This window comes from Ochotona curzoniae, unplaced genomic scaffold (genome assembly GCF_017591425.1).
Source record: "Ochotona curzoniae isolate NIBS_2020 unplaced genomic scaffold, NIBS_Ocur_1.0 contig_908, whole genome shotgun sequence".
Taxonomy (NCBI): Eukaryota; Metazoa; Chordata; class Mammalia; order Lagomorpha; family Ochotonidae; genus Ochotona; species Ochotona curzoniae.
In genome coordinates, this window is record NW_024466607.1 from 12,912,584 (window position 1) to 12,982,376 (window position 69,793).

General features: G+C 52.9%; 2 protein-coding genes across 2 annotated transcripts; both read left to right on the forward strand.

The window, feature by feature from the left end:
* The first annotated feature begins 3,978 nt into the window (after positions 1 to 3,978).
* LZTFL1 (leucine zipper transcription factor like 1) lies at positions 3,979 to 15,632 on the forward strand. The gene is made up of 10 exons (XM_040994948.1): positions 3,979 to 4,150; positions 6,851 to 6,975; positions 8,442 to 8,636; positions 10,005 to 10,065; positions 11,401 to 11,472; positions 12,351 to 12,416; positions 12,514 to 12,591; positions 12,669 to 12,845; positions 14,540 to 14,643; positions 15,305 to 15,632. The coding sequence occupies exons 1-10, from the start codon at positions 4,148 to 4,150 to the stop codon at positions 15,321 to 15,323; spliced, it is 900 nt and encodes a 299-aa protein (XP_040850882.1). The 5' UTR covers positions 3,979 to 4,147; the 3' UTR covers positions 15,324 to 15,632.
* Positions 15,633 to 27,377: 11,745 nt separating this feature from the next.
* On the forward strand, positions 27,378 to 56,991 carry SLC6A20 (solute carrier family 6 member 20). Its single transcript, XM_040994950.1, has 11 exons — positions 27,378 to 27,508; positions 36,932 to 37,072; positions 37,868 to 37,959; positions 40,182 to 40,409; positions 42,863 to 42,973; positions 43,860 to 44,101; positions 45,436 to 45,598; positions 52,237 to 52,441; positions 53,752 to 53,911; positions 56,132 to 56,297; positions 56,839 to 56,991. Exons 1-11 carry the CDS (start codon positions 27,388 to 27,390, stop codon positions 56,986 to 56,988), a joined length of 1,779 nt encoding a protein of 592 aa, XP_040850884.1. The 5' UTR covers positions 27,378 to 27,387; the 3' UTR covers positions 56,989 to 56,991.
* Positions 56,992 to 69,793: the final 12,802 nt, after the last annotated feature.

The window sequence follows — 69,793 nt, forward strand, 5'->3', positions numbered from 1 at the left end:
GTCCTGGAGAAGCTGCTGTGGGCTCAGGGCGGTCACTGCAGCATCTGAGCCTCTGGGCTTCTGTAGTGGGCTCATGACCCAGAAGCATCACTTGGGCATCGGCAGCTCGCAGCCCCGGCAAGTCCATCATTCTCTCCTGCCTGCCTACCTGCCCAAAAGACTGGAATCAGTGTGCATTTATGGGACATTGGTGTAGGGTGGGACCTAAGTGTGGTGGGACATTGGTATGGAGTAGTGGCATGTCAGGGTGGCATGTGGGCCATCGGTATGGAGTGTTGGGACGTCGATGTGGGGTACTGGGACATCGGTGTGGAGTGTGGGCCATTGGTGTGCAGAGGCCTAAGCTGGGGCAGGGGCAGGTGACATCAGGGGGGTGGTGGGAGCTGCCACATGCCTGTGTCTCCCGGCCCCGGGGAAAATGACATTGCTTCCTTCCACCCTGAACTGTTCTGCCTCCCAACCCAAAGGATGAGCCCCATGTGAATTCAGCATTCCTGGACCCTGCCCTCTGTTTCCAGGAGCTAGACAAATGATGCTGGTGATAGAGAGAGGGATCTGGCTCTGTGGTCTCTGCCTCCTTCAGGGCCCCTGACGATTTCCTGGTCTCCTGAGATGGCCATGAACACCCTCAGCAGTGGACGGTTAAGCATAGTAGCAGTGTGGGATGCTCAGGAGGTTGGTGGGTAAGTGGGGGCCAAGGACCTGCTGCAGGCTGGTCCTGCCTTTGCTGTCCCCACTGCAGTTCTGCCATCGCCTCTGGGCAGCTGCTGAGCTTTGGTTTAGAGCAAAGAAAGTACTGTCCTGTCCCCAGCGGTTCGTCCTTGTGTTTGATCAGTCCTGATCTGCACGTGAAGGAGAAAGGAGAGGGCGGGCATCCAGGTAGGGGAGGCAGGAAGTGGCCACTCTTCTGACCCTTGGGAGGTCCTGCCCTTACCCCCTTTAGAACATACTGATTTATTTGAATGGCAGAGAGGGCGGGACAGAGTTTCCATTGACTGACTTACTCCTCAGATGCCCACAGTAGCCAGGCTGGAACTAGGAGCTGGGAACTCCACCAAGGTGGCATCCATGGGGGTGGCAGACACGGGTGTTTCGTGTATCATCTACTGACTTCTTAGTGTAATGGCGAGAAACTGGATCGGGGGCCTGGCACGATGGCCTAGAGGCAAAAGTCCTCGCCTTGAACACGCCGGCATCCCATAGGAGCACTGGTTCTAACCCCGGCAGCTCCACTTCCCATCCAGCTCCCTGCTTGTGGCCTGGGAAAGCAGTTGAGGACGGCCCAAAGCCTTGGGACCCCATGCCCGCGTGGGAGACCTGGGAGAAGTTCCTGGTTCCTGGCTTCAGATTGGCATAGCATCGGCCGTTGCGCTCACTTGGGGAGTGAGTCATTGGACAGAAGTAGATTCTAGGGTTTTTTGTGTTGGGAGTTGTCAGGCTGGTCTTTGGATTTGTGAGATGGAGTGAGAGGTTTAATGGCCTAGACCGTGACCTGGTGTCACGGGACTGGGCTGTGCTGACTTCTCCGTGGACTCTGGCAGGCGTTCGGCTCATAAGCACAGCAGCCAGAACTTGAACCAGTCCTCCAACCTGGGGTATCACATTACAGGAAAGCAGCTTAATGCATGGCACCACAGTGCCAACTCCCAAACAAACTAACCTTAAAAAAATGTACAAAGTGGCCCTGAGGCTGTGGCTTCCATCAGTTCCTCCAAGCTTACACACATGCACATGCACACACACATTTTAAGGGTCAGTGGAGCCAAAGGCTTTCACTTTCAGGGCACAGCTTTTCTCTGCCACAGCTGGATTTGTTTGCTTTGGTGACCAATCCAAGCTAGTAAACAACCTGAAGTGCAAGTTCAGCCTTTTTCATGAGCCAAATTCATCAATAAAAACCCAAAAATACGTGTTCAGACTTGCTGACACTGTTTAGACAGCTTATGTAACAACATTCAGCTTGGCTGGGTAGACCAGCTAAGCAGTGGTGCTATAACCTCCGTGGCACAAGATTCTAGATTAAAATACTTTTCAATTAAAATAAATGTATCATGCCATTTTGCACAAATCCCCAAGTCACACCATCTTCACACGTAAGATACTGACATTATATGGTCACCACCAGTGGAAAATGCACTTAACACAAAGTGATAAATAAGCTTGCTTAGTTACATATCATAAAACTTTTTGTGCAGTTTCATCACACCTAGTAGAGTGACCTCAGTGTGTGAACATGTTTACTGAAGGAGGGAAAAAACCCAAACATCGTGATGATTTCCTATTGAAGTGGAAAGTGTCTAGCCCGTTCTAAGCATTAGTTGGGGCAACCACTGCTACTAGATTCAACAAACACTTTCTGAATAGAAATCTGAGTAGTGGTGACACAAAATACAACTGTAATTGAGCTGAAAGAGGCCAGGCTCGGGGTGGGAGGGGGACTGATGCATCGTGCCTTTGCTGGGGCACAGTGCCCAGCCAAAGGGAGGGTGTGCACAGCCACCTGACGCCTTCTGCCCATCTTGCCACGTCTCAGAGTGCGCCAGCTCCCACACCGGAGGACCCTATTAGCACTCTGTCCCTGAAGCCAGGGACCCTTCCACGCCCCATCACCCGCACCTCGTCCCGGAATCCTCCAAGTGAAGGATTCCTGATTATGTCCAGGACTTTTCCAAGTTCTGTCTAAATAAGAAAACTGCCCTCCCTTTCCCAGGCTTTTCCAAAGTGCTGAAACACTGCATGGTTCCCCTGCGCCAAGGGTAGGAGGGGGGTGTCTCACCTGCAGACAGGTAGTAGACAGTCATTGTAAAGGTGGGACAGAAGGGTAAAGATCAGATCCCAGGTGTGGCTCTGCTGCCTCTATTCCTGGGCAGCCTGGAACTTTACCAAGCTCTGTCCTCTGTCCTCACTAGAAAATAGCTCACCTTTTGTTCTTAGTTTAAATACAGTATTATCCACTTGAGTTATTCCCATTTAATCATATCAGCCAGTCACTGATATAGTTTTACCTGTTTTTCTAAAAGGCATTATTTCCATTTGTCAGCTTTATTCCTAAGTATTTATCTGCCAGTATTTTACTGTAACAAGGCAAGTCTTGAGTCTTAAAATAAATAAATAAAACCATGCAGTTCAGTTTCCAGGACAACTGCTGAGCTCTGGGCAGTCTGGTATGACGTTTAGGTTGAATAAATAAATGTATAAAGAAATGAAAAGCAAATTCTTGTCACCAGAGTCTGGCGTAACTTCCACTCTATCCGAACTGCTCACAGCTGCCAGCTGTATTAGCTGCATTAGAGACCCCAGCTTCAGACACCTCCCCTGCCCCTGGCGTCTGGGACATGTAACCCCGGTTCTCGTCCATGCACTAGGTGGCTGTAAACAGGTCTCCAAAACCTTCTTTGGATTTAAAACAAGCAAACAAACAAACAAACAAAAACGTCCAATCATGATTCATTTTACTTTGAGTAGCCAGTACTACCTGGGTTAGGATTCTACCGCTTATTCAGGACGAGGGAGCCTCCATTTGTTTCCCCAGTCTCTCAAAGCGGGAGCACCATGCTCCGAGCGTCTCCACTGACTCTGCTCTGTACACCTGCTGAGCCCCACCCCATGGGCTAAGCCCCCTTGGTGGCTGTTCCCAATTCTTCAAGGCTCTAACCACTCTCATCTATCTCACCCCACACTTTTCCTTCCTAGGGCAGTATCTCTTCAGGGATCAGACCGAGAACCCGAACTGGGCTTCTCGCATCAAAATTTCCGGGAGAAAAACCTGACCAAGCGGGGCACCAACAGTGCCCAAGCATCGGTGCGCAGGCGCCATCAGCAGCCCGGGGCAGCTGCCTCCGGTTCCCGTTACCAAGGGCAACGAGGCTCGGCTCCCAAAATGCGCGTGGCGCGGAGAGGCGGGACTTGCAGCTCCGGGGCCAGTGCGCCTGCGGCGGCTCGGCCGCCTGCAAGGAATTTCCTGTCGCGTGATCGCTCAGAGCCAACGAAAACGCGTAACTGCAGGCCCACGTGCCTCCGTTCCCATTAGCAACCGGAGGCTTCCAAACATCCCTCCCTCCGTGCTTGGCTCCGGGGTTCCTGCCACCCTTGGTCAGCCTGGGCTCCCCAAGGCCTCGTCAGGCCTTTCCCACCCCAGCGCGGTGCCATGGTGAGTAGCTACATCTCTGGGCGTCGAGGCGAGGGGAGCAGCCGGGGCTGGAGGGCAGGCGGGTGGGCCGGGCCCTCTGCCGAGCTTCTTGGGAACAGGCTCGGGTAACCTCCGCCGCGTCTCCTGCAGGGGAAACCTGGATGTTCCTGGTGACCCCGCTGCAGTCCCTCGTCCCCGCGCCGAGCCACACCTCGAGGGGGCGAGTGCTGAGAGCCTGCGGGAAGACGCAAGTGGGGTGCACTCCCAGTGTGTGTGTGTGTGTATGTCTCTGTCTCTGTCTCACACACACACACACACTCACAAGCGAGAGGAACTAATTCAACTTTCTATGTAAAACTCATCCAACCTGCTGATGCCTAAGATTCCAAGCCCGTTTTATATAGCTGAGGACATCTAGGTGGCATTCCTTATCAGTGACAGCCAACCATGAATTCCTGCAGCAGATTTGGCGTGCCCTCGTAATGGTACTCAGAACAGCACGGGGCACTGAAGTGTTGAGGGAAAGAAATGGCGCTTCAGCCAGAGTACCTTGTGCAGTCCGCACTGTGCGCTGTTGCAGAGCCCGGAGCATAAACCATGAACAAAACAGATGTTCCCACGCCTCTTACGTGGTTAGAGCCTGCCCCACTCCTTCTGTTGCTTTTCAAAACATTTTGTGAAAATGAATTGAAAGATAGAGGACCATGATATCACATCAAAAAAAAAAAAAAATGCCACCTGTTGGGATCGACTTTTGCTTCTTTCCGTTAAGCTGGTTCCCAGCGGAGGCTTTGGGGCTCCAGAGCAGTCACAGCGGGGGGGTTGTTGAGGTGTAGCAGGGCCCGCGTTCCAGACCTGCTGGGCTTTACTGCGTCCCCATCTCGTCCCTACACTTCTCCTCATAGTAGACTTGGATGTGGGTTTGTGGGCATGGTCAGGGTGGTGACTGATGTCCTTGAGGTCCAGCGATTCAGTAATGGTGGCGTCCCAGAATTGAAGCTTGGCCTCTTGAAACCACATTGACCTATTTCTGTTCCTCGGGAGTGTCTTGGCCTCGATGCGCCTTCCAGTTGCTAATTCTCCCATCCACTCAGCTGCCATCCTGTTCCCTTTCCTCACCGCATTTTAGAGGAACTTTTCTGTCTTTAAACCTAAAAGCTGTCCTTTTCAGTTTGGCAGATTTTTTTATTCATGGTGCTAGACCAGTTTTAACCCCTTAACAGAAGGGAAAGTAGTTGATGTGAATTGGCTGCTTGCTGTCCACAAGACACTGTGCCAAGTGTTATGTGGTATTAAAAAAAAAAATGATTCCTGGGACCAGCGCAGTGGTATAGCATGCTTATCTGCTACCTGCCTCACTGACATCTCATATGGGCACTGGTTTATGTCCCAGCTGCTCCGCTTCCCATCCAGCTTCCTGCTGCGACCTGGGAAAGCATCAGAGTATGCTAATGTCCTTGGGCCACTGCACCCACATGGGAAACCCAGAAGCTCCTGGCTTTGAACCAGCTCAGCGGCAGCTGGCATGACCAGTCGGAGAGTGGACCAACAGAGGAAGATGTCTCTATCTCTGCCTTCCATATAATAAATATTTGAAAATAAACAAATTATTTCTATACATACTGAACTTGCAGTCTAGCTAGGGGAGCAACACAGGAAGGGGAGTAAGTGGGCTCATAGTGCAAGGTGGTTATTGGTCTGTGACGGTGCCTGCTGGAGCTGGGAGGACGATGGTCACTAGCTGTTGGGGACAGGCATGACTGAGGGTAAACCAAGGAGCCCCTCGGAGCAGGTCAGAGAGGCTGGGCATTGTAGGTTGGGTAGGAGTTCAGTAATGGGGTGGAGTCTCAGCGTACTTCCAAAAGTTCATGAAAAATGCACATCGTGAAAAAAACCTGCATGGGTTTCAAAAAACTTTTTTTCCACCTAACTAAAATTTTTAATTCCATTTTTTTCCCCTGGATAGTTGAGGTCCTCTGCATGTGTTCATGCTGGCTGGGCATTCAGGGACACTGCACTGGACAACTGAATTAAGCCGGTAGAGGAGTCACACTGTGGAAGTTGGAGGGCTGTGAGACAGGGCCCCCTCCTCCCTAGAGAGCCTGTTGTTGCACGGTTCCCAGCATGGGCAGGGTGGGACTCAACTCCTGACAGGGCGTGGAAATGCTTGTAGGCAAGGACCGGGGTGACACGAGTACAAGCAGAGGCAGGCAGGAAATTCTTGAGTTCCAGAAAGAGAGAGAGATCTTCCATCCACTGGCTCACTCTGCAGATGGCCACAATGGGCAGAGTTGGGCTGCTCTGAAGCCAGAAGCAGGAGCTTCTTCTAGGTCTCCTACTTGGGTTCAGGGTCCCAAGGCTTTGGGCCGTCCTCCACTGCTTTCCCAGGCCACAAGCACGGGGCTGGATGGGAAGCGGAGCAGCCATTCTCGAACTGCAGCTCATATGAGATGCCAACACTACAGGCAGAGGATTAACATGCTAAGCCACTACGCCAGCCCTGCAGCAGGAAATCCTATGCTTCAGAGCTGCTGAGCAGACTCATCAGCTGAAGAATAACCCTGTAGTGGGGGTTCTGCTAACCCGAATGGGATGCTGGCACTGCAGGTGGCAGCTTTACCCACTGTGCAGCAATACCAGCCCCAGTCTGTACATTTTCACTGTTGGTTCTAATTCTCAAACCCTCCAGACTAATATGTGAATCACTTCTCTCTCTTTCAGGCAGAATTGGGTCTAAATGAGCACCATCAAAATGAAGTTATTAATTACATGCGCTTCGCACGTTCCAAGAGAGGCTTGAGGCTCAAGACTGTAGACTCATGCTTCCAGGACCTCAAGGAGAGCAGGTACGGGGGGCCTCTGAGGACCCCACGTGAGAGTGGGGACCTGCCTTGCAGCCGGTGTGGACGGGCGGCAGCGGGGGCCATCACACGCCGTGTCCGGGATTGTCACCATCAGCTGTGCTCTGAGGGCAGCCCACCCGGCCCTCGTGGTGGTCTGAGCAGCGAGTCAGTTTGTGGTGGATTGTGCTGAGAGCAATGAATCTGTTGCCAGACACACACCGTCGCTTGGCAGAGCAGGGTCGGCAGGAAGCCGCCAAGCCCTTGTGGCTCAGCGCTGGGCTGCTTATATTACAGGTGGCAGAGCTGCCCTCACTCGCATCCTGAATTAGCAGATTAGAGCTGCAACACAGGGCGATAAGCAAGACAAATGCCCATGACGTTCACAGGGAAGAATTAGAACGGGGACAAAGATATTTATTTCATCCTTAACACAGCATTTTTATGATAATATCAGTCACCATTTTTACAATGTAGATAAAATTTTCTGTCAGTATTATTTGTAAGTTATGTTACTGTCATTTTATTTTAGAATGTTCTTAAATTCATATTTATTTTTGAAAAATTCTTGGTAGTTATATAAAAAATAATAATAATTAGAGCAGGGAAAAATGCCAGGGATCCATGAGGAAGTCTCTGACCAGTACTGCAGTTGTTCATTGTTTTGTAGCAAGCAGTCGTCACTAATTTGCATGGACCAAGAAAGGAAGATAATTCGATGTTAAATCGGGTGCAAATGAAGATTTGCAAATGAGCCACAGGGCCTTGGCTTGTGTCTGCCTCAGCCCTTTATCCACTCAGCATGTGGTGGTCTGGTTTCCCAATTCCCCAGCAGAAAGCAGCAATTGAATTGGCAAGAATCTAGTATGTTCTGTAAAGGAATATAGAAAGTAGTAATAGAATTCACACCAACTTTTATTAAAAATAACTGATTTTTCTTAGCGTGGTTAGATTCTGACTAGATGAAGTGTTGGAAGAAGTGTAATAAAATGCTAGCAACTTGAGGGTAACCCCAATAAGCTGTGAGTGCAGCGGGATCTAATTTGATTCTGTCCCTTCAGAAGTGAGGCGGCAGCTGAGGCTGAGGGCGGAGGCTGGGGTAGGGAGGACTGTGACCGCCACATGGGGTTGGGAAGAAAGAGGTCCCAGGGCCTTCTCAGGGGCTCAGCTGGCGGCCGTGTAAATATCTTTTTAATTAAATAGTGAAAGGAAGAAGTAGGTGATGGCTGCCATGTACTGAAGGATGCCCCTGTGTGGGGCATTAGCTGCCACTTCATCATCTGGCTAGATATGAAAAAGTGAGTTTAAGTTATTCTTCATCTGTTTATTAATGAGAAAGGTAGTTCTCGAAGGCGCCTTCACTGGCCTCCTCCAATCCCTTGGACGGCATGAGTACGGCTTCTCGCTGTGTTACTTGTTGGGAACGGGTTTTGCTGTTGATCCGGACGTCTCGGGCCCTGGTTGCTTTTCAGGCTGGTGGAGGAGACCTTCACCGTGGACGAGGTCTCGGAAGTCCTGAACGGGCTGCAGGCCGTGGTGCACAGCGAGGTGGAGTCCGAGCTCATCAACACTGCCCACACCAACGTGCTGCTCCTCCGGCAGCTCTTCTCGCAGGCCGAGAAGTGGTACCTCAAGCTGCAGTCGGACATCTCTGAGCTGGAGAACAGGTGACCAGGGCTAGGCCCATGACCGTGACCACACACACGCACAGCGGCCTCTGTTGGTATTTCCATGGGGCTGGGATGTGAGAGAATCTGGGTAGGTTAGGCAGCCGAGCAGCTGGTCCCCGAGGCACCTCGCAGTAATGCTTGCTTCCCTCAGAAGGCTGTGTTTCTGCCCTGCCTGAGTATCAAGGAGAATTGATTCTGGGTGATTCGCAAACTTACTCTGTAGGCTGTCATTAATCACCCATCACAGCATCTTAGCAGAGTCAGAATCAGTCAGTCTCTACAGAGAGGTCAGCTGAAACACCTGAAAAATTAATGCCAAAGTGGATGACCCTGGACTTAGGAAGGCTTCATAACCAAACTCATCCTAAGTTAAAAACGTCGCTGTTAAAAGCACATTCTGTGAAAGCCACACTCAACTCATCAGGCATGCCATCTGAGCGGCACAGCACGGTGTGGTGTCAGCTGGGCCCTGCCTGGCACGTGGCAGACGGAGCACTGTGGCCCTGCCGCCCAGCAGCAGGAGAGAAGATTGTCCCGCAAGTCACTACAGCAAGATGTGAATTCAGAATTCAGAGCACTTGGCTGCTGAGGGTGGATGCCCCAGTCAGACCACCGTATATCGGGACCATCTGTGTAGCAAATACCACCAACTCAGGCTGCATTGAAAAGTATATACACTAACGTTTAAACTAGGAAACATCAAATAAAAAAGCTTACTAATTAAGAAACAATAATAAGTTAGAATCGGTGAAGTTGAGACTGTCCTGAGAAAAACAGGCAGCACTGCCCAGCTGGGCCTGCGCTCACACTCTATCCCAGCAGGTGCAGCTCAGCTGGGGAGCGATGGGCAGCCCTGCCCCTCTGCAGCTGTGAGGCAGTGACTGGCAGGTACCCTTGGAGGTGCCAGGGAACAGTCGGAAGGCGTCGCTGCTGCGCTAGAATCGGCTTTCCCTTAACCTTTGCAAGTTGCCAGGTGCCTTCTCTGCAACTCCAGGATGCTGTTTTTCCATCCATGTTGTGGCCATTTGTGTAAGACTACCTTGTTAAAAATGAGCTTGTCTTGCTGGAACTCCTTTGAGCCAACAGTGCGTATTATGTCACAGGGGTTCCCTTCAGAGCACCTCAGAAATGCAGAATTGACTGCAAGTGTCACTTTAGCATCATTGTCCGCAGCGTGTAATGACACCCACTAAGGCCAAGGAAGAAGGGGCAGGAAGTGCTGGAACCAGGTGTGAGTGGTGGCACAGTGCAGGTCTCTCTGCGTGCCCGCTCCTCTGGGGCACATGACAGGATGAGCCCAGTGTGTGTGGCGAACACAGAGCTCTTTGAAATGAATGCATTATGCTATCTGCTTTTGTCTTCAAGGGAACTGTTAGAACAAGTGGCAGAATTTGAAAAAGCAGAATTTACATCTTCAAGCAAAAAGGTAATTTTGGCCCATTCTAAATGCACATCTCAAGAGACAGTCCTTCAGACCCTCCACTCAGAGCACTTTGCAGGACAGAGCGAGGGCCCTCAAGGACAAGCATTCCTCTCAGAGTCAAAACTGGCTGGTACATTTTTCAGGCCAACAAAGAATAGGTTTGGGAAAAAAAAACTGTTTTGGTCTGATGTGATCCACAGACACATACACGCATGTCTCTCCCTCTCTTCCTCCCCCTCCCCTTTTCTCTCTTCTCCATCTCTCCCTCCCTCCCTTTTGCTCTCTTGCTGTCACACACACACACACACACACACACACACACGCACACTCCCTCCCTCCCTGTGGTCCAGCCCAAGGTTTGGCCCTGTGAACATGACAGAGTGGATGTGGAGCTCAGGCTTGAGGGTCACAGAGACACCTGACTGTCACTCCCAGGCTGTGTGGCCTTGAACAGCTTCCCTGGGTACAGCTGGCTGAGTCTCCTCACCTAGCAGGTGGCCACCGGCTTTCCCTCCTGATCACTCAGTGTTTGCAAGGACCTCCTTGCCATTCCATGTTACAGCTGCACCATACATACCACCCATTGTCGCACAGTTGGACCCCGCTGCGATGAGCCAGGCACACACAAAGCCTCTTGCAGATACTCCTGTGGGGCACATTTCTGGCCAAGAAATATCTGGAATGAGGGACATGAACTGTTTTTGAATACACATTAGTCAATGGCTAAGTATGTTGTTGAGTTATTCCGTTTCTGGACTGAACTTGCCTACATCCTCACTGATACTGCAGGTTTTCTAAGAGGCTGAGGGTCAGACAGAAATTTCTGTCCCAGCTGCCACTGATTAAGGTTCCATCTAGATGCTAGGACCTTTATCAGCACTGGCCTTGAACTTCCCTGCCTCGCTCCCTTCTTCCCACGTCCCCCTTCCATGAGGAGAGAGGTTTCATGTTATCTCTGGCATGGATTGGGCAATGAGGGCTGGGTACATCCTAGGCATGGGGTGGGAAGAATGAAACCCATGGAAGTTCCCCAGACCCTTAGCATTGATACCTCAATGGATCTGATTTTGTGTGGAGGACTTCAAAAAGTTTATGGAAATGAGATTAGAACATTTTATTTTATTATAAAAAATATTTGAAATCCATGTACTTAATATGTATTTTGCATACATTTTTGGAAAATCCCTTGTATGCACAGGTCTTAAAAAAATTTTGCACCAAAATACAACCTTTTCATTTCCATTTTTTTGTATAGCATCTTCCGCTTAGAAACTCCAAGTGTTGGGTGAGTGGACATGTTTACTCTCTAGTGATTTGTTTGCTTTTTTTTTTTTCCAGCCCATAATGGAGACTACAAAGCCAAAACTTGTTCCAATTAATGAAGGTGGGACAACGGAACTCCTAAACAAGGTAGTATCATCATCTTGGCAGATTCTGTGCTCTCATTGTTCAGGGAACTCTAGGGTAGAGAAACAGTGGAAAGAGCTGGAGTTGGTTTTAGTCGGCCCCGTGGTTCACTTACCCCATGGGCCAGCAGAGGGCGTACATTCCTCCTGGAGTCTGAGAGCTGCTCCTGACGCCTTCCCATGGTGAAAGTGGTGGCGTGGAATTTGGGGAAATACTTGTTTAAAGTTTGTGAAAATTGTTAATAAATATTTTTCATGATTAGCTATTGTTGGAGATCAAGGACAGTAATGGTCTGTGGTCTCTTGCTCTCAGAAATGTCACTATTTCATTGTAATGTTTAGAGCTAATCTTGTGGAAAATACTCCCCCGTGTGCTATGGGTGTCAGAGATCAGAGAAGGTGAGAAAAGTCGGCAAGACTATGCTGTAAGGCCCAGCTTACTCAACAGGTGCTGGCCGACTGGGAGAGGGACAAGAAGGGGCGTGGCATGGCAGAATGGGCAGTGTGGTCAGAGGCAGAGAGAAGGCCTTGTGAGCGGAAGCAAGGGCAGCGCTCCTGCCGGGGCTGGGGTGAGCGTGGGCCGCAGGGAGAGGAGAGGCTGTGCAGACAGCTGCTCTCACACAGAGGGACTTGTGCGATGCCAGAGAGCCTGGGGAGCTGGAGGAGGAAGTGTGTCCGAGAGACAGGAGAAACTAGAACTCTTGAGCCAAAACTGACTCCTAATTATCAAGGCTGGGCAGAACTGGGATAAGACCAGTAACCAGGGCTGGCCACGTTTTTAGCTATTTTTGTCATAGTTGAATTTTAAACTTTTAAGTGAAATATTTGAAACATTAAAAAATGTTGCTATGAAGATAGTAAAACTTGAATTTACTCATAAAGGAAATCCTAAGACTTCAAGAAGAGAATGAGAAGTTGAAGATAAGGCTGAAGACCATCGAGATGCAGGTGACCAAGAAAGCTTGTTGCAAAACCGTGGGAAGAGGTACCTGGCGCTGATGTGCCAAACGTGCCCTGTTTATGCCCTGCTTGCATTTGGTTACAGGCTACAGTTGCACTGGATGAGAAGTCAAAACTAGAAAGAGCACTGCAGGAGTTACAGCTCGATCAAGGAAACCAGAAGGTGAAAGGAACTTTTCTAGGACTTTGTCTCGCATTCTAAATCATAGAACATGCTGAACTTAAATTTGTTTCTCATAGGATTTTATAAAGGCCCAAGACTTGAGCGACTTGGAAAATACAGTTGCTGCTCTAAAAAGTGAGTTTCAAAAGACACTTAATGACAAGACAGAAAGCCAGAAATCCCTGGAGGAGAATCTAGTGACGGCCAGACACGACTTCCTGCGGGTCCAGGAGCAGCTGAGCATGGCTGAGAAGGTCAGACGAGCCTGTGGCAGGGCCTTGCTGGGCGTGTGCTAGGAAGCACTGGTCACAGGAGAGGGGAGCGGAGAGGACTGATGGAGAGTGGGGCAACTGCACACGCAGGCGGCTTACCTCAGAGCGGCAACAAATGTGTGTTCTAAAGATTATCCTCTCGGCACACTGGGACTCCTCCATCCTTTTTGTTTGTTTAAGATTTATTTATTTTTATTGGAAATGTAGATTTACAGAGAGAAGGAGAAACAGATTTTCCATCTGCTGTTTCACTCCCCAAGTGGCTGCAATGGCCAGAGCTGAGCTGATCTGAAGCCAGGAGCCAAGAACTTTTACTGGGTCTCTTACATGGGCATGGGGTCCCAAGGCTTTGGGCCAGGCTCCTCTGCTTTCCCAGGCCACAAGCAGGGAGCTGGATGGGAAGTAGAGCAGTCAGAACATAAATAAGCGCTCACATAGGATCTCGGTGCATGCAAAGCAAGGATTTAGCCACTGAACCATTGTGCAGGGCCCCAAACTGATTTTCAAAATTAAAATAGCTCTATTGCTTTGATTTCTAATGTCGCATGTATCCAGTAGCAAAAGGTAAAGTATAGTAAGCACAAAATGCAAAGGAAAGCATCACCTTAAGTCTTATTTCTCATACAACTGCCATTGCCATGGGATGCCACATTGCTTGGTGGAGCATTAGCAGTTGAGCTGCCTTGCTGGCCCAACCCTTCCATCTTTGATGCTGAAATGCTGATGACAGCAAGTAATGGCCGCACCTTCCTCGCTGCTGTGTCCTCCCACAGCCTGGCGAAGGGATGGGTGACTCCTCCTTTCAAAGGGTCTCAGTCCGTGTTTCATAGTTTAGATGAAGAATGAGGTTTTAAGAATATGAAGACTAGGGCCGGGCGCGGTGGCGCAGTGGTTAAGGTCCTTGCCTTGCACGCCCGGGATCCCCTATGGGCGCCAGTTCTATCCCGGCAGCCCCGCTTCCCTTCCAGCTCCCTGCCTGTGGCCCGGGAAAGCAGCAGAGGACGGCCCAAAGCTTTGGGAACCTGCACCCGCGTGGGAGACCCGGAAGAGGCTCCTGGCTTCGGATCGGCATAGTATCAACTGTTGCGCTCACTTGTGGAGTGAATCATTGGACAGAAGATCTTCCTCTCTGTCTCTCCTCTCTGTATATCCGCCTTTCCAATAAAAAAATAATAAAATCTTTAAAAAAAAAAAAAAGAATATGGAGACTAAAATGTACCTAAATTAAAAACCCTCCTCCTGAAATACTGAAGCTGCTTTGTGATTTGGAAAAAGAACACTTTTGTTTTTTTACCTGGAGATCAGTTTAGTGTTTCAAACAGATTGCCTGTATCCAAGCCATCGCGTGCTTGCCTTCCTTGTTAACTGTGTGCTTAGCAAGCGTTCCCTGATTGTTTACTTCCTATTTAAAAGAATCTGCTTTTTAAGGATTAGGCAGTGTTAATACTATGTAGTTCTTTTTTCTGTTGTTTATTATTTTTTTTATTTTTTAGTGTTGGTGTTTTTACTTTTTTTTTAAATTTTATTAAAACTATGTAGTTTTAAATTTAGCAAACAATATAGGCAAGTTTTTTGGAAAATTAGCACAAAGGTCTGCACATTTGCATCACATTTGTTATTTCTTTCCTTGGCTAACTTAATAAAATGCTAACTTTTTTTTTTTTTGTACTAAGTAGGAATTAGAGAAGAAATTTCAACAAACTGCTGCCTATAGAAACATGAAAGAAATCCTTACCAAGAAGAATGACCAAATCAAAGACCTGAGGAAAAGACTGGCCAAGTAAGCGGGCACTGCCCCCCACCTCTATTGATGTGTGGACTGCACGGACTCCAACCTGCTCTCCTGGAATGCCCGGCAGGGCTTCTTTGGAGACTGAGCCAGCCTCTTGGCAGCGGATTCACTTAGTGGGATTTCGGAGGAGAACGCAGCAAGCTCTCAGGGTGGCACGAACCGTCCATTTTGCAGGGGTCCCTGCTGAGCCAGATGCAGTCCGCCCATGTAGGTCATGTGTATGATCAGAAGCCTTCAGGAGACTCAGCTGACATCTTACCCGTGTTCGAGTTCTGGGGGAACAGAGCCAGAAAAGTGAAGCTTCAGTCTGTCCTTGGAGAGGGAGGCCTGTGGAACCGTGACTTGCATACCCAGAGCAGCTGTTCTTAGTCTGACGGCTGAGACAGTCACGCGAAGCTGCCGCAGATCTAAGTGACGACACAGAGCCTGGAGTCTGAGAGACCCTGCGGGATCTGGCTCGTGTCGTCAGCTCCCGTAGACATCCCCTATGTCACCATCACAGTGCCTTCAATGTGTCTGACTTGGATTTTCAGCGAAAAACACAGCGTCCTGGTGTAGTGAGTGATGGGGCCTCGAGGACAGTCACTGGTAATGACAGTGACAATGACAACAGGTGTCATGACTTTATTCTCTGCTTTTGTGTCTCCAGGTATGAACCGGAAGACTAGAAGCTGAAGACATCATCCAGAAGCTGCCACTGGGAAATGCTATTTTCAGCTAAATGAGAAAATTCCTTATGACCATGACTGGCCATCCCAGTCTGCTGACGGCTGCAGTGTCAGAGTTCTTGGCAGTGGAGAAGAGCGAGCACTGCAGTGTAGGTAGGAAAGCCCTGTCCTTCTGTATTGATGGAAAAAGTGTATCTTAGTGTTAAGAAAGCTAACAGCATCTGTACTGGTGCATTCCCCAGGGGCAGAGTTAAATATGGAGTTGTTGAAGATTGTTGTTATAAATAAACTTTATTTTTAAAAATGAAATATTAACTCGTCTAACGTTGGCTAAGTAAGAAACACACAGTATGCCAGTTAGTGATGGAGCCAGGAGAACGGAAAATGTCAAGCGCTGAAGTGGCCCTTGAGCTCTAGGCCTGAGGAGGAGGAGACTTCAGAGCAATGACTAGTAGGAAATGAAGGAGCCGGCTGTGCAGCTAAGCAGGGGAGGAGAATTCCAGGCAAACAGCCAGGGCAAAGGCCCCACGAGAGGACCAGCTCAGGAACAGTGAGCACAAGGAAGTGGTAGGGGAGGTTGTCGGAGCAGTGTGCAGTCAGGTCACCGGAGCCTGGTGGCACCACCACGAGGATTGTGTCATTGGCGCTGAGATGGGCGATCACTCAAGGGTTCTGGAGCAAGGAGTGGTCAGATGCATTCCCAGTAACCCTCAGACCTCAGGAAGGACTCCTGGCACTCCTACATCTGGGCACTCTGGCGTCAGCATTCCAGTTCCTGGGCTCCGGGACGCCCATCCTTATTCATAGCCAACATGATAGTGTGCATGGAAAACACATTACACCAACGGTAAGAGCTTAACACTGCTGATTGCCAGCCACTCCATGTGGTGAAAGTTCTCTTCTAAGAAGACTTAAGAGCTGAAGGTTTGACCCTCCTAGCTTGTTCTATAACGTGAAATAGCAGAGTGAAAAGACAGCCCCACGACCATCGTGGGAAAACATACATTACATTTGGTGATAATTTGATGAGGCTGGCCAAGAGACATCGATATACAGAAGATAAAAATAATGTGTTGTTAAATATTGGCAATTTTTAGCCAATACAGAAAACACCATTTCCCCCAGCGTATCCACTTTCCTGTTAGGCACACAGAGATCATTTATGGGAATTGGCCCCACGTGAGCTAATCTCAACAAAGTGCAGTAGACTGAACCACTCAAAGCCTGTTCTACTGAAAAAGTCTTCAGTTGCTGGATCCATAAAATGGATCGCCTCTTGCCATAGAAACACAAACTACAGCTACACAGAAATACCCAGAACATGGTATGACCCACAAACAGGAGTTTAGGCATGGAAAAGACCCTCCCTCTGATTTCATTTTCAGGAATTACAAAACTGGGCAAAACCAAGCCACATGGTTTTTGTTTGTTTTTGTCTTGGGGATGTAGGGTCAGAGGGGAGAGTCAGGCAGGACTGTGGGACTCTGAGGTGGGAGGGGAGTGCCTGGGAGTTGGTGCCTGCAATACTTAGGTCCCTAGCACCCACATGAGGGGCACAGGCTGAGTTATCCAATTCTGGCTTTGGCCTGGCCCAACCACAGCTCCTGTGGGCACTGAGGAGTATACCACGGGCTGGTTCTCTCTCCTCTCTGCCTTTCCAGTTAGAAAAAACAAAAAGGAAATAAAATGTTTTCAAGAGAGCTTTTCCTATTGACCATGCATTTTCACTTTTTAAGATTTTTTTTTTTTATTGGAAAGTCAGATATACAGAGAGAAGGAGAGACAGAGAGGAAGATATTCTGTCCAATGATTCATTCCCCACGTGGCCACATGACTGGAGCTGAGCTGATCCAATGCCAGGAGCTTCTTCCGGGTTTCCCACATGGGCGCAGGGTCCAAAGGCATTGGGCCATCCTTGACTGCCTTCCTAGGCCACAAACAGGGAGCTGAATGGGAAGTGGAGCTGCCGGGAATAGGAACCGGCACCCATATGGGATCCTGGTGTGTGCAAGGCAAGGACTTCAGCCACCAGGCTACCGTGCCAGGTCCCATTTTCACTTGTTTTAGGAGCAGGATAGACAAGGGCTAGACACAACAGCGAGGGCTGGGTCAGGTGGAATCAGGAGACCAGCACTCCAGCCAGGTTTCCCGTATGGGTGACAGAGACCCAAGGACTGCTTCTGCAGCTTCCCCAGGTGAGTGAGCAGAGAGGATCAGAAGCAGAGCAACCAGGACTTGAAGTGGTGCCCTAACAATGGGATGCTAGGGTTGCAGGCATGAGCTTAGCCCACAGCCCCTCAGCACCAGTCCCTTCATGCTGTATCTTCCGAGAATAAAAAGTGAAAAAGAGCAGCCAAAGAGGACCACCAACAAGGCATGCCGGGGCTCCAGCTCACGCCCCCATCCCGCCAGCCCCGTAACGACTTCAACAAGCTGGACACTCGAGACTCCCATGCTAGTTTGTCGCTGAAATGCGTGCATTTGTGTCTCAGCTCCAGAGAGGATCGTGGTGCGCTGCCAGATCTAAAACTTCTGCACATTCCTGGCCCATAAGCATCCAGCCCCCTCTCCCAGCCCCCCCGCCCTGCCAGAACCCCCAGAGTCCTCTGCAGCCGCAGGTTCCAGGGCAGGAGGTCTGGGCCAGGCCTGAGAATCTGCGTGTCTCCCAAGCTCCCTGCCGATGCCAGCACCGCCTGTCCGTGGACCACGTCTGGAGAGTCACTCGAGGGGTCAAGCACATGAAAGGCACTGTGAGCCACAGAGCTTGGGAACCCAAGAAGGCCGTGTGTTTCCTGGCAGAGTGGGACAGCAGGGGCTCGTGCTGTTATGAAACAGCAGGAACAAGCACGGAACAGCCCAGCAGGCCACAGAGAGAAGTCCTCAGGGGGTCACAGGCTGGCTCTCCGGAGACCCTGACCCTTGCAAATATTTTTACAGCATTCGGTCTGTTTTCCTTCACTGCCTGATGAGGCCTTTGAGTCACTCCTGAATGCTTGTTCCCAGCAAAAGTATTTGAAGGGAAGGAAGACACACTGCCAGGGTCAACAACGAATGTGCCAAGGACTCCTCGCTGCGCTTCTGTGGTTTGCCCAGCACGTGGCTGGTTGAATCTTACTCAACACAGAGGATGAACTGGGCAGTCACGGAGAGAAGCCCTGGTGGCATGCAAAACACGCCCACGTCAGCATCTGTTCTCTCTAACCTGCACAACGCCTGTTTGTTGCTTTCAGGCCCTTGGACAGGCCCCCGCTTCGGGCGCTGCTTGCCCTCAGTGCCTTAGAAGCTCCGGGTTTCCTCTTGATGCAGCCATGCTTTGGAGGTGGCCTTCAGAGGGGAGGGCTCTGCCTACCTTAGGAGAATCACAGGAAGCCGAGGGCCAGTTCTGCAGAGCTACCTCGCCCTTTGATTGGCCCAGGGAGCTTCCATCACCATAGCTACCCTCTGCTTCTGGTCCCGTGTGCCGGACATCCCAGATAACTTGGACACTGCCCGGGGAGGGTCAGTCCCAACAAAAAAGTAAACCTAGAAAGATCAGACATCTATTTCCTTTCCCAAAATTCAGGTAATAACACAGTCAGTTGCCCAAGGACAGTAAACAATGCCACCATCCATGTCACACATGAACAAAAGCGAGCACATTTCTGGAAGTGCCCAGGCTGAACACCTCCACGGGAAAATGACCACAGCCAATAGGAGAGAAACGACAGGATGTGATGCAGTTTCAGCAGCTAGCCTGGCATAAAAACAAACCACTCTCAACAACCAAAGGCCATGCATGAACCCGTTACACCCTGGGTAGTTACAAAAGGCACTTGGGGAAGCCTGGCGCTGTGGCTCCAGGGTAGAGCTGTTACTTGAAGCAGTAGCATTCCATATGGGCGATGGTTCAAGTCCTGACTGCTCCACTTCCACCTCCCTGCTAAAGTGCCTGGGAACACAGCAGAGGATGCACCAAGTGCTTGGATCCCTATACCTACATGGGAGATCTGAAGAAGCTCCTGGCTCCTGGCTTCGGACAAGCCCTGTTCAGCCATTGTCACATTTGGGAATAATTCCTCAAAACCTTTGCCTTGCTTCCCTCGAGTCTGAAGTTGTCCACCTCCGTATAAAGTTGTGGTTATTATCTCTGATATCCCAACCTTGTCTTTTAAAAAAAAAAGATTTTTCTAATTGGAAAGTCACATATATAGGGAGAAGGAGAGACAGAGAAGAAAATCTCCAATCCGCTGGTTCAGTCCCCAAGTGTCCGCAAAAAACAGAACAAGCCGAAACGAAGCCAGGAGCCTCTTCCAGGTCTCCCACGCAGCTGCAAGGTGCCAAGGCCTTGGGCCATCCTCAGCTGCTTTCCCAGACCACAAGCAGAGAGCTGAATGAGAAATGGGTCCCCTGAGATTAGAACCAGTGCCCAAGATGAGGACTTTAGCTGCTAGGCTACCACTCCAGGCCCTAACCATGTCTTTTAATGTTCTTCAAAATATCACAAATCATGGTGCTCTGCAGTGACCTCTGCCAGGGGCCAGGGGCCTCGCCAGCCTGTTCCAGAGCAAGATTATGATGCTTCCTGATGTGTTTACTTTCACTGTCTTCACCCTAAGTAGGAGTCAGAGTTTATGAATCTCTGCCGAAGCCGTGGAGCACTGAGTATCACACTTTAAGTACCACTCTGTTCCAGCTGCCCTTCTAGAATTCTGGGTAAGCGTGTATTATCATTCTGTCTACCTTGACTTTTTTCATATGTTCGCGGTCACATTTTTTTCTGTTATCTCTTTGAATTCAGTCCCCTGCTGTGTTTAATTCATTTTTAAATCCATCCACTGAGGTGAGTTTTATTTTTTTAATTTTTTTTTCATTTTTATTGCAAAGTCAGATGTACAGAGAGGAGGAGAGACAGAGAGGAAGATCAGATCTTCCACCCGTTGACTCACTCCTCAAGTGGCTGCAACGGCCAGAGCTGAGCCGATTTGAAGCCAGGAGCCACTTCTGCGTCTCCCACGCAGGTGCAGGGTCCCAAGGCTTTGGGCCATCCTCAACTGCTTTCCCAGGCCACAAGCAGGGAGCTGGATGGGAAGTGGAGCCGCTGGGTTAGGAACCGGTGCCCATATGGGATCCTGATGCAAGCAAGGCGAGGACTTTAGCCGCTAGGCTACCGTGCCGGGTCCAGATAGTAGCTTTATGTACTATACCACAGCACTGTTCCCAGTCTTTGTCTTCCACATTGGTCTATTCATTCATTTATATTTATTATAATTACTAATACATTTAGACTTATGCCTCCTATATTAGTTTGTGTTTCCTATCTGGCCTGAATTTCTAATAACTCTTGCTTTTTTTACTTCCTTATTTACCATCACTGCGGAAGAATATAAAACCAAATTTTATGCCAGCTCTGGAAGGCTCACACGCACACACACACACACACACATGTTAATACGACCACTTGAACAATCCATCTACCAAAGTAGAAAATACATAGAATACACACACATTATCTTTATAGAGGTGCTTGCTCATGTTTTCCAGGAATGTAGTTGCAATGATACAGCAAGCAGAGCAACAAAAACAAAAGCTAAGCTACAGCACCGCTTAGATGGAACATCAGCAACAAGAAATGTGGTATGAGGGGGTGCCTTGCAAGCCAGGTGTCTTCTAAGGACCCTGATTCCAGTCCCCACTATTCCACTTCCAATCTGTCTTCCTGCTGATGTACCTGGGAGAGTGCTCAGGCCCCTGCACCCACGTGGGAGACCTCGAAGAAGCTCCTGGCTCTGCTGTGGCCCAGCCTGAGCCATTGCAAGCAGTTCAGGAGTGAACCTGCAGATGCAAGACCCTCTTTGAGTCTCTCCTCCACCTCTCTGTAACTGCTTCTCAGTTAAATAAATTATTAAAAAAAAAAAAAAGTGAGAAACCAAATAGCTACCATCTGTTGCCATGATACAAAGTTCAAATGCGGGTAAAGATACTGTTTACAAAGATGTGTGTTTAAGAGCTAAGACCACACAGGAGAGAGCAAGGAATGGTGATCGACCTGGTAGCTGAGAAGAGAGAGGAAGGGGACAAGGAGGAAAGGAGAGTCATGCCTGGGGAGGGGGTGGCTGCTGGGAGAGGCGCACAGGGCTGGGGAGGGCCAGGAAGCTGTTGCCAAAGCATGGAGCACTCCGCTAGGAAAACTGCAGGCAGGGACCCAGCTGGACGGGGGCACTCTGCGGGCTCCTCGGGACCCTTGCTAACTGGCCCATGGAATGAGAGGTTTGGGAAGAAAGATTTGAGGCACCCAGAAAGGACATGGCACCCTGGCCCAGACAGCAGCTGCTCCACTGACCCATGAGGTCTGCCAAGGCAGCTGTGTGGGAATTTTCCAGGAGCCCAAGTAGGCCAGAAACCCCGGTGTTCGGGTGTTTCAGGGCTGAGACCCAGCGAAAGGAACAGTAGGGAAGGAGAGGCCTGAAGTGACCAACCTCAGGTCCAGGCCAGGGAGGGGGCTCTGGGACTAGGGGCAGGGCCGGACCAGTGGGGACAGAGAGCAGATTCCAGGGTCCAGGAGAGCAGAAAGGGCCAGGAGAGGCAGTGGCCCGAGTTCCAGAAGGGAGAGTGGAGCTTTCCACCTTGCGGGCCAGGGACCTCAGGTTGGCACCCTCTGGGGTGCAGGTGGCCTCCCTGCCCCAGGCTGGGGAGCCCAGGTCAGCATCCTGGGTCGGGTGGGGGGGTGAGGGCGAGACGAGCAGGAGAAAAGGGAGACATCATCCATCATTCCTCTTCTGGGACATAGGAACACACCAGGACATCTGCTTATCCCCAGCAGCTCCCGCCCCCCCCCCCCCAAGTCCAGGCCCAGAGAGCTGACACTGTGTGGCAGGATTGAGCCGCTACTACATGGGACAACAGACTCCAGCTCCCCTCCTCCAAAACCTAAGCAGCTTGGCAGGGGTTTCTGGTAGTTTCTAGCACCTTAACTTTTTTACCAAGTTACACACACACAGTATGTAAAGGCAGTGGAGTGGAGGTGCTTCTCTGGCCGAGTTCTCACTGTCCCATCCAAGCCTGGGTGCAGACCTAGAAACACACTGCAGAGCTCTATGGGCACAGTTCGGGGGCAAGGTATGTGGTTCCCACGATGGGCTGCCCACTCTGGGGAGTACACAAGACCCTTCTGGGTGGCTCCAGAGAGGGCCATTGTTAGAATCGTTATACTTGGGCTTTACATGATAGCCAAGTGACTATATCCTTGCCTTGCATCCACCGGAATCCCATATGGACACCAGTTCAGGTCCTAGCTGCTCCGCTTCCCATCCTGCTCCCTGCTTGTGGCCTAGGAAAGCAATTGAGGGCGATTCAAAGCCTTGGGACCCCGCACCCATGTGGGAGACCCAGAAAAAGTTCTTGGCTCCTGGCTTCAGGTCAGCTTAGTTCCAGCCGTTACAGCTACTTGGGGAGTGACCCAGTGGATGGAAGATCTTTCTCTTTCCTCTCTGTAAATCTGCCTTTCCAATAAAAATAAATCTTTAAAAAGAAAAGAGAATAATTGACAATATATCTCAAAATGCATTAGAAAGACACTGGCTTCAAACATATGGTAGTGATATAAAGTTTCATTTTCAAGTGTACTTAAGTGAATTCAAAGGAAAATGAAGAATAAGAACAATCCCCGTGGTTCACAAATACAGCAGCAAATGGATTTGGGATTTAGGCCTTTTGGCCTGCCACCCTGGCCGCTCCCCAGTGCATGGGAAGCGGGGCCGCTGGGATTAGAACTGGCACCCATATGGGATCCTAGTGCAAGGCGAGGACCTTAACCACTACCCTATCATGCCAGGCCCATCTCCCCCCTTTTTTTTACAGAAGGGGGCACATATCTCCGGGTGGAGCAGAGTGGGCAGGGCTGTCTGAAGGAGTCAAGGATTGCCTAAAGGGATGGAAATGCACAGCTTGTCTGCCTCCAGGAGCCAAGGTGTGTAAGGGTCAAAGTTCTGAGAAGTGGGAGGGGAAGTGTGAATTAAATAATTCCCGAGAGCCCCAGCGTCTGCATCGAGCGGTTTGGACTTTACCTTGCGGGGCACTGGCAGTCGCGGTGCGTTCAGGAGGATGAAGGAAGTGCTGGGAGCCCCGTGAGCTTCGCCGTCGGGGCACCCGCGGCCACACCTGGGCCACTGAGTCAGGGCGACCCCTTCCCTCCATCACTCGGCCCACCACAAGGAGCTGGCTCAGAAGCGCTAGCCAGGCATCCACCGGGAAAGGCGTCCTTGCGGTTGCGGGCACGGAGAGCTCCTCCCGGGCGGAGGGGACTGACAGCTCAGCTGGCTCCCGACCCTGCCTTCCGGAGGTGGCTCATCCAGGCTCAAGAGAGCCAACTGGTAAAGCCCACTGGTGAATGTTCTGGATTTTCTGAACCGGTTGGCGAAAGCAACCATCATGAGAAATGAGGTTACCTGAGCTGACAGTGAATAAAGTTCCTCCAAAACAGCTGGTAAACCCTGGTTCCACCTGACCTCTCACTTGGTCCCAGAACCGGTGAGGTGGGAAGGCACCATCAGATGCCTGCCTGCCTGCCTGCCTGCCTGCCTGCCTGCCTGCCTCTCCCAGACACCACCTGCCGGATGTCCCTGGCAGGTGAACACCCGCCCTAGTATTTACACTGCAGAAATTGGCCAACAGCACAAATCACAGTACTCCCTGTGGAAACCAAGGGACAAGCCGTGGCCAGGTCCCTACTGAGCTCCACCGTCAGCATCAGCTCTCCCCATCAGACTCTCCCCTGCCATCCTTCCCGGGGGCGGGGGGGGGTGCCCTCTCCCGCGCTGGCTGCTCTAGCAGCAGCACAAATGGCCTTGTCAGATTAGAGCTATCAAAAGGACCTCAGCTCGCTGAGGGCGTGGCTGTGCCATTTGCATTTCTGTAGACCCTTTAGAAGGTTATCTGTGCCCCTTACCCCACCCTTGGAGCTCCCCCCACAAGGAGGTCCTAGTGGGACCAAGCTTTCCCTCCCCCAACCCCACCCCGCTCATGCTCCCCAGGGATCGAAGCAGTAGGAATGCTGGCAGGTGCAGTGTGTCTAGGGTTGGAAACGAAACACCTTGCAGCGTCAAACCAGCACACTCCAAAGCCCTTGTGGATCAAGTGACAAGCAACTGCCCCGGGCATCTCTCCTGGTTGTCACTGCATGGTCAGGCCTCCTCTCTAAGGAAAACCTCCCAGGAACTAGAACGACCAAGCAGCCTTCTCTTGACAATGCAAAGCTGGTGTGCAGAGCTGGAGGTGATCCCCGCTCCCTCCCACACTGGGATGTCTGGGCCCCGTGCCTGCCTCCAGCCTCTGCATCCAGCTTCCTGTAGGGAGACAGCAGTGTCAGCCCAAGTGGCTGCATCCCTGCCATCCGTGTGGACCCTGGAATTGAGTTGTCAGATCCTGGGGTGCCGTCCCTCTCAGGCACGTGGTCCTTGGGGTGGGGGAGGTAGAGACGGCGACTGGGAACTTTCTGTCAGTCACGCTCAATCTCCTTCTCTCAAACCGGGGCTCAAAAGCTAAGAAAATGCTGAGGGGTCAGCGTGGCAGCCTAGAGGCTAAATCCTCGCCTTGCACGCCCGGGCTCCCATATGGGCACTGGGTTCTAATCCTGGCAGCCCTGCTTCCCATCCAGCTCTCTGCCTGTGGCCTGGGAAAGCAGCCAAGGACAGCCCAAAGCCTTGGGACCCTGCACCCATGTGGCAGACCCCGAAGAAGCTCCTGGCTCCTGGCTTTGGATCGGTTCAGTTCCAGCCATTGTGGCCACTTGAGGAGTGAATCAGCAGACACATCTTTCTCTCTGTCTCTCCTTCTCTGTGTAAATCTGACTTTCCAATAAAATGGTAATAATAAAGGAAAAGAAAATGCTGGTATTCCGGCCACTGCTCTCACTGCGAGAAATGAAGTCCTCTGTCAGGGGCAGGGAATGGAGGAGGCAGCTCCAGCCACACATTCCTGAGACCTGTGTGTAACTCAGATTTAAAGTTGCAGGAATGTCTTCATGATCCTGTAGACGGTAAAGGGAAGTGTTCCACAGGACGTAGAAGCAAGGGAACTGTAAAGAAATTGAGACATTGAAGAATATCTCTTCATTACAAGACACCGTTGAAAGACTCCGAAGGTGCCAGTGTGCTGGCACAGCAGGGAAGCCACGGTCTTTGATGCCAGCATGATATTTGAGTACCAATTCATGTTCTGGCTGCTCCACTTCTGATCCAGCTCCCTGCCAATGCACCTGGGAAAGTAGCAGAGGATGGCCCAAGTGCTTGGGCCCCTGCACCCACATGGGTGACCTGAAGAAAACCCTTCTGGCTATGGACCAGTCCAGCTCTGGCCATTAAGGCTACTTGAGGAATGAACTGGCCGATGGAAGATCTCACTCCATCTTTCCTCTGCTCTCTGTAAATCTGCCTTTCAAATTAACAAATCTTAAAAAGGATAGCCACCGACAGAAGAAATGTGTAACACATAAGCTGACACAGCACGTGGAATGGCATGCAGTCTCAGTGATTATCAAGGACACGAATTCAAAGACCAGTGAGTTACCAGTACACACCCACAAGACCAGCCCAAAATTCAAAAACAGAACAATGGGAGTGCAAACTGGTAGAACCACGGACAAAGCTTTGGCAATACCTCCCACACTAAGCTGAACTGAAGTTCCCAGCAACGAGGCCATCCAGAGAAAATGTGCTAGAATGTTCCTTAGCCCTACTCATGAGAGCCTCCTGCCTGAGACAACACAGCCTCACCGCTAAGGACTACTCTGCAATGGTGACAAAGAACAAGTCCCACGCAGGACGGACAACGGAGGAGGCCTGGCACGCCAGGACACGCGTTCCTGCTGACTCCATGTTCGTAAAGGTCAAAGCGAGGAGATAATCGGGGTTTCTCCCCGCTCTGCTCCTTGGAGGTAGAAGGTTCCGGGATAGGGCGTGTACCTGCGGTACCTGCGGGTACCTTCACCTCTCCCTCCTTCAGCCTCACCCCACCCTCCTTGCTCCTCTGCCATCAACCAGGCAGGAGCTCCGTGATTGCTTCCTGTCTTCAAGTCTGAGTCCCAGCACCAGCTGTTCACTCCTCTGCATCGATTCAGCAGGTTCTTATCTCTCACTAGGGAGCAGGCACTGAGCCAAGTGTACCATGAACACGAACTTGCTTAGCGCATCACCCATTCCTTCCTGCACCCTAGTGGGGGCTGACGTCCCCGCTGGCCGCTTTACTGAGCCCTTGCTGTATGCCAGGCAGTCGGCTAGGTTCTCACCTCCCCCAGGAGCCCGTCCCTGGGGGCAGAAGAGGCAGCAGAGGCTGACCCGGGAAGAATGGCTTCAATCCACATCCTGCATTCCTGTTCAAAGCACTGGGTCAGGTGACCACTTCCCAGCCAATCATCAGTGGGGACCGGTCAGAAAATCAGGTGTCCAGGGGTCCAGCCAAACCTATTGAATCAAAATGTTGCACCTCTACACTGGGGGAACAGTAGGGTCCCCCACAGCCCTGGTTTACAGGTTCCCCAGGTCACTTGTTGCGCCCATGGAGGAAAATTGGACTACCTGGACCATTCTTCCTTTGCTGGGAGAAGGGCCTCTGGGAAAATGTCTCCTCCTGCGGGAAGCCCTCCCTGACCACCACTGCCCGTGCATGTCCATCCTGCCTCGGCCTCAGTTTTTTTCCTAGATTCTCTCTGGTCTCCCAGTGGGACCACACTTAAGTGTCCTTCCAGATGATCCAAAATAGCCCTCTCTTCGGGTGCCTGCTCGAGGAGGGGAGGGGTCCCAGCCACAAGCCCTACCCAAGTCCCAGCACACAGAGGCCTGCCTCTCCACGAACCACTGGCCCAGCGCCGGGAGCCCCCAGCGGGTGGGCCGCTATCTCGAGCGCCTTCCTGGAGGCGGCGGCCAGGAGGGGTGGGGCTCGCCGTCATCCATTTACCAGCCTCGCGGTTAATGAGATTAGCGATTAAAAAGCGGGCGCGCGGCGGCAGTGCGGAGCCACCCCAAGGTGAGGCGGGACGGTGCGCCTGGCGGCCGCGTACTAACACAAGCACGCGAGCGACCGAGACGGAACCATGGAGAAAGCGCGGCCGCTGTGGTCGAACCCGCTACAATTTGTGTTCGCCTGTATCTCCTATGCCGTGGGCTTGGGCAACGTGTGGCGCTTCCCCTATCTGTGCCAGCTGTACGGCGGAGGTGAGTGCGCGTCCCGCAACCCCCGTGCGCCTGGAGGTGCGCGCCCGGATCGCGCCCAGGTCACAGGTCGGTACACCGAGGCTCGCCGAGCCCGGGGATCCGCACCACGCTGCGGAGATGGGATCCCTAACCCGGGACGCCCCTCAACCCGAGATAGGCGCGCTATATACGACTGCCGCTCCTCTCCCTGTCCCCGACGACCCAGGTCGTTCTTCCCCACCCAACTCGGGAGCGTCGGGAAGCGGCGTGGAGCCGAGGTTGCCCTCACTTGGAGAGGCGAAGTGGCAGGGGACCGGACTTGGTTGTGAATGAACTTGACACCGCTCTGTTGAAAAGTGAGGAAGAGATTGTGCCGTCCAGCGCCAGTTGGTTATGCAACGTTCACCTCGTGGACTGAAGTCCCCAGCGGGGCGGTTTGAAACGAGTTAGAAGGATTGCGAGTGGTTTCGGTATAGACGGGTTCGGTCAAACATAGGCAGGGAGCTGCGACCCTAGCAGGCAGGCGAGACACCTGTGTGGTTGTGTGTGTTTACATGAAGCTTGGCTGGGAAGCAGCAGCACATACAGCTGGCTGGGGGGCCTGTACCCCATGCCAGGCACCTCCCAATTCGGAAGACAACTTGGCCACAGCTTGTTCCCTTTTAGCTAAAAGCAAAGAATCCGAGCTGCAGTAGAAGGTGGAGGGGTTGTCACCAGCTTTTGAAGAGGGTAAACGCCTTGGCTGAGGGGCTGGGTGCTGAGAGGCTCTTGGGCTGCAGGTGAAGTTAAGTTGCTGCAATAGTTTCTCCCCGGGGGTATACCAGGTGGAGGGAGGACAAGACCAGTGTCAGGTGTGTTGTATTTACAACTTCAGAGACTGAGCCGTGTGTAACTGTAGTTAAAAGCACAGGGAGAAACCCAGCAGTATCAACAGATGGTTACCTCTGTGTGCTTGTCCCTTGTCGTGGAGCCCGTGTCCTCCCCAGGCCCGTGGAGGGAGGTGGGGCGCTTTAACAAGCTAGAGAGCAAAGGATTTACCGCGTTTCATTTGCATCTGAGAACCAGGACCTTAACACCACCCTCGCCTCCGCCTGCTCAGACCCACCCAAGCCAGGGTTAAAGGGTGCAGTTTTGTTCTTCCATAGAGCATTTTGAACGCCCCAATTTCTTTTTTCTTTTTTGGCAAGGCAGAAATGCTCAGGGCATGTGCTGCCCACTTCAGGATCGACAGAGTGAAATGGTCCCATCCCTGTCCTCAGCACACCTCTCCATGACACACTTTGTCCCAGGCGTCGTTGCCCAACCATCTGGCCAGGTGAAACTCCTCCTCAGCCTTGTTTACGGCAACGCTATTACCTGCACCGTGCGAATGGGTGTAAATGTGACTGACTAGTTCCTTCCCAGCCAAGGAGTTGCTAGGAAAGCTTCAAAACCGTGAGGGTCCAGAATGTCTTCTAGGTGCCGATTTCAGGGGCTCCTTAGGCAGATTGGCTGGCCAGACAAAGTGGGGTGAGGAGTGGGAACAGGTAAGGCTGGGGGCGGGTGATAGTATCATGTTAGGTAAACAACTGCAGAATCAAAAGCGTTTCACCGCCCGCACCTTCTCTCTGCACCCCATCCCTGCTCCTCCCCCGCGCCTCTCCAGTTCAGGTGTGTCTGTCCCTGCACGTGCCGATCCAGCCCTAAACATTTCTCTTACTCATTCTCCGTTCAGCTCCTCCACCTGGGCTGCTGTCGTGGCACTTGGAGCATTCCACTTTTCCTCCAGGCCTGGCCGCATGGTGCCTGCGCTCCAAGCTGCTGTGCCTGACCCTCCCGCTGCCCGCTGCCCATCAGGCCAGGCAAGCACACACCGGGCTCAGACTGCACTGTGAATGCGGAGTCCCTCAGCTTCCTGCCCTGTCCAGCCACTCTCTGAATGAAAGCGCAAAGCCTGCTCCTCGCTGTAGCAGGTGGGGGTGCCCCAGCTCTCGCTGCACAGCGGGGTCCCCTATTAGCAGTTTCTGATGCCCAGAGCCCAGGTAGTTTGCAAGTCCTTCTCCACAAGCAAACAAAGGGCTCAGAACCCCCACCTACCTACCCCCGCCCCTCATCCGCACCCCCCACCCCCAGCCCGACTCTGCCAAAATACCTCCCAGAATCAAGCAGAGGATTAGGTGCCTGTCTGGTGTGACTGGGGCATTTGTTTCCTGCCTGCTCTTGGAGGCCAGGCCCAGCACAAGGAATGTTAATTCTGAAGATTACAGTTCCTGGGTACCTGTTGGCTCTGGGCAGCTCAGGCCGCCTGCACCACACACCACACAAACCGAGACAGATGAAGGAGCTCTTTTTGGAAAAAGTCAGCAAGTACTGAGTGAGCATGTCCAGCTCAAGGGTGCAGGCTGGTGGGGAAGAACGGCCGATGAGAATGTCTGTGTCCCAGCATATGAAAAATAAACAGTATGCTTGGTGGAGTCGAGGGTGTGGAAGGAGCTGAGTACAACGCTGTGACTAAGGGAAGGTTAATTTTTTTCCCTCTTAATTTTCCCTGCTCTGATACTGAACTGTCAAGTGGGTGATGGAGAAAGAGATACTTGTATCATGATATCATGCAGTGTCACTCTCCGTGTCCCACTTCCCCTCCCAGGCACTACTGCCTCCTGGGACAAGAAGCCATCTCTAGGCAGTCCTTTCAACTCTGGCAGCCTGCATCTCACAGTGTAGCCTTCCATCTGGGTAAAGCTACAGGCCTGCTGCGGGAGGGCAGGATTCGGCATTTCCACCAAGCTCCCTGGTGAGACTGATGCTGCTGGTCCACTGAGAGGCAAGGTCAGAGCCACTAGCTGCTGGTGGCCCCAGCAGGGGTGCTTGGGAGCTGGAAGCAGGACCTAATTCCCAGTGTTTGCTGGTTGTGGCCATGTGACCCACTGCCACTACCAGATTGTCCCAGAGTGTGGGGTCCTGCTAAGATGGGGAGAGTGAGCTGGTCCCCAGAAGCGCTAGAGCCAGGAGCTGTGCTGACCATGGCTCTCAGGCTGGCAGCTAGCGTTATCAGCACAGGGGTGAACAGGTGAAGGCTGCTGTAGTGTTCACCTGCAAGGTGCATGTATGGAATTGTACACACACATGCACGGGCGGGTGGGAACTCATGCTGTTTCCACAGACCCCTGGGAGGATAGAACCTGCGTCTTACAGGTTGCAAAGCGACCTCAGGCTGCTGGGCCTTGCTCCTCATCCCTTCTTTTTCTTCTTCTCCTCTTCCTCCTCCTCCTTCTTCATCTTCATCGGAAAGGCAGTTGCGCAGACAGAAGGAGAGACAAAGATCCACCATCCACTGGGAGACCCAGATGAGGCAGTGAAGTCAGCAAGTCTTTACTGAGAGCCTTGATCACCCAAGGGAGGGAGGGCACCCAGGAAAATGCCCCATTCTGCACAGAGTAGGAAGAGCTTTGCCAAAGGGCTGCTCAGAGCCCTTCTTGAACAACTCCAGGAGCAAGACTCGCTGCCCAAGAGAACCCAGGAAGCCTTCCAGCGAAGGTGGCATTGAATCAGAGCCTGGCATAACAACTGAGACTTATCCAGTGGAGTCAGCAGTCAGTCAACCTTAGGAGGCAAGGAAACTGCAGGTGCCAAAGGTTCAGACACGGTGCCCTGTTGAGTGATGGCAACAAACCGTGGCTGTGGCATACCCGGTTGGGGCCGGGGAGGCGAGTCTGGAATGGCACAGCCAGGACTCCACAGGGTAATGGGCGGCATGGTCGAAATTGTGGGTCACTGAGTCTGCCAAATGGAGCACAGGGGTGCATTGGGTGGCAGGTGAAGGGAAGATGGGCTAGGAGTAGAGGTGACAGGCCGGAGAGGAAGCCTGGAAGTTTTAGACGCTAGCTGGGCAGAGAGAAGAAGGAGGACTTTGGGTTCTCTCACCTGTGCTTTGGCATTTTGTTTCCAACAATCTTGAAGGGTTTTGACTCTGAACTGGAGATTTTTTGGTAAAGCTGCAAGGGAAGGGGGTGGACAGGCCAAAGCAGGGCGTCTCTTCCTGGATCTCAGATGGCATGGATTTATGGATTCCGTGGCTTGCAAGGATCAATTCCATACAGAAGGATTTTTTTTTTTTTGTTCTAGTTAGAGTCTGGGCACAAGATACTGGCTATAATAATGAGAAAAATAACGACATGCTATAGAATACTTGTGTCATTGCAAGCTATACTGTGTGTTCATGGTAAAAGTTTTGGAAAATACAGAAGTGTAGAATAAAATACAAAAACACCTCAAAGTTCACCACTCAAAGGCAGTTACTGTTAATGTATTTGGTTTTAAAAATTAGAACCATATATGTAATTTATGTCTTGCTTTTAAAAAGTAACCCTCTATAATCATTTCCAAAGCCGTTGAATGTTCTTTGAACACGAACCTGACAGCTCGGATTGCATTTCATTCACAGAGGTCACATGACTTCCCGAGACGTTCTGAGTTGTGATCCCTTAGGCTGTTAGAAGCTGCACTCCGAGTACTGATCATCTTAATGCAGGACTTTGATTTATTGATACTTGTCATCAGGTTATGTTTGTCATTATTTGTCATCCAGTTTTGTTCTCTATGGTTATTTGTGTTTTGTTTTGCTTTTTACCATAGCAAGGATTTTTTTATTATTATTTATTTTTATTGCAAAGTCAGATATACAGAGAGGATGAGAGATAGAAAGGAAGATCTTCTGTCCGATGATTCACTCCCCAAGTGAGCGCAATGGCTGGTACTACGCCGATCCAAAGCTGGGAGCCAGGAACTTCCTTCTGGGTCTCCCACACAGGTGCAGGGTCCCAAAGCTTTGGGCCATCCTCGACTGCTTTCTCAGGCCACAAGCAGGGAGCTGGATGGGAAGTGGGGCTGCCAGGATTAGAACTGGCGCCCATATGGGATCCCGGGGTGCATTCAAGGCGAGGACTTTAGCCACTAGGCCATGCCACCGGGCCCAGGATGTTTTCTTTGTTTTTATTTCCTCCAGTGATTTAGAAGCAATAAATCTGTTTCCTCAACTAGGAGGGCAATTTAAAATTTTGAGCACAGGTATTTTCTTTGTCAAGGTCAATAACAAATTATATACTGTGACACGGGATGCCAGCCGGGTAGACAGTGGCTCAGCCGGCTGTGCCACTGCCGGACGCCTTCCGCTTGGTTCTCACCGTCTCCATCTCTTTCTTCCTTTCTTCTGAGCTGTGGTTAAGCATGTGTGTCTTACTTCATGTACTACCTTCCAGGGGAAGAAATCCACCCATCTTGTTTTTCCACTATGTAAAGTTTTGGTTTTCTGCAGTTGATCTTCACTGCCTAGTAATTCTTCACAAAGCTGTCCCCTTGCCTCTCTTCTGTTTCTTAGCAAATCTGTTTCAGAGGGAGGAAATTGCTCCACTGCCTTAGGCTATTCCTTTTTATTATTCATTCATCGTTTCAGAAGACAGTTACAGAGGGAGAAGGACAGAAGGAGACCTGTCTGCTGATTTATTTCCCAGATGGCCACAAGAGCCGGTGCCGGGACAGTTCAAAGCCAGAAGCCGGGAGTGTCTTCCAGGTCTCCCATGTGGGTGTGGGGGCCCAGGTACTTAGCCCATCCTCCACTACTTTCCCAGGTCATAAGCAGGGAGCTGGACGGCAAGTAGAGCAGCCGGACTTGAATTCCAGCATTGCAGATGGTGGTTTTACGCACTGTGTCGCAATGCAATGGCTGGTCCTCTTGTTGGCTCTGTATGGAAGGTATTGCCAGAGATGGGTCCACGGTGCCTTGGCTTGTTCGTCCTTTCTGAGGACTGCGTAAGCCAGCCCTGCCGCCTAGCTACATCCTACCTAATGCACATGCCAAGTGAAGTTATGCAAGTGAGGTAGAGTTTCTTTAAAAACATCTTTCTTTAAATTTAGGGCTATAAAAATATCCAGGGATAGGAGCAGATATGCTGCGGTGATGTGTCGTGTGGGGAACTTTTCTCTCGCTGCATTGTTTTCTAGCGTATCACTCAAGTTCGGGTTTAGTTCATTGTTTGGTGAGTGTGTTGTTTTCTGTCCCACAAAGAGAGTTCATTTCTCCAGCCTTCAGCTACACTGGAGAAACCTGTCTCAGCTTGGTGTATCATTCTCACCAGAACGGCTTTTCACTTGCTCTTGGCACAGGAGACAGCTGAGAGGAACACAGCTTATGTGGATGGAGTTTTTAAGGGGGGAAAAAAAAAGCTTTTAGCATCAGAATAAATTTCCAGAATTGTCCATCATCATCCCCCAGCAATAGTCTCCAGCAGCCCCACTCCACCCCGCCAAACTGGAACCATCACTACAGAGCCATTTACCATCAGGAAGTCATTCAACAAACTGATCGTGCACCTGCTCTGTGCACGATCCGTTCCGGTTCCTGTGAGCCAGGAAGACCCCATCCCTGTCCTCCAGCAGTTTGGGACTTTGGCTGGGGGTGAAGCAAAGGGGTACCCAGAGGGGCTGGTATTGGTGAGCCATCTAGAGGGGAGCCTGGAGAAAGTGATGTGTGTGGCTGAGTCGCCAGGCCTCAGCCCCTGCCCAGAGTAGAGCAGGGAGCAAGCTTGTACCCAGAAGGGCACAGACACCAAAACCTCACAGCATGCTTCATCCAGGGAGCTGCTCTGAAGGCGAATCACGCAGGGCAAGGAGCTGGCGGGGCCAGACAGGGAATTCTTCCCAGGAAGCCAGCTTGGGGTCAGAGAAAGAAAGGAGAAAATGTTCTCCCACAGAGGCGGCAGACCAGGCAGGATGCCCAGGCCAGCTGGGCAGGGAGGACCAAACATCCCCCTGCCCCTCGGGTAAAACCCTCAAGCTTGGCCTCTGCAGCCTTGTCACCCACCCCAAGCTGCCAACCCCTCCACTCCACCTCTCCCACTCCATTCCATGTCCTCTATTAGTGCAAAATAAGAAGAAACAAAGAAATTGGACATCTATGCAGAGCTTGTTGTTTTTGTAATTTCTATGTTTTATTTCTTTGAAAGACAGAGTTACAGAGGAAGGAGAGACAGAGCGAGCTCCCATCTGCTGGTTCACTCTCCAAATGGCCACAATAGCCAGGGACCCCCAAGCTTCTTCCAGGTCTTCCAGGTGGGTGCAGTACCCCCTGAACACTTGGGCCATCTTGGCACTGCTTTCCCAGGCCCTTAGCAGGTGGTTGGATCAGAAGTGGAGCAGTCAGACTATAACTGGTGCCCATAGGGGATGCTGGTCACAGGCAGAGGGCATGCAAAATGTTTCATGGTATACATTCTCCACGGACTTGTTAAAGACCCCTTGATTGCATGGATGTCAGAGTTTTGTTTTGGTGTGTGTGTGTGTGAGTATTTCCCTAGGCTCAAAACACCTCCTACAAGGGACTTGATCCCTTCCAAGAGGAAAGTGACAGCTGGTAGTAAGAAAAACCTAGTAGCCACTGCCTTAACAGGGTGAGCAAAGTTTGCCCACAATGAGGCCAGTTGGCATCTGGAGCATCCGGGCAGGAACACAGGATCACGTTTGTGTTTTCTGCCAAGACCCAGCAAGAGGAACATTCCACACACTAACTTGCTGGTTAGTCCCTTCCAAAGGGTCAAGGTGAGGAAAGAGGAAGTGTACGGCCCCATCCCAGGTTCAAGGACACGGAGGAGCCACGGCCCCTGGAGGCCATGCGGGTGTGTGAGCTGGACCTTCGCCCACGAAAAGGACATCACGGGCCAGTGGGTGAAAGCTCAACCTTCCCTTGTAGACAGAAGTCACAGTGCTGCGTCCTTGTTAACATCCTCATTTGCCGGTTGCACTGGGACGAGGGGTGGGAATGTCCTTGTTTTTAGGCTGTATTAAGAGGTAAAAGAGACACTAGTGTGGCTTGCCACAGAATGATTTAATTACTCCTCACAGCTCCCCGACTCCCTTGCCAGTGGAGTTGGCTGGGCTCCTGGGGCTCCTCCCCACCCCCACGATGAGGGGTGGGGTGGCTCTTACCCTCTGGAGCCGGAACCTGCAAGTCCCTAGGGCTACCCTGTGAGAGCATGAAAGCAAAACTGCAGGTTGAACCAAGGCCTGGGCTCTAGGACCCATGCAGTGTCCTTTCCAGTATATCGTCCCAGACCATGCAGGTCACAGGGCCAGCCCAGAGGCACACCACGGGGACAGGGACTCCACCTCTTTCTGGGAGGAAGTGTCTGGCTGGCCTGAGCGGACTGAGGATGCCCCAACAGGATGCCCCTGGCAGGTCCCCGTGTGCCTCACTTGACCCAGCCCAGCCAGTGTCTGAATGCTCGCATCACAGGAGTATGGCAGTGGTAGGGAGACTTGGATTGTTTTGATTTTTTTTTTTTTTTTAAGATTCAGAGAGAGAACTCTTCCATCTACCCCCCAAATACCCTAAATTGGTAGGGCTGAGCCAGGTGGAAACCAGGAGCCTAGAACTCAATGCAAGTCTCTCACATGGCTGGCGGGGACCCAACGCTAGAGCCATTACCTGCTGCCTTTCAGAGTACACATTAGTAGGAAGCTGGAATCCGGAGCTCATCTGGGCCTTGAACCCAGGCACCCTGATGTGGGGTGGGGTGTCCCAAGTAGCATCTTGATGGTTGCAACAAACCACCCTACCCCTCCAACCCCATCTCCCCTGCCCAACCTCTGCATGGCAGGAAGCCACAGGGTTGGCTGGGTCCCCACTGCATGGTCCAAAATGGCACGGACTGGAAGGCGGAGCCTGGGAGGAGGCGGAGCCTGGGAGGAAGCGGAGTCTCCCTCTTGCAACCACACCCCCATGAGACTGTGTCTTTCCCCCTTGAGGGGTGGCTTCAGGGCTCTGCTGGGTCCCTATCCAGCCACTGTCCTCCTGGGTCCTATATCCCAAGGAAGTAGCCCAAGCAGGAACAGGATTGAGGGGGAGTGGGTTGAGTCTCAGCTTTGCCTAGGACGGTGCACCCCAGATTGGTTGTCAGAGTGCCTTGTCCTGGGGCATCTGAGGGGGCGCCCAGAACAAGGGTTCTGCCATCAGGGCCGGAGCGGCAGAGGCTGTGAGGGGCATTCGAGGGCCTTGGGACACTAGCAGTCTATCAGCCAGGGTGGGGACACTGGTTTTAACGTGGCTGCTTGTCATCCATAGATGGATGGCCCAGCAGGCAAATGGATGGACAAAGATGAAAATATAGATGGATGGATAGAGGTATAGATGGACCGGCAAGTGGATAAGTGATGAATGGATGGATGGATGGATGGACAGATGGATAGAGGAGCAAATGGATGGGTGGAAGGAAGGAAGGATAGATGGATGGGTGGGTGAAAACAGGTGTTGGCACATGACCAGGTGGGAAGATTGCAGGAAGAAATGTGGGGCAGCCTGGGGAGGAGGCAGGAGGAGTGGGTGAGCAGAGGCAGACTTGGTGCTGAGGCTGGGCAGCCACTGGAGGAGAGCTCATGGCCGGAGGCCTGGCTCTCAGCTCTCGGCACCCCCAGGCAGCTTCCTGATCCCCTACATCGTGATGCTCCTGGTGGAGGGGATGCCACTCCTGTACCTGGAACTGGCCGTGGGACAGCGCATGCGCCAGGGCAGCATCGGCGCCTGGAGGACCATCAGCCCCTACCTCAGCGGAGTCGGTATGTAGGGCCTTGCAAGAACCCGCCCATCCGGGGACCCCAGACCATCCCCTGGGTGGGGACAACAACCCCTGCACACAGCTTCTGCCAGGGGCAAGCACTAGGCAGAGAGAGAGCCCTTGGTTGGGCAGCCAGCTGGGGGAGGGAGGGCTGGGAGGGGCCAGGTTCCTACCCTCAGGGCAATAAACTGCAGCTCAACTCCTGTGTGTGACTCCCAGTCCTGGCCAGAAGCTCCCTGAAACAGGTCCCTGTCCTAGTGAGCACCTGCTGTGTGCCCCAGGCTGGGAACATTGCCTCCAGGAGCACAGATGGATGCCACACTGCAATTCAGTGTCCATCTTTGGAGAAGGGACCCAGTTATGACTTCAGGCTGCTTAAGCAAACAATTTCAGAGGGCTTCTCAGAGGCAGCATGCGCTGACACCAAGTGTCTGTGCCCATCAGGGGGCGCCAGAGGCCACTTAGCAGCCAGCTTTAAGGACTAAGGCCCAGCAGGGAGAACTCTGTTTTGAAGCTTTTGCTGACACCTAACAGGTGGTCCTGGGTCAGGGCTGGGTCTCAGCACTCCTCTAAGAAATGGGGAGAATTCTAAGTACATGAGAGGTACTTGGCACAGTAGCTGGCATTGAGGTCTCAGTAAATAATCTGCTTGGCTTCCTGTCTCAGAAGATGGAGGGGTGGAGATACAAGGAGGTCTTGGCCAGGAGGCAGTCCCTACAGGGTTGGCCCTGGGGAGGGGTCCTGGGTGGACTGTGAGCAGTAGCAAGGGGGCCCATCGCCCTGTGCTTCCTTGCAGGCGTCGCCAGTGTGGTGGTCTCCTTTTTCCTGTCCATGTACTACAATGTCATCAATGCCTGGGCCTTCTGGTACCTCTTCCACTCCTTCCAGGTGAGCTGCCAGCCACACAAAAGCAAGAATGGGCACCGGTGAGGAACAGGATGTAAGGCCGCCCAGCTAGAGAAAGGGCTGCGGCCTCGGGGAGCAGCAGGTGGTAGGAAGGCAGCCGGAGCCTAGCACCCCAAATCACCCAGAGGGCTTCTGAGCCTGGGTCCCATGGACCCCCCTATATGTAAGCCAGATTGTGCAGGTGTGTGTCTGTGTTTTTGTACGGTTCTGAGAAGCTGGCTGTGTCTATCTTTTCCTTCCTTCCTTCCTTCCTTCCTTCCTTCCTTCCTTCCTTCCTTCCTTCCTTCCTTTCTTCCTTTTTTAAGCTTTAAGTACTTGAAAGGCAGAGTTACAGAGACAAGATCTTCCATCCGCTGGTTCACTCCCCAAATGGCCACAATGGCTGGAGCTGAACCAGTCCAGATCCAGGAGCCAGGAGCTTCTTCCATTTAGGCCTCCCACATGGAGGCAGGGGCTCAAGCACTTGGGCCGTCTTCCACTGCTTTCCCAGGCACATTACCAGGGAGCTAGCTTAGAAGTAGAACATCTAGGACTTGAACTGACAACCAGGATGCTGGTGCCACATGCGCAGGTTTACCTGCTGTGCCACAGCACCAGCCCCTATGTAAAAGCCAGAGCAGCAGAGAGGAAGAGACAGCTCTGTCTGCTGTTCACTCCTCGGATGACCACCACAACCAAGGCCGGACCACACCAAGGCCAGGAACCATGTCTAGGTCCCCTAAGTGGATGGCTGGGCCTAAGACCTTGGGCCACTTAGCAAGGAGCTGGATCAGAAGTGGAGCAACCAGGATGCAACCTGTGTCACACACAGAAACTTAACCCACTGTGTCCTTACACTGCCTCTAACACATGGCTTTCCCAGGGTCCTCCATGGTGGGCCATGCGTCCTTTCCCATTTTCGAGCCTCTCCTTTTCCCTATAGACTCAAGATCATTCTAGAAGGAATGCTATCATTCTGAAACACCATAGGAGCTGTCTCTACAAGTGAGCCGAGGAACAGGGTTAGCCTGATGGTTAAGATGCCATCCCGGAGTTCTAGGATTCAACTCCCAACTCCAGCTCCTGATACCCCAGCTTCCTGCTCATGCACACCTGGGAGGCAGTAGGGAGCACCCCAGTGGGTGGGTTCCTGCAATCCACAGAGACCTGGCTCGAGTTTCCAGTTCCCAGCTCTGGCCATTGCAGGTGTTTGGGGAGCAAGCCAGTGGACGGAAGTTCTCTCTGTGTGTCTCTGTCTAATTGAAATCATTTTAATTGGGGCTTGGAGCCACTCAGGCATTTGCAACAGAAAAACCAGGTCAAGCAAAACTTAAGAAGCAGAGAGAGAAGCTTAATGGCTCTCCTCTTCAAAGTCTAACGACTTCAGGTCCGGCTGTGTCAAGCTGGGAGGAAGACCCAGTGTTAGACTCTTACTGGTCAGATGGGCGGGGTGATAGCAGGTGGCGAAACCCCATTTCCCTCTAGCTCCCAAATCCAGTGTGCAGTGGGGGGAATGTCCAGTGAGCGGGGCCAGAATCAATGTTACTCATCCCTGGGCTTGGCAGCAGCTGTGGGAGTTAAGACCCCCAGATGAGGTCAAGCAGAGGCTATGCATTCAGAGCTCACATCGGCAGGGGAGCAGCTGCCAGCACTGCTGTGACTGCTGGATACCACAGGGCAGGCAAAGAACTAGGAGAACCTAACAGCTGGAAACAGGAGGATGTTCCAGTGGGGAGCAGGTGCAGGCTGTGGCCTTGGAGAAATAGGAGGGAGGGCTAGTGAGAAGTAACCACATGGTCAGTTGGAGGAGTGGGTTTGGGTTTTTCTGTTGACTTGAGTTGGCCCAAAGCAAGGAGTCCTTCAGTCCTTGAGCAGGTCGGGACCATTCTAGGCTGGCACTGCAGAACTTGAGGTGCAGGGTCCCCACATCCTAAAGGAAAGTGTTGGTGTCCCTTGGCCATTCCATGTTTAGGACCCACAGCACAGTCCTGTTGTCCTTTAGAAACCTGTCCATTCAGCTGGGGAGAGAGGCTCTCCTCCAAGCCTCCTTCCTGGCCCTCCTGTGTCCTTGACCAATTCTGGGATCCCCTTCCTGCCACGAAAGGACCTGCCCTTAGAAGACCCCTACCCAACTCCATATTCCTTCCAGGGCCGCCTCCCACAGCCCGGCCGTGATGGTGGTCCCAGCCCCATGACTCTGTAAGACACTAGTTTTGGCCCTACAGGACCCGCTGCCGTGGTCTGTGTGTCCCCTGAATGAGAACCACACGGGCTATGATGAGGAATGCGAGAAGGCGACCTCCACGCAGTACTTCTGGTACCGCAAGACCCTCAACATCTCGCCGTCCATCCAGGAGAGCGGCAGCTTGCAGTGGGAGCCAGCACTGTGCCTCATTCTGGCCTGGCTCGTGGTGTACCTGTGCATCCTGCGTGGCACTGAGTCCACTGGGAAGGTGGGCAGGGTGTGGGGGAACAGCAGGGCGGGCAGGGAGAGGTGGTGTGGCATAGAGGAAGGTTCTGGCAGGTGGGACAGGAAGGGCCTGGCAGGTGGGCAGGCCCAGGAACAGATGCCTTTGTCCCAGGTGGCAGACAATAAGAGGTAGAGGCTTGCTGGGGTGTAGGGTGCTGGTGATATGCTGGGAAAATCACATCCATAACCATAAAGGTGACTGAGGGTGGCTCAAGTCGCAACCCTGAATCTGGTGTCGAGGACTCTAAGAGAAGCCAGCTCCAGAGGAAGAAGCCACGAGTTCCCGTCTTTAAAACTTGGAGAGACTGCCCAAGACCCTGGGGAACCCCGCAGTTGTCTGAACGTTCAGCTGTATGCAGGCACGCTGGGAGATCTTTGAGCTGCTGGCACCTGAGTCCTGCCGAGCCATGGCATGGAGGAGGCTGACAGGCTCCCAGGGCCTTCCTGTGGACAGCTGGGCTGGAACGCTGTGCTCTCAGCACCGTCCGTGACCCCATGGAGCCCTTGGGTCTGCTCTCCACAACCCAGTTCTTCCCAGCTCCGTGTAGACAGCAAGGGCTTCTGTCACTGCCACCTGGCTCTCAAGCCTCAGCACACAGCGCCGATCCTAGGCAGCCCTGTCTCAGACCTGGCAACCCTCCGCAAGAGGACCAGGGCATGCGTGCCCGCATCGCCCCATGCTAACATCCACGTTCACCTTCGGATGATAGTCTAGAAAACAGCAAATTCAAGCCTACTTGAAAAGTAGACTGAGAGCTTGACCAGAAGTTTCAATAGCTTAAATCCAAAGGGAATTGTGACAGTCTTCATGTGTTGTCTAGAGTTGTGATTGGATGTAGCAGGGGCGTGGACCCAAGGGAGTGGGCCCAGTCTTAGGGAGATGACCTCATGAGCAGAGGCAACTCCTGCTTTGTTCTAGAAAGGGCAGGATAGCCCAGTCCTCAAAGGTAGCATGCACCCTGGGGGAGCGCAAAGATCTAGCTCCAGAGGTTCCCTGTGGGTGTCGGTGGGTCCCCAGGCGGAGCTGGGGGTGTGCCTAGACCTGCTGACCCCCTGATTGTACTGTATGTGTATGAACCAGCTCTCCTGCTCTCTGAGGGTCTCTCGGCGCCTTTGCCCTGGTGACCCACCTCCCACGTTCAAAGAGCCTGTGTTAACACCTGTTTGCCCTTTTGTTTTTTTTAGGATTTTTTTTTATTGGGAAGGCAGATTTACAGAGAGAAGGAGGGACAGAGAGAAAGATCCTCCATCCACTGGTTCACTCCCTAGAAGGTTTCATCAACTGGAGCTGAACCAGTCCAAAGCCAGGAACCAGTGTGCAGAGTCCCAAGGCTTTAGGCTGATCTCCACTGCTTTCCCAGGCCACAAGTCAGAGAGCTGAATTAGATGTGGAACAGCCAGAACATGAACCAGAACCCATATAGGTTGCTGGCACTGTCAGGTGGAGGATTAGCCTGTTGAGTCACTGCCAGCCCCAACGCCTGTTTATTCTTACTCACCTATTTTCTCGGCATATGCCTTTGCCCCCTCATGACAGAAATGCCCGCACAGCTCTATTTCTGGGGCATGGTTTGTGTTAAAGACTCCATGCCCTCTCCTGGCTGCCCCTGGGGTAATGCCCCATTGCTCCTGTAGGCGTGGTCATGGATGTGTCACACTTGGCTGCTCCAGCAGGTTAGGTTGAGCCCATAACCCATGTTCCCGTCCACTAGGTGTGGGTGCAGGGAGCCACCCCAGTCAGGATTCAAAGAGTCCCTGGGAGACTTGTCCACCTCTGCAGGGCAGGGGCAGAGGCGGAGAGGCAAGGAGGGAAAGCCCCGGGCTCCCCTCTGTGTCCTCCCAGGGTGGAACCTGGCACATTTGCCAATACAGAAAGAAGAGGCGATTGGCGAAAGTTCGTGAATAGTTTTCAAGCTCCGGTTTCTCTCTTGCCCGTCCACCGAGAGCCCTCGTCTTCCCCTTTCTTTGTTTCGTTGTTTTCCTCTAAGAGACAGTTACCTTACTTCCTTCTTTGCTGAGGCCGCGAGGAAGCCCATGGCTGAGTTGGGCACAGGAAGAGTGCAGACACCCTCTGTGGGCTGCCTCTGCTTGGGCGCATCACTACCTTGCTTGCACTTTCATCGCATGGTCATTTCTGACCTTGTTCGAAGTCTCCATGTGCTTGGTGTTTCTTAGGGACTCCCTCAAGTCCTATCAGAGCCTCCATACCTGTTCTCTGCCAATCTGACATGTCCTGGTGGTCATGGATGTGCATGGCTGTGTCCCTCCAGCCCCAAATCCCAGCCTGTCACCCACCAAGAAGGCCAGTGGTTGGTCCAGCTGTCAGCAGCCGAGGCGCAGCCTGAGAGCCCAGCGCCTGCTGGGGACTCACAGGCCAGGGTCTGCCTCTGTCCCTGCATCTCCAGGAGGCTGACTCTGCCCCCCCACTGCCCACAGGTGGTGTATTTTACAGCATCGCTGCCCTACTGTGTGCTCATCATCTACCTGATCAGGGGCCTCACGCTCCACGGAGCCACCAACGGCCTCATGTACATGTTCACTCCCAAGGTATGGATGTGGGTGATGAGGGCTCAGGGACTCCTTCACTCATCCAGCTGCCTTCCAGGGTGGCTAGGGGGAGAGGCAGGTGGGGGCTGTACCCAGGGGCTTGCTGTGAGCCCCCAGACTGTGGGTGTGCAGGGTCCTGAATCTGCTTGTCAGCCACATGGTCCCACATGATCTGGGATCTTCAGGGTCCCTCTCAGCTTCCCAGTCTTATCCACCCAGGACTCTAACTGCTGCCCCTGCCTCCCTCTGGCTACTGCCCAATGCTTGCCCAAGTCCCTCCCACACTGTGCCAGAGCTGGCCCTTCCCCAAGCAGGTCATACACCCCCTTTCCTTGCCGTATTGGCTATGATCTGTCCCCACCCCTCACATCACAGTGAGAACACTCAGTGGAGGGCACTGCTTCATGAGATGGGACACTTTTTAAAAATATATATTTACTTATTTGAAAGTCAGGATTACAGAGTGAGTGAGAGACCATGACCTTCCACTTGCTGGTTCATTCCGCATTTGGCCAAGCCAGAGGCAGGAGCCAGGTCTCACAGGTGGTGGTAGGGACTCAAGCACTGTGCCATCTCCTGCTGCTTTGCCCAGGCCATTAACAGGAGCTGGATCGGAAGAGGCTCAGCCGAGAAGCTTACTAGTGCTCCTATGGGATGCTGGCCTCATAGGTGGTAGCCTTACCCACTACTCCACAACATAGGCCCCAGAGAAACATTCTGCATTTAGCAATTGTACCCCAGAAAACAAAATGGCTATAACATCCCCAAAGCACACCCTTGTGTATTAGAAGGAACCCAGGCCCAAACTCTACCACCATCCACTCTACATCCAACTCATGGTAGAAGATTTGTCAGCCCTGTCCCCCCCCCCCCCCCGGCTCTGCAGATGCAGCAGCTGGCCAACCCCAAGGCCTGGATCAACGCAGCCACACAGATCTTCTTCTCCCTGGGCCTGGGGTTCGGCAGCCTGATCGCCTTCGCCAGCTACAATGAGCCCTCCAACAACTGCCAGAAGCACGCGGTCATCGTCTCCCTCATCAACAGCTTTACCTCCATATTCGCCAGCATCGTCACCTTCTCCATCTACGGCTTCAAGGCCACCTTCAACTACGAGAACTGCCTGAAGAAGTGAGCCTGGGCCCTTACCAGGAGTCCTAGGGGTGCTGAGCCCAAGGGACAAGCTGGGAAGTCAGGGGAGGGGACTGCCCATCTCCTTGGAGTCCTAGATCCAGCCACACAGCAAGTAACCTGGGGCAAGTCCGTGACTGCCTCCCAGGGGTCAAGGTCTGAGCACCCCATGGCATTCTACAGACAAACCTGAGTTCCCAGGGCCTGGCCCAGCTGAGGCCTGGAACTCACAGCATCTACTCTGTGAACCACAAGGCACAGTGTCATAGTCCCTGGCCACAAGAGGCTATCTGCAACTGCAAAGGTGAATCCATGTGAATTATTTTAAATTTAGAGAGCTTAACTTACATGTACATGATTCTGAATTTTAGGCTAAGGTTGTTTTTACAAAATGATTTCTTTGAAAAGCAGAGTTACAGAGGGAGAGAGAGATCATCCATGCCCTACTTTACTTCCCAAATGACCACAGCAGTGGAGCCTGGGCCAGTCCGAAGGCAGGAGCAAGATGCTTCTTCCCCCAGGTCTCCCACATGGATGCAGAGACCCACACGCTTGGGCCATCTTCTTCTGGTTCCCCAGGTGCATTAGCAGGAAGCTGAATTGGAAGTAGAGCAGCTGCGACTCAAACTGGTGTCCCAATGGGATGCCAGCTCTGCAGGACTTGGTTTACCCACCGTGCCACAACTCTGTCCCCTGAGTTAAAGTAACATAAGTCAGTCCATCAGTGGTGCAAACATTACTTAAACGCAATGGCTATGGAGCACATCGAGACAGAGCCTTTTATCAACCTAGAAGCTTGCTTTGTTTAAAGATTTTATTTAGGAAGCTTTGAGAAGAGACAGAGACCTTCAATGTGCTGGTTCTTTTCCCAAATGGCTATAATGGCAAGGCCGAGTTGGGCTGAAGCCAGGAGCCTGGAACTTCATCTGGGTCTCCCACGTAGGTTCAGGGGCCCGAGTGCATGGGGCCATCTTGCATTAGCTTTCCCAGGTGCATTAGCAGGGAGCTGGACCTGGAGCAGAATAGCCAGGACTTGAACCAGTGTTATGAAAGGGAATGTTAGTAAGAGGCAGCAGGTTAACTCACTAGGCCACAGGGCTGGCTCTGATCACAGAAACTGCACGAGACTGCTGGCCCAGAGGTTGAAAGAGCCCTCTGTGTGGCTGTAATTCCCACCGCCATCTCCGCCCCTGTGTGAGACACTTCCAAGCATTCAGATTGCCCCACTTTTGAGGGGTCCTGGTTGGTCATCAGATCTCCTATCTGAAGCTGGCACCCAGGCTTCTGAACACCTTCCCTGGGGCCCAAGGGTCAGTGTCACATCCTCTCTGCAGGGTGATCTTGCTGCTGACCAACACATTTGACCTGGAGGACGGCTTTCTGACAGCTGCCAACCTGGAGCAGGTGAAGGACTACCTGGCAGCCACCTACCCCAGTGAGTACAGCGCCCTCTTCCCGCACATCCAGAACTGCAGCCTGGAGGCGGAGCTGGACACGGTGAGGAGCCCCGCTTGGGGTCCCTGAGGGTTGCCCACCTGGGACCTAGGGGGTGTGCGCGGTCCACAGGCCCCAGGGGGAAACGCTGGGTATCCCAGGGCTCCCTCAGCCGCCCCAGGTCCTCCTCACTGCCAGGTCTTTTGAATCTGTATTTTTTAAGTACAGGAAGTATAGAGAATAGCAACCACTGACAGGTGCGGGGCACAGAAGGATTGTAATCATTTATCACTTGGGATTCAGATTTCCTTCTTTTTATACGAAAGAAAAAGTTTCAGGGACAAAATGAGAGTTCCCTTTGTTTTCACTCTCGTGTCACCTGCATCCCCTTAGGTTTTTCCTCTCTCTGCTTGGATCTCATTTCTTGTTTTGATGGTATTCACTAGGACTCTGGCACCATGAAAGAGGAGCTGGTAGTGAACATAGTTGTCTGATTCTTATTGTAAATAGAAATTCTAGAGACTTCTAGAAAATGTTTCTAGAGAACGCTTTGCAAGGGTAAGGAAGAGGGAGCACTGGTTGCCAGCAGATTGATATTTTTGATTGATTGGCTGGCCGGTTAGTCAATTGGTTGGTTGGCAGACTGGCTGGCTGCCGTATGTGGCACCTGGTGCCTGGGTGATGTCCTTCTGGGTTGATCCACTTGCTCTGTCCCATCTGCCTGCTGCTCCTGGCCTGTGGTATGATCTTCCCAAGGGAAAGCTCAGACCCCCAGGCCCCAGCTCCTGCCCTTCAAGTCCAAGGCCCCGTTTGGATGACCCGTGAGGCCCTTGGCCTTCAGTGTTCTCTCTTCTTTGGTGTTGGTACTTTGAAATTTTCCTCATTTCCTTTGGAACTGAACTGTCCGAGGATCACATAGTTATTTCAGACCTCCCACCCATTACCTGCTTTTCTGTCTTCCTGGCTTCATTCTGTTTGGTCATCTGCTGTTGGCCAATTGAATAGTTGATTTCTGCTCTTGGCCATTTCCCATGCGTATTTGATTTAGTAAAGTTTAAAGTTAGACAATCTCTTGACTTTCCATCCGAATCACAGAAGGCCTTTTAAACCTTTCATCTCATCCCTCCTGTTCTACACATGAGCGTTATCCAGGTTTGGTTTTTAGACTCACTCACCAGACAGGGCCGTTACTTTGTCTGTGTCTGCCTTCGTCATTGGTTCACCATTCTCTCTCACTTCCCAGCTTCCTTTATTCGATTTTCCTCTCTTAAAATATCTTTTGTCAGAACTCTTTTCATAATAAATATTCTGGTTTTGTTCTATGTAACTGTATCTAGCCCTAATTGTTTTTAAGTTTTTTTAATTGGAAAGGCAAATTTACAGAGAGAGAGAAGGAAAGAGCAGAGAGATCTCCCATCTGCTGGTTCACTCCCCAAAAGGCGAGGGGTGGGCGAGCCCTCCAGGCCTCCCACATTGGGTGCAGGGGCCTGAGGACTTGGGCCATTGTTTGCCGCCTTTCCAGAAAAATCAGCAGGAAATTGGACCAGAAATGGAACAGCTGGGACTTGAACCAGTGCCCATATGGGGTTTTGATACCACAGGTGTAGGCTCAACTTACTGTGTAATGGCTCTAGCCTCTGACCTCCATTTTTTTTTTAAGGTGATTTTTCCTTAAGTAAAAATATTTAGGTTAACCTTTGTTTTCTCCCATTAATTCTGTGGTTGCTGTTAAAATCTTTCCTTCCTCGTAAGCAGTCATTTCTCTCCCTGATGTGTCTCCAGCCTCCACGGTTCTGAGTATTTCTGCCAGTTGGGCTTTCCTGAGGTCATAACACTTCCAGCAAGCCTTCTTTTCCTCCCCTGTCTGGAACATTCCTGGGTGGAGGGCTTCTTGGATATAGAATTCCTAAAACTGAAGGGAAAGTTTGCCTTACGCTGCCCCTGAGGAAGGTCAGGACTCACCCATTAGGCTGGTCCGAACAGTCCCCTTGGTGCAGGGTGGGGAGGTTCTTGCAGGCTGCCCGAGGGAGAAGGCTAGACCCGCCTCGACCAGGTTAGCAACAAGGGCAGGACTTTTGATTCCTCAGCCACACAATTGCCTGTTTTTCCAGCCGCTCCTGCACACATCAGCCCCCTGGAATGCCAACAAGGACCCTGGGTCGTGCCCTCAACGGCCGTGCTGGGCTGGGTGAAAAGCAAAGATGGGCTTTGTGGTTCCAATCTGGGGATTCTTACAGTCACTTCCAAGGGGCTAAATTTTTTTGGCAGAGCAGGCAGGGCTTCCTTGGAAAGCAGCCACTGGCAACTCTTTATTCAATGCCATGACTGCCCCCCTTGCCTTTTTTATTTTTTCTTTCATCGCAAACAGGTGCTATTTTGTGGGGTGAACTGGCCTATTTGGGTCTCCTGGAGGGCAGATCTTCCCATACAACAGCTGTTAACCCTCTTTCATGGGCTCTACCCAGTGTCCATGACTTTGTAGCGTCTAGTTGTGGTTGATCTTCAAAGCAAGAAGAGTGACCGAAGAGTGGCTGTGTAACTATTTGGTACTTTTCTTAACTGATACTGGCTGCCGAGAGAGAGAGAGAGAGAGAGAGAGAGAGAGAGAGAGAGAGAGAGAAGGCAGGGCTGTGTGCAAGTATGAAGATGTGGTTGGCCAGGTGTCAGCAGCTCCCTGTCCCGGTGTTAGCCTGGCTGCCACCAGAAGCTGGGGACAGGGGAGAAAACGACCCTACTGCCCCGCACTGTCTCACAACCAAAGCAACTTGTAGGACAACTTCGACATAAAGCCATGAGGAAGGGTCTGTTCTGCAATGTACTGGCACTGATTAAAACCGGTGAATAAAACATCACAATATCGTCTGAGCACAGCCTGCGTTGGGCCTCATGTAATAACCCAACTGTGCATTCTCCTCAATTTCTCCCCTGTGGGAGTTACAGGGGTCCAGCCAGAAGCCTCAAGGTCAGAGACTCAAGATTTTAGAGCTTTGGATGTAAAACAGTTATCTGGAGTATAAACCATTTAAAAGAGACAGTAAAATCTGAGCATTTTAACCAAAGATGTGGATCAGATTTAATAACAGTTAAAATATACATTTAGGGACCCAGCACGGTAGCCTAGTGGCTAAAGTCCTTGCCTTACATGCACTGAGATCCCATTTGGGCGCTGGTTAATGTCCCAGACACCGCACTTCCCATCAAGCTCCCTGCTTGTGGCCTGAGAAAGCAGTGGAGGACGGCCCAAAACCTTGGGGCCCGCATCCACATGGGAGGCCTGGAAGAATTTTCTGGCTCCTGGCTTCAGATCAGCTAAGCTCTGGTTTTGTGGACATTTGCGGGAGAAGGTAAACCAGCACTAGAAGATCTTTCTTGCTCCCTGTAAATTTGCCTTGCCAATAAAAATAATTTCTTTAAAGGGATGAAAGGCAGGCAGGCAGGCAATTAAACTCAATAAAGACAACAGAGAACCTTCCGTGAGATGCATAGAATTTTGTTACTTAGGTCAGTTATAAGAACACAGTAAAACTCCCCTGCTAGGCTACACCTATCCCTGCTGAGCACAAGAACCAGGGGTGGGTGCAGGCCAGCCTGGACAAGGCTACAGCACCTGTCGACATCATGAGAGCTGGGTCCGAGGTGGGGCAGGCTGAGCTAAGCTCAGCACCCGTGGGCTGGGCTGGGCTAGGCTACAGCAGAGCCTAGCCTGGCACATGCAAAAACCAGGAGCTGGGGGCAGGCCTACGGAGGTTATAGGGGGTCATCCTGACTAGGCCACAGTACCTGCTGAAATGCGTGAGGGCCGGCTCTGTGGAGGGCTAGCTGGGCTGGGCTGCAGCACCTGTCAGTTCACATGAGGTGTGGGGCTGGGTCGGAACTGACCAGGCAGCTGCATCCACCCGTATGCACACTGGCTGGTGCAGGTGACAGACCGAACCTGACCGCACTGGCTGGCGCACACAGAAGCTGAGTCTGAGGTTATCCAAGGTGAGGTTTCTTGGTGGACATCAGACTCCATCCCAACCACAGGGAAAATCACAGAATGTGTTGTCTGAGCTTACATGGAGTGCATGTATTGGGACTGGGCCTCCTCAGTTGCTAATGCCTGTACAGGGGACAGCATGTCTAAACATACACAGGGACGTGACAGCTAGCTCACGTAGGCTAGCAAGGGACATCAAGTGCCTTGTCAGAGGATGGAAAGCAGAACAGGTTGGACAACTCTCCTGGTCAAGCTTTGCAACAAGTGTCTGGGTCTATGGATGCACACTGAGGTAGACTTTACCAACAGACCTTAGAAAGATTTCCTCCACCCTGGAGCAATGAAATCAACTTCTCAGAACTATCAGAACTATTCAAACAACACCCTCAGAACATTCTTCCCCCCATCAGAGTCTCTAAGGCGTCATCAAATGACCCTTTTTCTCAGCAAGAAGCAGTGGGTGTGCATCCCTCCCAATTATGTAAACAATATTACAAAAAATTAAAAATTAGAAAAATAAAGAAACCAACTATCTCTTTAAAAGCAAACCAAAGAAATACTTGATTGAATTATCAGCATGAATGAGCATGCAGAGCATTAACCTCAGTGACTGAAACACAGTTTTTTTTTGTACCTTATGAGGGTGTTGTGAACCCTAGGGGTCTCAGGAAAACATGACATTTCTGGGCAGGACCAACGGTGCCTTGTTAGTGCACATGAGTGTTCCTGAGAACCACATCGTGGCTAACGGAATGTTTAAATGAGTCATTAAAGTAACAACCCAACAGCTCACGGCACGGTAGGAAACAGAACTGGGCTTTACCAATCTACACTTTTTGGCAGTGATGGTGGGAGAGTTCTGTATTTTAACAAAGCCCATGTTGATGAATGGAAAACAAGGGAATTTTCTTCAAGGCTTTTTTTTTTTTTTTTAATGAAGAGTTACAGAGAAAGATTCTGCAAACGGCTACGATGACTGGAGCCGGGTTTGTCTATAGCCAGGATTCAGAAATTTTAGTTTCCCATATAGGTGTAGGGACCCAAGGACTTGAGCCATCCTCTGCTGCTTTCCCAGGCCATAAGCAGGGAGCTGGATGGGAAGTGGAACAACTGGGACGAGAACCAATGCCCATATGGGACACTGATGCTGTAAGGTAGAGAATTAGCCTCTTGAGCCACTATGCCAGGCCCAGAGAAGTATTTTTTTTTAATACATATTTTTAAATTTATTTGAAAAGCAAAGTTAAAGATCTTCCTGGTAGCCTAATGGCTAAAGTCCTCTATATACTGAGATCCCATATGGGTGCCTGTTCTAATCCTGGTGACCCCGTTTACCTCCCAGCTCCCTCCTAATGACCTGGGAAAGCAGTAGCAGATGGCCCAAAGCCTTGGGGCCCTACACCCACGTGGGAGACCTGTAAGAAGCTCCTGGCTCCTGCCTTTGGATCAGCTCAGCTCCGGCTGTGGTGCCCGCTTGGGGAGTGAGTGAATCAAGGGATGGAAGATCCTCCTCTCTGTATATCTGACTTTTATTTTTATAGCCTTAGTCATAAAAATAACTAAATCTTTGTAAAAAGAGAGAGTAGGGCAAGGCAGGGAGAGGCCAGGGTGGTATGGTGACTGGGCAAGCCACTGCCTCTGTTGGCAAAGAGACCTTGGCTGCCTCTGGACAAGGCAGGGGAGAAAGTAGAACGTACTTTGGAGTGAAGTTGTGCAGGATCAACCACTGCTCTTGTATTTTTTTTTTTCTTGTCTAGCTCTACCAAATATATAATTGCAGGTGCCTGGGAGAGAGGCTTTATCTTTGTGCAAGAAGGAGTTGAGATGTGAGACAGAGAACAAGAGGAGGCAAGGCAGCAGAGTGTCCCTCACAGCAGACAGGCATCCCTTTGGACAGAGTGGGAGAGCAAGCCCAGTGACTGTGGACTGGGGTGAGCGAGGGCATGGTGTGTGATGGAGAGTGCACCTGTCAGGTCGGGCGGCTGTCTCAGTAGACAGCGGTCCAGAGCAGCATCCGCGTCTGGGGAACAAAGTGTCTCCGTTGCTGGAGAGTGTCCGTAATTCCCCCGTGGTTAGATCACAGTTTCCAAAACCTTCTAGCTGCTAGTTTAGCCTTGTCTGTTCTCCACGGAAGAGCCTCCACGGCAGCAGAGAACAAGCTCTGGGTGTGGCAGTCGAAGTGACTGCTTTCCTAGGCCGTTGGGTGGCAGACATGAACCATCAAAAGTTATGTCTTCCTGGGATGATCAGCTGAACCACTCAACGTTGGAGATGAACCACTGTAACCATTCCATCGCCCTTCTACCCTATTCCATAACTTCTGTCATTGAGTCTATATGAGTAACAGACTACAGAGTTCTTAAAAGTGGAGTGCCTGGGGACTGTGGGAGGGTCAGGCTGCTGTCTAGCCTCTCTACTTTGCCGTACTGGACAATGGCTCATCTGTCCAATTTTAAATGCCCACCTTGTTTCTGTAATTCAGCTGTTGGGGAACAGGGAGCGGAACTCAACCATGATACTCTGAGGACATCTGTCTTTTTTTTTTTTTTAATGATCTTAAGGAATTATTTATTTTTATTGGAAAATCAGATTTAAAAGGGAAGGAGAGACAGAAATGGCTGCACAGGCTGGAGCTTCTTCTGGGTCTCTCGTGTGGGTGCAGGGTCCCTCGGGCCTGCGACATCCCCGGGGATGTAACCCACATCTTCCCTGCCGTGCACAGGCCGTCCAGGGCACAGGCCTGGCGTTCATCGTCTACACGGAGGCCATCAAGAACATGGAGGTGTCGCAGCTGTGGTCAGTGCTCTACTTCTTCATGCTGCTGCTGTTGGGCGTGGGGAGCATGCTGGGCAACACGGCGGCCATCCTCACCCCTCTGACCGACAGCAAGTTCATTTCCAGCCTGCTGCCCAAGGAGGCTATCTCAGGTCAGCAGAACAGCCAGTACTCTGGGGAGTACTGGATGTGGCAGGGGGCCTGTGGCTTGTTGAGGTGGGATCCCGGGGTTCTGTGGAAACCAGCCACACCTGCCAGGGTCAAATCCTGGAGCTTCGGTCCTGTGTTGCACCCAATGGGATTTCCCTGGAGTGATGTCCCTGTCTGCAGCCTCGCCTCTCCGTGAGCACCAGGCTGGAGGAATTTCGCGGAGGTATTGCAACTACACAACCACACCCACACATTGTGCACATGTAGCCCCCCAAGGAACTACCTCAAAGGTGAAAAAACATCCCGCACCCCAGAAAGCTCCTTCTCACCCCTTCCCAGACAATGGGCACCCCCAAAACTCACACCTTTCAGGATCACTTGAGGAGCTCACACTGTCCTGCCAGATGTGGGACCAGATGTGAGCTAAGAAGCTGCCACTGAAATCACACTGCTCCCTGAGTTCCTCCTGCCATCAGTGGCACCCCACGGGCTGCAGTGGCCAACCCTCTCTCTGTGACAAGACCTGCCACTCCCAGGCTGGTCCAGACTCCACTCCCATTCGACTCCCTCCCCAGTCCCCGCTTCTCTGTTCCTTCTCTGACTTGCAACATCTCTCCTCTCACATCTGCAGCCAGTTGGACGCCTGCCTATGATCTCTCAACCGGTGCACAGCCCCCTCTTCAGCTGGGCTCCCCTCAGGGTGGTCCAGGGGCTGTGGTGAGAAGGGCAGGTGGGAGCTGAGCTGCTCAAGGGAGACCTGGGTGGCAGGCACTGAAGGCTGTTGCAGCCGCACCTGCTGTGGGAAAAGGGGCAAGGGACCCAGTACCTCTGGGCTTGGCCTGCCTGTCTGCAGAAGAGGCTTCTAACACCAAGCTCAGGAGTGTAAGGGTGCACCATTCAGCAGGCCCACTCTTGCCCCCTGGCTGGGTGTCAGGCCCCTCGGGAAGCTGCTCATGGGGTGCCCTCGCCCCAGTCCCTCCTGGGACTCGGCTGCCCTGAGCTCTGGTGCTGAGTGGCTGGGGGAACAGAAGCCCCAGATCCACAGCCTGGTGCCGCTGCCCAGAGAACACACCTGCCGTTCTCTGCTGCACCAAGCTTACTGCCCTGCAGGGCGGCGCCATGCATCAGCACCAGGGCCTGTGGTGACACTCCTGGGGACCCCTCTGCTCCCGCGGCCCAGGCCACCAGAGAGGCCATGCCATGGAGGTGCTCCCGAGCCTGGGATGGGAGAGTTGGTGCTCCTGCCGGGCAGCAGGTAAGGAGGCATGGCGGTGTCTGGCAGGTGGGGCATCTGACGGTCCTGTGCCCCCAGGTCTGGTGTGCCTCGTCAGCTGTGCCGTCGGCATGGTGTTCACCATGGAGGCTGGCAACTACTGGTTTGACATCTTCAACGACTACGCGGCCACACTGTCCCTGCTGCTCATCGTCCTGGTGGAGGCGGTCGCTGTGTGCTACGTGTACGGGCTGAGGAGGTGAGGGGACTCCAGCCCCGCCCCCTGCATGTGGGAAGACGGCTGGGTCCCATGCCTTGTTTATCCAAGTGAATGTCTTCACTCTCAGCTTCACTTCCACCTGCAGCTGACCTTCAGCCCACATCTTCCCTGTTGCCAACATTTCTCCTCTCTCCGTGGGCCATGTGCCAGTTGACCCTGCTGGGCGCACACAGCTGCCCGGGTCAGGGAGTGGTGCCTGTCATGGGTCCTGGGTACGCTAATCCTTGGCCAGCCTCCATGTTTAGGAACCCTGACCCAAGTCCAGGTGTGAACTTGGCTCCCACCTAACCAACCGCAGCCAAGCTGGCAGCTCAGAATGTAGCTGTGTTCTCAGTGTCGGTGCACCACATAACTTTGGATGATTTTAGCTTCAGTGGGTAGTGGGTGCAGAATGGGGGGCCTAGAGCGGTGTTCAGACAGGAGTGTGTGTCGGAACTGTGGGGGCTTGGAGAAGCACAGACCCCTGGCCTCAACCCCAGGGGATCAAACAGGCCCAGCAATTCGCTACTTTTCTAGCGAGTTCTTTCCCCAGGAGCAGTCCCCAAGCAGTGGTAGGAAGCCTGCTAGACCCAGGTCCCTCTGCCCTGCTGCATCAGCTGTCGTACTTGAACATGTCCCCAGGGTCCCAGGCACTCTAGAGTTTGGGAAGTGCTGCACCAGTGTGAGCCTGGAGGGGAGGGCTGGGTCATGCGACTTCACACCCCTCACCCTTAGACCTTAGGATCCTCCGGGCTGCTGGGGGTGGTGGAGGGCAGCTTCCCAACTCTGGGAGGCAGTGAGCCCTTGAACAATGTCTCCCATTGCCTCCCATGTGCATGCTGGTTCTAGTCCCGGCTGCTCCACTTCCAACCCAGCTCCCTGCTTATGACCTGAGAAAGCAGTGGAGAATGGCTCAAGTCCTTGGGCCACTGCACCTTCATGGGAGACCCGGAGGAAGTTCCTGGCTCCTGGCTTTTGCCTCAACATTACAATCATCTGGGAAGTAAACCAGTGGATAGAAGACTCTCTCACTCGCTCTCCTTTACCTTTGATTTTGAAATAAATAAGTAATTTTTTAAAGAAAATGCATGGGTGGGGGTAGGGGTATTGCCTTTTCAATGAAATTTATTTACTTTGATTTTCTTTGCGATGGTGAGACACAGAGATGTCCTTTTCACTGTTCACTGCCTCAGATGCTCACTGCATGGGCCAGGGATGGGCCAGGCCAAAGTCAGGAACCAGGAAGTTTCTCCAGGAAGGTCTGCCACCTGCTCCAACCTCTCCCTCCCAGCATGCCCAGAGCAAGGATTTTTTTATTCTGCTTCCTCTGCTGTTCCTCGCATTTGAGTACTGGAGACAAGAATGACCAATGCCCTGGGAATGCCAGCCTAGGGGGAGAGAGCGCGGGAGGCTCCCTGGAGGGAGTGACTAGGTCCTTGGGAAGTCACGGTGAAGGTGGGAGAGGCTGCAGGATCAGCGTCCTCCTCTGGACCCAGGGCACAGCGCCATCTTGTGCCCAGACAGCGCCAGGACAGCGCCTGCCCTGCAGCTCCTCCTCTTGCTTTATCCGGGAAAGCCAGGGGCAGTGAAGGGACTAGCCAGACCCCAACCGTTTCTGAGTCTTCGTGGCCTGCAGCAGCGGGGGGCAAGCAGAGCACAGCCACGTGTGGCACAGGTGCACGGGAGGCAGGCCAGGCGGCTGCAGCTGCGACAGTTACACCCACTCAGGTCACACCCTCCTAAGCAGTTTCAAAGGCTCTGGCCTTGAGACAGCAAGCCAATCCTGGTTCTGAGCCTGGACTGCCCCTTCCGGGAGGGGACCCGTCCCCTGTGACTGAGGCAGACTGGCTGGGCCGGTGTGTCCCTCACTGCACACATGCGTATTGGAAGGACTAGAGATTAGCTTACCAAACCCCGCCCCCCGAGAAGGAAGATGCTACTGTGTTTGTGCTCCATTGAGGATGTGGAGTGGAGGTAGAGAACGGAAGAGAGGGTGTGCATACAGCATGGAGATGAGTAGGATCCCCCGGGCACTGGGACCTGGGACTCACAACTCTGACTCAAGGCTAGGGTTCTGTACTTGGCTTTTACATCCAAGGCTGGGCTTGCTCTGCCCAGGAGCCCTGTTCTAGTTGCCAGTTCTGTTCTGGGACTCCGGCCTGGCCGCCTTCACCATTGCCAGCCTGAGTCACCCACACGTACTCTCCCGTTCCCATGCAGATTTGAACGGGACCTCCAGGCCATGACCGGCCGCCCCCTCAGCTGGTACTGGAAGGCCATGTGGGCCGTCGTGAGCCCGTTGCTCATCGTCAGCCTCTTCATCTTCTACCTGAGCGACTACATCCTCACGGGGACCCTGCAGTACCAAGCCTGGGACGCCACCCAGGTACCTGCTGTCCCCCGCATCTCCCCCAAGCATGCTGAGGGTGGGTCACGAGTCGGTCACCACGTGGTGACATCACAGAGCTGTGTGACAGGTGCTCAGCTCAAGGTCTGAGTTCTTAACCTTGAGCCTGAGGTTGAGATCCTCTCAGGGCAGCTGGGGACCTCGACCCCAGACGCCTGGCCCATCTCCTGCCCAGGCAAGGGCTCTGCCCCCCCGGGCAGCAGGTGCTCAGCCCAGGCATCCTGGGACTGTGTTGCGGCTCAGCGCTTATACAGAGCATGTGCCCCTGTGGGGACGTGTGTCCTGGGCCCCCAGCTGAGTGGTTCTACAGGTGGCTCAGCCAGCCCTGTGTGTGTTCCATACCAACTCCACTCCTGGTTGGAGGAAGGGGAAGGATTCGCCTCCCAGTCCTGGGCTGTGAAGTCCCAGGCCACACAGGGGCTCCTCTGGGGCTGCCACCTCACAGGCTCCCTTCCTGGCCTGCATGGGAGCCTGTGGGCTGGGGCAGCTCCCTGCCACTGACGGCCACCTTCCCTCCCAGGGCCAGCTGGTGACCAGGGACTACCCCCCGTATGCGCTGGCCGTCATCGGGCTGCTCGTGGCCTGCTCCATCTTGTGCATTCCCCTGGTGGCCCTGGGGACCTTCATCCTGCGTCACCTCAAGAGGGGAGACACAGCCTTGACGTCCTGAGCTCCCAGGTACCACCTGCTTGGCTGTGGCGTCGTACACTGAAGCAGGGAGACGCAGCCTTTGGCTTCCTGGCCAAAGAGGAGGATGAGTGTGGTGCAGAGAACATCCGGCTTCTGCCCCAGGCCCCAGCCCTTCCTGCCCTGGACCTGCCCCTCGTTGTCATCAGGGGTCAGGCCATCCACGCCAGCCACGGAGCGACCCCACTCTTTCACTCTGGGGAACTTCCAAGAAGGAATGCCCGTGGGCAACAGAAATCTTACTTAATTCTTTGGGGCGAAAATGAAGCCGGTCCGTTCATGCTGAAGATCATGGTCACTGGTGGGTCACAGTCATTGGTGGGTCACGGTCACTGGTGGGTCACGGTCACTGGTGGGTGGACCAACACTGCTGCCCTGGGACGCGAGTGTGCCCCTGTCCCCCTCGAATGCTCCAAGTGCTGTTGACCACAGAGACCTAGGAGCTCTTGCACACTGGGCCCCAAGACTGTGCCTGCTGGAGTTTGCCATGCAGTGTCTGTTAGACGGCCCCAGCCTGTGGTGTCTCGGCAGAGTGAGGAAAGTTCTGGAAGCTGCTACAGGTAGAGTGGGTGTGACTTTTCCAGCAACATCATGTTGTTTGCACATCATGGCCAACTCGGCAACAAGCACCACTTGGAACCAAGCTACAATTACTCACCTGCATATCAAGTTTTCCAAGACGGACACAAGTCCAACAGCATCACGTGACAGAAGACACGCCATTGTCCAGTCAGTCACATTGCCCACCTGGCCAGCTGGTCTCTCTCTGCTGTCACTGCAGCCAGGTGGGTCAATGTCACCCTTAAAAGAGGGGGTCCCTCCATGCTTCCTGGAGACCCTGGAATCCACCCTGATGGTTTGGAGAATATTCCTACAGACATTTTTGAAGTCATTCAATACTCACTTGTGACAGCAGCCAGGAGTGTCATTTGCTATAACCTTTGCGGAAATAGCATTTGCGGGGTCTTCTGCTGTCTGATGCGGTCTCAACTTCTCCACACTCCCAGCACCCCCTGAAATTCGAGTTTAAGAAGGTGGCTGTCCTTTCAGATGTACCCACCGACCTGCAGTGAACCCTAATGTCAAGCTCCCGGTAATGCCCCGCATGGGTGGATCTGCTACCTACGCAGGCGAGTGGGGCAGGTTCCACCAGACTGTTCACAACAAACATTGCTGTAAAGCAGAATGGGAGGGGCCGGCATTGTGGCGTAGCAAGCTAAGACACTCTTAGCTCGCGGTGCAGGCAAGTGCCAGTACTACCTATTTGGCGCTGATTCGGGACCCGGCTATTCCATTTCTGATCCAACTCCCTTCTAAAGGCCTGGAAAAGCAGCAGAGGATGGCCCAGGTGCTTGGCTCCTGTGCCCACATGGGAGACCCGGACAAAGCTGCTGGCTCCTGGTTTCAGCCCTGCCCAAGCCCAGCTGTTGAGACCATCTGGAAGTGAACCAGCAGATAAAATATCTCTTGTTCCCTCTCTCTCTCTGTAACACTGCCTTTCAAATAAACCTTTTTTAAAAGCCAGCAGGATGGCCATGATTTGGCATCACTGAAGGATCTTCCCAGCTCTCCTGAGTGGGTCTTGGCAGCCCACCCAGCTCTCAACCTCTGCTTGGCCAGGGCTGTGTGAAACCGCAATTGGTTCCTGTCAGGCCCTGGTCTGAAGGAGGCGTGGTGGGGACAGGGTGGGGTTTGTGTTTGCTGTTCCACATGGAAAGTGTAACTTAGGGCTACTTCTCATCTCGAGAGAAGCATGGAGAGTTAACAGACAATTGCACACGCTATGGGCATCAGGGGAAGGGAGAGGGGCCGGCGCACACATACTGTGGGAGTTTCAGGGGACCTGGGATGGACAGAGATCCGCCATGCAGGGGTGAATGCAAAGGCCCTGGGGCTGGATGGGGAGGTGAGGGAGGGAGAGGAGCCAGAGGAGGGGGCAGGGCCCCAGAACTCTGCTGAGGGTTCTGTGTGGGACCTGGCCACATTTCTTGATGCCCAGAGCGCCCCCGTGGCCGTGAAGATGCAGTGTGAGTGGGCTTCCAAAGAGAACTGGGAAGTCGCTCCAGGAGCCCCGAGAGAAATGTTCTGGAAGGATTCCACAAGAGCGAACCAACGGACTGAAACAAAGTTCTAGAGTGTCTATCACCAGCACACCTCAGAAACCTTTGGAAGCTGCAGCGCCGTGTGGGCGTGTTTAGGTGTAGAAAGGCAGCATGCGTAACTCGGTCCCTGCCTGGAACTGCTCCACTCCGCCAAGGGAAAAAAAAGATGCCCCCTGCTGGTTGCTCCTCAAATTGCTTTTCTAAACAAGAATAGCAAAGGACAAGAAATATGGCGATCAGACAAACCAACCTCCCACCCCCAGATTCAATGCACAGCCAACCTTCACTGCACGTGGAGGCAATACCAGGCACTCTTGACAAAGGGGCACGTGTGTTTGCGTGGAAGCCACACACATCTTCCTTCCTGTGCGCTTAAACTGATCACGAAGTTTCGGTTGTTCCTGGTAGAAGGGAGATGCTGGGTGCATCGTTATTAGACTGCTTAAAGAATAAAGACAAGAAAAACTGTGTGTGTGTGTGTGTGTTGCACATGGAATTTTGTTTCCCAGTTAGCTGAAGCCACAGCGTGGGAGGGCCGACTCTCTATCACTTGTCCCCCGACACCAGCGCCGACTCTCACTTAGAGAAGAAAGTGCATTTTGAGTGAACAAATCCCAGCTCTGTTGTTAGACACATCTAGAAGCTCAGTGTTATTTCCCACCCTGCCTTCCCTCCTGCCCGCATCCCACACCCACCTCCTTCCTTCCTTTCACAGAAAGGAATTATTTTAAAGGAAAAGGATTCATGCAGGTGTTCTCCCCCTCCTTATCTGAAGGGGCCACAATCTTCAAGGAAGTCCTATGGGTCTCAGCTTTCCATGCAAATGAGGTTAGGCGGGGCCTGAGTGCAGAGCCCCTCCACCCGGAGCTCTCACAGTTCCCGAGGTCTCTGGAGACCCCAGGGCTCGCTCAGGATGCTCCCTCCACCTGCCAGCTCCCCTGCGGGTCCCTTCCCTCTCCTTTAACCCCCACCTCCTCCAGTTGGCAGTCAGCGGGTACAAAATCCCCAACAGAAAACATCACTGCAGGTCCCTGCTGCGTGCAAGGGAAGCTGCCTTAGGTACTGCCAAGGGCCACAGGACTGGCCCCTGCTGAGGGTCCTCCGCCGTGTCCTCAGGGAGCCAGGGGTGGCCGCCTGCAGGTGGACGCTCATTCCCTTTCTCACTGTGCTTTCTGTTCTCTATGGCCTGCGGGAGCTCCCAGCATTCTAGAAGCTGGGACAGGGCACAGGTGCAGGGGCTGAGTTGGCAGCAAGCGCCACGGGGCTTAGGCAGCAGAGGGTGGACTCAAGGTCCCTGGCTTGGTCTTCTCTCCAAGCCCCTAGCTAAGCTAAGCCTCTGTCATCTGTCTGGGTCCCAGGAAACCTGGCAGTGAAGCTCTGGAGTGCGATTGTTAGTGGAGCTGGGCAAGGGTCTCAGGCCTCAGTACCCAACTTGCTGTCTTGATCAGGGATGGGCAGTGTCTACCGGGTCACCTGTGTAGTCTTTGTAGAATCCTGCAGTGGGGCAGACCCCCGGCCCAGAGGTTAGTACACAGTCTTCCCCTGTCAGGGTACCTACCGCCAGCAGCTCCTGATTCCAGGGTGGCATGAGGTGAGTTCCTGCCACCCAAGGGGGAAACGGATGGAGCGCCCGGCTCTTGGCTTTAGCTCAGCTTAGCGCCACCTGCTGTCGGCATCTGCAAAGTGAACCAGTGGTGGAAGCTCTTCACCTTCAATCTCTCTTACGTAAATATATTTTTTTAAAGATGTGTTTATTTTTATTCAAAGTCAGATATACAGAGAGGAGGAGAGACAGAGAGAGGAAGATCTTCTGTCCGATGATTCACTCCCTAAGTGACCGCAACGGCCGGTGCTGCACCGATCCAAAGCCGGGAACCAGGAACCTCTTCCAGGTCTCCCACGTGGGTGCAGGGTCCCAAGGCTTTGGGCGGTCCTCGACTGCTTTCCCGGGACACAAGCAGGGAGCTGGATGGGAAGTGGAGCAGCCAGGATTAGAACTGGCACCCATATGGGATCCCAGGGCATTAGCTGCTAGGCTATGCCACCGGACCCTTAAGTAAATAATTTTTGAAAATAGGATTGTTTTATTGAGAGAAGAATGTAAAAGACCGATTCACCTTCTGAGTAAAGTACAAAAACACGATGCACATTGGAGTGTTTAAGCTGAGGACACATTCACTAAAATTTTTCTACTGCTAAGTAACATCCTGGATCTGCTTTTCAAGCTTCGAATGGCCACTCTGGTTAAACGGATGACTACCGCTCACCATGACCTGTGATCAGTTTTCAAAAAAGATTTATTTATTTGAAAGTCAAGAGTTACAGAACACTTCCCAACCCCAGTGGCCTCATGACCAGCATTAAGACAGGCTGAAGTCAGGAGCTGCTTCTGCGTTTCTCAAACTTGTGGCCGAGCTCCAAACACGTGGACCATCTTCCACTGCTTCTCCCCAGGCCATCAGCAGGGAGCTGGATCAGGAGCAGCCGCCCACATGGGCTGCAGGGGCTGCGGGCAGTGGCTTTCACAGAGTGAGCCTATTTTGATCGAGTATCCGCCCTTGATATTTGCCCAGCTTCCCCAAAAGCAAAATGAACTCTTTGGATCTCAAGCTAACCTTGCAAGTCCAAACGAGACAGAGTAAGCCAACTGGGCTTATTTGATAAGGTGAGTTATAGTGTGGAGCCTGCAGGACTTGGGAGAGGTGACTCCCACGAGCCACGCCGATGCGGGTCCTGGCAGAGCTAAGACGGCTCATGCTGTGTGCTTGACTGGAGGGCAGCGCAGTTTCCGTGAGTCCAACATGATTGGGTTCTATCTGTCAGAGGGCACAGCTGGGACAAGCGCTCCTATGACCAAGGCTTTGCCTGCAATGTCACGGGCATACAACGTCAGACATCTGGAAGACTCCAAAGTTGACTTCAGGAAGCCCATAGAAGTTCCTTAGCAGAACTGGCTTGGGACCTCATGGGGCAGGGTTCCTAGTCCTGCAGCATGGACATTGCACCCCGCGCTGGCAGGCCCAGGAACTGCAAGATGTTTTGAGACCTGGAGGAGGAATGCCACTGGCTGGGCCTGGTGGCTCAACAGCGACCCCTCACTAACCTATAGCGGATGCAATAGGGCTTTGTCGGAATTTTCCAGGAGCCCCTAACAGCCATCAGGAGAGCCTAGAAACCCTGGTGTTCGGGTGTCTCAGGGCTGACAGCAAGCAAAGGTGCGTGGGAGGGAGAGGCCTGAAGTGACCAACCTCAGGTCCAGGCCAGTGGGGAGGGGGGCTCTGGGAATAGGGGCAGGACCGGGGCCAGTGGGGACGGAGAGCAGATTCCAGGGCCCAGGAGAGCAGAAAGGGCCAGGAGAGGCAGTGGCCCGAGTTCCAGAAGGGAGAGTGGAGCTTCCCACCTTGCGAGCGAGGGGTTGGGGAGGGCTGGTGCGGATGGAGCCCTCTGGGGTGCAGGTGGTCTCCCTGCCCAGGCTGACGAGCCTGCATCCTGGAGAGGGCCTCGGTGCCCTGGTCAGCATCCCCCGGGGAGAGGAGGTGGGGAGGTGGGGAGGAGAGAGCAGCGTCCAGATAAGAGGCACGGGTCACACCGGGTCCAGGGCGGTTGAGAAAGCGCAGCCGCTGTGGTGGAACGCACTGCAGTTCCTGTTCCCACGCATCTCCTAGCCGTGGACCTCGGCAACATGTGGCGTCTCCCCTGCCTGGGCCAGCTGGAGGTAAGTGCACGTCCAGGCGAAGGTCAGCCCACGGGGCCCCTCCGTCAGGAATGGGTGGAGGGGAGGACAGCGTGCCACTGCCTCCTCTGCAGTGAATTGACTAAGGAACCTGAACCAGCACCAGAAACGCCGTCTCCCCCTGCTGGTAGCTTGGGGATGTGCATTTGGTCTGGTCGCCTTGGGCGGACGTTTTGTCCTAAAACAGGTCTGGGGTGAGGATCTGGTGTACCATGTTATTGGCTGGAAAACGCTTGCAGGCAACTGCCCCTCGCTGTCCACGTGGACAGTAGTGAGAGCGGCGGCCATCAATGTGATGGATGGCAGGGAGCCCTGAGCACCCAAGCCTGGCACCACGCCTGGCTTTTGCACCTGCTCAGCGGGCAGTGGGCAGGCTGCCCAGACCTGCCCGTCACACAGCCAGCCCCGTAACCCCTGCAGACTGGCTGGGGTTACTGTTTGACACCTTTCGTGTTACCAAATTACCTTTTAACCATGGAGGCCACCCATGCCCCTGGCTGCCCGCAGACCCTGTGCACACTTGCTGGCACTGTCAGGTGCGGCACGCCTGGGAGCCACCGAGGGTCACAGTATCCTGGCCACGAGGATGGGAAGCTGGTAAAGGGCGGATACAGTCTCTGCAAGGAAGGAAGCCACAGGGCTAGTCAGTTCCCCACCACACAGTCCAAAATGGCAGCGCTGGGAAGGTGGAACCTGGGGTGGGGGTGAGAAGACTGGACCTGGGAGCGGAGCGGAGCCTTCTCTTGCCAAACCACACCCCTCACGTGACTGCGTCTCTCCCTCCCAGGGGTGGCCTAGGGACTTGCTGGGTCCCTGTCCAGCCACTGTCCTCCTGGGCCCCGTGTCCCTGGGAAGTAACCAAAGTAGGAACAGGGTTGGGGGAGAGCAGGTTGGGTCTCAGCTTTACCTAGGATGGTGCACCCTGGGCTAGTTGCCAGAGCATCCTGCCCTAGGGCATCTGAGGGGGCGCCCAGGTCCCTGTGTGGTCACAGGAGTTGCAAACTGTAGCTAGAGGGAGAAGTGGGCCTGGGGGGCGCAGGCGTGGACAGCGACCCGCGTGCTCAGGGGAGCATGTCTTGTTCACCTTCCCAGCCAATTGTCATTGTTCTCTTCACTCCCATCCCTGAGCTGTGCTGTGTTGTAGGGGCTCCACTTGAATCCCAAGCCCTGCCCCTTCCCTGCCAGCCCTGACTCAGGCCCACTGCCATGGAGCCGGCAGCTGGGCAGGGAATACCCGGGGGAGCTGCCCGCCCGGCCTCAGCACCATCAGGTTTAGCAGTGGAGAGGGGTTGTAGCTCAACTCCCCACTGCACACGGCCACCTGTCTGTCGACGCCTCCTTGGGAGCAGTGGGATTGAGACTTACTTATTTTTATTGGAAAGGCAGGCAGATATACCGAGAAGAGAAACATGGCCACAACAGGTGGAGCTGCGCCAATCTGAAACCAGGAACCAGGAGATTCTTCTGGGTCTCCCACATGAGTACAGGGTCCCAAGGCTTTGGGCCATCCTCCACTGCTTTGCCAGACCACAAGCAGGAAGCTGTATGGGAAGTGGAGCAGCCAAGATACAAACCAGTGCCCATATGGGATGCCGGTGCTTGAAAGCGGAGGTTTAACCTGTCGAGCCACGGCACAAGTGCCACTGTTTTTCCTGGCTGTCTGTGATCCATGGATGGATGGGCCAGCGGACACGTGGATGAGCAGAGGTGGAAGTACAGATGGCTGGATGTGTGCATGAATGGACAGACAGGTGAGTTTCCGGCACAGGCGGGTGAGGGAGGTTAGGTGCTGGCACGTGGCCAGGTGGGACGACTGGGGAGGAGGCAGGAGAGCAGAGGCAGACTTGGTGCTGAGGCTGGGCAGCCACTGGAGGAGAGCTCATGGCCGGAGGCCTGGCTCTCAGCTCTCGGCACCCCCAGGCAGCTTCCTGATCCCCTACATCGTGATGCTCCTGGTGGAGGGGATGCCACTCCTGTACCTGGAACTGGCCGTGGGACAGCGCATGCGCCAGGGCAGCATCGGCGCCTGGAGGACCATCAGCCCCTACCTCAGCGGAGTCGGTATGTAGGGCCTCGCAAGAACCCGCCCATCCGGGGACCCCAGACCATCCCCTGGGTGGGGACAACAACCCCTGCGCACAGCTTCTGCCAGGGGCAAGCACTAGGCCCTGGAGAGAGCCCTTGGTTGGGCAGCCAGCTGGGGGAGGGGCCAGGTTCCTACCCTCAGGGCAGTAAACAAGGGGCACGCCTGTGCTTGGGGACACGGATGGCACACTGCAGCTCAACTCCTGTGTGTGACTCCCAGTCCTGGCCAGAAGCTCCCTGAAACAGGTCCCTGTCCTAGTGAGCACCTGCTGTGTGCCCCAGCTACCAGGCCATTCAGTGTTCCTGACGGGGAAGCACAGTAGCAGGGCCTGCTTGCGCCTCCTCCGCCTTCTCCTTCAGGACCCGCCAGGAAGCAGGCAGGACAGCAGAGTGGCGTTTCAGGGGTAAGCAGAGTGCCACACTCAGAAAACAGGTGCCTGTGGCCTCCCCATTAGCCCCTGAACCAACTCCGGCTCCTGGCAGCTGACTCTGACGTGGCACCTTGCGGGTGTACACAGCGATGGTGCAGCAGGGGTTGGGGGAAACAGGAGGCTGGCCCGGCCCAAGGTCAAGCTTGGGTGAGGACCTTGCCAGGGGGCACCTCCAAGGACCTGGCGACCTCCCCTGCTGGGCCCCACCTCCAGCAGGTCCACTAACCTCCCCATGGCACAACTGGAAACCAACACTTCACACTCTTTAAATCCAAAACCAGGCAGAAGGCGTCTCAGCGGCCGCACCTGAGGCAGAACCAGCAGGTGTGGGCCCTCGCGAATGCTTAGCAGCGAGCCGGCATCAGAAAGCGCTGCTTTGTAGCGGCAGCACACTTCTAGGTAGTGCCCAGCGAAGATGGTGGAGGCGGAAGTGAGGCTGGAAGCTCCGCGGGCTGGGGTGGGTCAGCTCAGAGCAGCCCTGGAGCTGTCGCTGCCTCGCTCCCAGCTCCACCCTGGAGTCCTTGCAGGCTCCACCTTGCACCAGGGCGGCGCACTCCCCCAGTCACTCCCACCCTGCTCCCTTCCCCTCCACACCTCTGGTCCCGTCATGCCCCAGCTCCCTGCCACCACCGGGCGGGTTTCATCTCAGCACCTCAGCCTCAGGTAAGCCGAGGAGGGGACACCTGTCACGTGGGGCACTGGGGGTTAATGTGGCACTTTGCGATGTTGGGATCCTAGCATTACGCCACCTTAGCCACTGGTCCTGGGTCAGCTTCGTGCCTCAGTTTTCTCCTTCATGAAATGGGAGTGGTCCTGGTGTGAGCCCCCAAAGGTACATGAAATTCTTAGCAACCTCCCTGACATTCCACATCTTAAAAAAAAAAAAGGAAGAAAAAGAAAAAGAAGAAGCCACTCTCCCCCAGACTAGGGGCTGGGAGCGGGGTTGTGGGAGGGGAGGAGCTTCACCAAGCGCTCCCAGCTGCGCAATCATGTCTGTTACAATCACCTGGAGAAGGGCCTGTTGGGGTCCCTGCGCAGCTCTGCAGGGGAGTCTGGGGACGCCTGCCTAGGCAGTGCCGGCCACTACCCCGTCCAGGCAGGGGCCAGGGCGTCCCCAGCGTGGTGGTCTCCTAATTCCTGTCCATGTACTAAGGTGTCAGCACCTGGTTCTTCTGGCACCTCTTACACTCCTTCCAGGTGAGCTGCAAGTCGGCGTGACCGCACGGGGAAGGTGGGCGACGGAAGGAGGAGGCTGCGGACCAGGGCAGCCAGCAGGGTTTGGGCTCTGCAGGATCCCCTGCTGTGGTCCTGCGCGCCCTGAATGCGAACCACACTGGCTAGGTGGGGAGTGCAAGAAGGCGACCTCCACGCAGTCCTAGTTTTGTGAAGAATGTGTTTGGAGGTTTTTTTTTTTTTAAAGATTTATTTATTTTTATTGGAAAGGCAGATCAACAGAGAAGGAGAGACAGATCTGCTGTCCTCTGGTTCACTCCCCAAGGGACTGCAACAGCGGGCACTGAGCCTGTAGCTGGAGTCAGGAGCTTCTTCTGGGTCTCCCACGCAGGTGCAGGGTCCCACGGACTTGGGCCGTCCTTTATTGCTTTCCCAGGATGGGAAGTGGAGCAGCCAAGATATGAACCTGCATCCATATGGGAGCCTGGCTCTTGAAAGGAGAGGATTTACTACCTGAGCCATCACACTGGGCTCTGCCCTTGGCTTTGATGACGATTACATTGAATCTGAGTCTGTAACTTGCTCTGGGTATTTTGGACATTTGATATCTTCAATCCACGAACGGGGGAATTTGTTCCACTCTGTTCCATTGCTTTCATTGTAGCTCAAGATTGTTGTGCAATCTTAGTTGAATTTATTCCCCGGCATTTATATTTTATTTTGAGTTATCACGAACGTCATTTAAAAGCTTTATTGAGCGAATCAGTTGTCATTATTGGTGTGTAAGAATGCTGTTGATTTGTGTGTGTTGATTTTAAATCCCACAAGTTGGCTGACTGCTAAGGGGAGTCTGTGGGTTCGCCTCTAGGAAGAACTGTGTCCTCTGCAAGCAGGGACCACCTGAGTCCCCCATTTCCAGTCTGTACCCTTTTTGGCTTCTTTGTCTTGCCTGGTTGCTCTGGGTAACTCCACAGAAGGATATTGAGATTGGTCAGAGCTGACATCCTTGTCTTGTTCTGGATCTTGGTGAACGTTCCCCATTCCCCATAAGCCTGGCTGTGGGCCTATCGGCTGTGGCCTTTATTGCATTCTTGACCCACTTTTGCGAGTTTTTTATTTTTAAATCAAGCAGAGTCCATTGTACCTTGTCTAATGCTTTCTCCACCTCTGTTGGAATACTTACTCAGGTTGGTCCACTTGATGTGCTGTGTCCCATGTATTGATCTGTGTGTTGAGCCACTGCTGCGTCCGTGGGCTAGAGCCCCACCGGCTGCATGGGTAATGTGTTCAATGTGCTGTTGGATTAGATTCACTAGCCTGTTGTTGATGATTTTTGCATCTAGGCCCGTTAGGGATGTTGGTCTCTGATTCTCTTCTCACGTGCATATCTGTTTTAGAAATAAGGCGATGCTGAATGCATTTGGAAGTGCTCCCTCTGGTTCAGTGACCTTGAATAGCAGGAGAACAAGTCATTTCAAGTTTGCTAGAAGTCAGCAGTGAAGCCATCTGCTCCTGGGCTTTCCGTGTCTGCACGTTGCATGGATACAGGGATCTGTCCAGTTCATCTCGGTTTTCCAATTTGGTAGCAGGTAGTTATTCCCGCTGGTTCCTCGGGATTTTCTGCGTGTCTGTGCTATCGGTCGTAACGGCTCCTTTTCGCTCTCTGCTTCTGTTGATTTCAGTCTTCTAGAATTTTTCCTTGATCAACTGGAAATGGTTTATCGGCCTTTTTTTTTCCCCCAAAAAAACTGGCTTTTCACTGCACTGCTTTTTTAAAAAAATATTTATTCTGTAATGCATTTATGAAAGGCGGAGTTACAAAGAGAGAAAGAGGCAGAGATCGTCCGTCCATCATCTGGTTTAACTCCCCAAACGGTCACGACTTTCGTGGCCAGGCCGGGCTGACGCCCAGAGCCTGGAGCCTCATCCAGGCGACCCACACGGGAGCCTGGGACCCAAGCACCTGGCTCTTTAGCTTAGGATTTCCCAGGGTCAGAAGTGGAGCAGCTGGGCCTTGAACCTGTGCGTGTTTGGGAAGCCAGCATCACAGGCCACAGTTCCACAGTGTGCCACAGTACCGGCCCCTTTGCTGGTCTTTTATGTAGTTTTAAAATTTGACGTTTGGGTTATTTCACTTGTGTTTTTCATTTCCTTCTACTGGTCTTGGGCTCGGTGTGTGCCTGTGTGGTCCTTGAGTTGCAGGTTCAGTTCCTTGAAACTTTTCCTATTGTTTGTGTAGAAAACACTTCTTGCTTCAGACCTTCCTCTTAGCGCTTCCTTTGCCGTTTGCCTTCAGGTTTGTTTTATTGTGATTTCATTGTCATCAGTTTCAAGGAATTGATTTCCCCTGATTCCCATTCATTGGGGAGCATGTAGTTCAGATTCCACATATTTGCGTGTCTAGAATTTCTTCTGTTTTAATTTCCAGTTTCGCTCCATTGTGGTGAAGAGACACATGATATGGTATTAATGTTGGAATTTGTTGATTGTTGTGTGGTCTGTTCTAGAGAATGCCGCCTGCACTGAGGCAGACAGTATGTGTTCTACAGCTGTGGGCTAGAACATTCCGTGGATGTCTAATCAATCCATTTGGTCTAGAGTGTAGATTGGCTCTGTTACTTTGTTGGCTTTTTGTCTGGTTGATGTAGTCATGGATGCAACTAGGGTGTTGGGACTGGCACAATGGCTCAATCAGCTAATCCTCTGCCAGCAGGTGCCAGCGTCTCACATGGATGCCATTTTGTGTCCCAGCTGCTCAATTTCCCATCCCACTCCTTAATTATGGCCTGGGAAAGCAGCGGAGCATGGCCCAAATTCTTGGGACCCTAAACTGGCACGGGAGACTCAGAAGTTCCTACCTTTGGACTGGCTCAGCTCTGGCCATTTGGGGAGTGAACCAGCAGATAGAAGATTTTTCTGTCTCCCCTTTTCTCTGTAAATCTGCCTTTCCAATAAAAATAAATAAATCTTTAAAAACAAACAGAAAAAATAAAGGACCCAGCATAGCAGCCTAGTGGCTAAAGTCCTCAGCTTGCATGCACCAGAATCCCATACGGGTGCTGGTTCTTATCCTGGCTGCTCCACTTCCCTTCCAGCAAGCTGCCTTTGCAGGAAAGCAGTGGAGGACAGCCCAAAGCCTTGGAACCCTGCACCCATGTGGGAGACCCGGAAGATACCTGGTTCCTGGCTTTGGATTGGCTCAGCTCCTGCACTTGTGGCCACTTGGGAGGTGAACGAGCAGATGGAAGATCTTTCTCTCTGTAA

Coding starts and splice junctions, on each gene's coding strand:
- LZTFL1 (XM_040994948.1), top strand. Junction 6,976..8,441: donor CAGGACCTCAAGGAGAGCAG/GTACGGGGGGCC, acceptor GTTGCTTTTCAG/GCTGGTGGAGGAGACCTTCA. Junction 12,592..12,668: donor TCGATCAAGGAAACCAGAAG/GTGAAAGGAACT, acceptor TGTTTCTCATAG/GATTTTATAAAGGCCCAAGA.
- SLC6A20 (XM_040994950.1), top strand. CDS start 27,388: ATGGAGAAAGCGCGGCCGCTGTGGTCGAACCCGCTACAATTTGTGTTC. Junction 45,599..52,236: donor TGGAGGCGGAGCTGGACACG/GTGAGGAGCCCC, acceptor TGCCGTGCACAG/GCCGTCCAGGGCACAGGCCT. Junction 52,442..53,751: donor GCCCAAGGAGGCTATCTCAG/GTCAGCAGAACA, acceptor CTGTGCCCCCAG/GTCTGGTGTGCCTCGTCAGC.